Below are 51004 nucleotides of genomic sequence, written 5' to 3' on the forward strand. Positions count from 1 at the left end.
GACTTATGTTTGGTAAATGAATTCACTCTTACCAGGTGTCACAATTACCCTGCTCACACCACAGGTTTTCTGAAGAATGCTACCTCTGCTCTGCCAGGCACTACGCCCTCTGCTGGCACACTTCAGCTACTTCACTGAACCCTGGGGTCTCTGTCAATATCTGGGCACATCCAGCCCATCACAACCCTAATATGCTAGACCCCTTAAGGAGCCATACTTTGTGTCTCTGGATAGGATGGAGAATGTCTCTCTTCTCTTTGCATTATATTCTTTTCTTGGAGAACTGTTGTTGAAAGCTGCACTTCTGGGGTTCCAATGTTGTGCCTCGTTCTTAGACATTTAGATCTGTCAATTTTTGGAATTTAGTTGGGATGAGGAGGAATTTGAGTGCAGGTCACTGTGGGGGGTTGTAATCATCTTTTCTCCAGAGACCAGTGCTCTTTTGCTGACTGGGCTCTTGTTCTTTGACCTCTTTTCTTAAAATGCATTATTTCCCAGAAGCATTAATTCCATGTTCCCCTAAACCCCACCTAAATATACATCTGTCTGTTTGCCAGTCACACCCCCACACAATCTGAACACCGGCTGTGGAAATCTAGGCTTAATGAGATTCTCCACTTACCAACTTTTATACATTTTTTTAAAGATTGATTGATTGATTTAGAGTGAGAGAGCGAGCGAGAGCTAGCGAGCATGGGGGGAGGGACAAAGGGAGAGGGAGAGAGAGTCTCGAGCAGATCCACACTCAGCACAGAGCCCAATATGGGGGGGTCAATCTCACAACCCTGAGAGCACTACCTGAGTGGAAACCAAGAGTTGGACATTCAATTAACTGCACTACCCAGGTGCCCTAAGATTTTAAGTAATCTCTACACCCAACGTAGGCCTCAAACTTATAACTCCAAGATCAAGAGTCACATGTTCTACTCACTGAGCCAGCCAGGTGTCCAAACTTTTGCACATCTTATGGGTCCCACTTCAAATATTTTCTTACCCAATCATGACCTTCTTTAAGACCAAGAACCCAGCAAGTCTTATTATTAGACTAGTTTTTTGCCCTAGTTTTGCACTATGCCTGGTGGTTTACAATAAGTGTTCTGTGTTAACTTTCTCCATGTTGTATACGACTCCTTCCCTTTAGATATCTGTTACTTCAATCTTACCCCTACTGTTACCACATTTGTCTTCCAAACATAGTGCTTTGATAATGCCACCAATTTCTAATAGCTCCCATTTTTTTATAGGAAAAAAATTCAAACTGCTTAGCCTGGCATTTAAGACTTTCCACCATCTACCCTACCTACATTCCCATTCTGGCTTCCCATTAATTTCTTACAGGATATAAATAAAAATAATATAGGTAAAGCCCTTAACATCCCCTTGTATATGTTAGACACTTGGTAAACAGTATCTTGATAGTATTTGTTTTCATTTTATCCTCATTGTTACCGTTACAAAAATTCCATGGTCACCTGGGCTACAAGGATAAATGACATTTCCTGCCCTTACCAAACTCCGCTAAGAGCAGAAGAGACTAATATAGTAATAACTGATTACTATGAAATATGATGACTAAGTTGGGAGGTCAGTTCTCAGTGTTAAAGGGCCACAGTGCAAGGAAGGCTCAGTGAATTTGCCTTGAAGCATTAGTAGAAAGGTTTAGAATTTTTTTTTTGGAGGGGTTTACACATTTCATGTAGACTTATTCTAGAAAATATTGTTAAGAAATACTTAAAAAAAAACCCTGCATTTCCTAACTATTGATGAAAGATAACTATTGGTATTTGTAAATTGAACTTTTATCTAGCAACCTTTCTGGACACGGAGTTTGTAAGTTCTTTTTGGTTTTCTATGTATATAGTTACATTGTTTATAAACAGTGAAAGTTTTGTTTCTTTCTTCACAGTCCTTACATGTTCTACTTTTTCTTATTATTAAATTTTCAAGGTACAGTGCACAGTTGTACAATTAAGAACAATGCTGAACAGGAGCTGTGAATGTGGGTATATTCGACCCGTTTCTGATTGAACTGGGAATTTCTTGGGATTCTAATGTTTCAAGTTAAGTATGATATCTGCATTTTTTGTTAGACAACTTTTATCAGGTTAAGAAAATTTCCTTCTAAGTCATTGAGAATTTTATAATAAAGGAGTTTATCAAATTACATGGAAATGATCACATGATGTATCTTCTCGAATCCATTATTGCAAAGGATTCCCACAGACTTCTTCTTCTTTTTTTTAAAGATTTTATTTATTTATTTATTTATTTTATTTATTTATATAAGCAGGCAGAGAGGCAGGCAAAGAGAGGGGGGAAGCAGGCTTCCTGGTGAACAGAGAGCCCCATGTGGGGCTCGATCCCAGGACCTTGGGATCATGACCTGAGCCGAAGGCAGAGGCTTTAACCCACTGAACCATCCAGGTGCCCCTTGTTATGTATTTCTTAACACATTAATTTAAATCTCTTTCCTTTCTCCTACTGCAAGGTCCCATTGCCACTGACACCAATATAACCACTCACTTGCTTTATCCCACATTACATGCAACAGTCTTAGAATAATAATACAAACAAAATAGTATCACCATCAGTGGGATTACTGAAAAAAAAATTTTGATTTTGGTTTTGCAATTCCTTTGTCCTAAGATATATATAATGTTTATATTAGTCACTTAAAGTCTAAGTGAACTGAAATTAACAGCTGTGGAATGTTTTCAGACTCTCACTGCATCCATCCTTAAATAAGAAAAAAATTTTGATCACATGTTACAATTGAGCTATTAGATATAAGCAACTTTGGGCACACACTTACTGAGACTTTCCTATTCCACTGTTTATCAAACTCCTATCTGATGTATTTCATAATTGAAATAACTGGCATAAACGATCCAGAATGACCTATATTAATACTGATACTTTAAAAATTATGATCAAATTTTCCATTGCTACACCCAAGACTCTTCCCCAAATCATCAAACTGAAGCCCATATACTGTAAGGGTCTTTCTAATACCATCTTTCTGAGGCTCCCCTTGGTTCCCAAAGGTGTGTGTTTCCCTTTACTGCAATAAATGATAAAACTTCCCAATTCCTGGTATATTCTTCGTTTTAATTGCTCTATCATAAATTAAAAGACATATCAACCAATGACAACGGATTTTATTTTGGTCCTGATTTTAGAAAAATATTTATCAAGACAGAAAACATTTCAAACTGGATATATGGTATCAGAGAATGACTGTGATTTTTTTTTTTTAAAGGTGGTATAATGGTCTCCTTAGATTTTTCTTTTCTTCCCCAAAGACTATTTATTTTCTAGAGATACATATTTAAATACCTACAAGTGACATAATAGGATGTCTGATATTTGCATCCCTGGAGGAAGAACAGGTTAGAGCTATGCATAGACAATGAAGACTGTCAAATGCCAGTCACTGTTAAAGGTTGTTAATGAGTAATTCTTCTTCTTTTTTTTTAAGATTTTATTTATTTGACAGACAGAAATCACAAGTAGGCAGAGAGGCAGGCAAAGAGAGAGGAGGAAGCAGGCTCCCCGTGGAGCAGAAAGCCTGATGCGGGGCTGGATCCCAGGATCATGACCTGAGCCGAAGGCAGAGGCTGACCCACTGAGCCACCCAGGCGCCCCATGAGTAATTCTATTCCTCTACATGATCAAAATTTTCCAAAAGTCTCTTTAAAATAATTCATTGTTTTAAGAGAGAGCAATATCGTAAGATCAAAGAAAAAGCCACAGTACGGCACTCAAAGAGCGACACTTCAACCGTTGGGAAGGCTTGGGCTCTTTCTTTTTATCTCCCACACCTGCATCAAGGCTGCTAAATGGGCTCTCCTCAGTGTCTCAGGCAGATCAGTGTCTGAATTAAGTGACACTGTATTTAGGACCCGCATGTGCAATGACTAAGGATTCTCCGACACCCCACCAGCTACTTCATTCCCTCCCCACGCAACTCACTCCATCCCAGTCTCCGCACACATCCAAAATGGTGGGTCAGGGCAGCGAAACAGGTCAGCTCTACCTCCCAGAGCGTGCGTTGGCGCCGGCCTGCGCAGGCGCATTTCCGCTTCCCTCCCGACCTTGCTGGATCGCGCCTGCGCGGTGGGGAGCTGCTCGCAGCTCCCGCTCGGCCTTGGGCTGCCTGGCTGCAGTCTCCGTTTGAGCGCGGCCGAAGCGGCTGGCTCGCTTAAGATGAGGTTTCTGCTAGTTCTCCTGGTGGCGGCGGCGGCGGTGATCCGGAGCGATGCCTCGGCCAACCTGGGCGGCGTGCCTAGCAAAAGATTAAAGATGCAGTACGCCACGGGGCCGCTGCTGAAGTTCCAGATTTGGTGAGTATGTGTGCCGGGCCCCGCAGCGCCGTCGCGCCTCTGCGAGCCCCCTGTCGCTACGCGAGGCCCCGGCTTCGCGGCCTAGCGGGCTGAACCTCCCTCGGCCCGGAAGAACGGCGCCGGGAGCCTTTCGTAGCTTGCCTCTCCCGGGGTCCTTGCCGGGACTGCCAGGCCGCCCTTCTCTCCTCCGGGCATAACCGTTCTCTTGGCTCAGTTCTTTTTTGCCTCCTAGAATGGTGGGAGTGGGGGAGGAGGGCACGGGAAGGTTAAGTACTGAATGGCGAAGACGTGGGGCCCCTTGTCTGGACGGAGGGCCGGTCGGCGGCGTCACGCCATGGCCACCCGGCTGCCTGCGGAGGTGGGCATGAGTTGGCGCAGCGTCGGCGGACGAGCGCGTGCGTTTGCCGCCCAGGGCCCCTTTCCTCTCCCCTTTTCCAGGGTTATGCCTGGCGCCCTCGCTGCCCCCCGCCCCCCCGCCCCGGGCGAAGGTTAATTTGGGTCGTTGGAGGAGACCCGCGAGTGACAGACGCCTGTTCTCCAGGACTTCCCGGGGTGAATGTTGAGTGAGGAGTGGGGATTCTGACAGCTGGAGGGCGCCGAGAGGTCCAGGGAGACTGATTTCTCACTTTGCAGTTTCCAGACTGTCTTTAAAAAAGAGCACGTTGCTCTTCCGACAGTGTGGTTCACTCCCAGACAACTCTTACCTGTTCCCCCCAACTCCCCTGACACTCGCCTCCCAGGAGTTGCCGATACCCGCATGTCTTTATACCCTTCAAATCTCTTGTGCATTTAGAGAAACAGAAAAAAAGAAAAAAAAAAAAAAAACCTAAACCAGGGGAAAAAAGAAATCCCAGCAGTTTTCGACTTTGTACTGTAAGTTATTTTGTCGTTAACCTGGTTAAGTGTTAGAACCCGAGCAGTGATACATGTAATACGGTAGGTAGGGTTGGAGGAAGATTTGAAAGGCAAACTAGAATTGTAAAATTGTAGAAATTAGAATCCTGTATTGCAAAAGATGACGTTTTTTCAAGATCATAGCCTTTTTAAAACTTTTATTAATTTAAGTGTGCTAAAGGTTAGATTTCCTGTGTACCCAACTATTTTTTTGCTTATCCTTTAAAGAGTAAGCAAATATTTAAAATTTAAAAAATCAATTTAAGTTACCGTTACAGTCAGAAAGTGAGATGGTGAGATGAGACTTTATTTTTGGAGTGAAAACTATAAAAACTTTGCACTTTCCTCCTGATTTAAAACAAAACAAAACAAAAAAACAGAACAACTCCCTGTATTGTTTACTGTGTGGCCACCATATATCATTTTCATATAATATTGTAAATGGGAGTTATGACTTGACCATTGCAACTTTTCCCTTAATTTTTTTTTTTAATTAGAAAGTGGCTTTCATTTTTTTCAACCTATAATTACTGTTAAAGATTGTGATACTTTGGATTAAGTAATTTAAAAAGACTGCATTTCCAAGGTATGTAGTTTTTCTGTTTCCTACTTTTGCACCTCCTGTTTTGTGCTTTCCCAAAGTACTCTTCTTTTAAGTTGCTTCTGTTGGAATACTCCTCAGAATAATTTAACAAGTGTACCTTCCACTGAGGATGTTCATAACAACTATAGGGAAGAGCATTTAGTTCTTCGGTTAAACTTTTTAAAAAGTCTTAAGTACTTCAGTTGAGTTTCTGATACATAGTTTCTCTGTCATTTTTTCTTTCCTTCTTTTTTTTTTTTTTTCCTTTAAGTACAAACTGGTCCCAAAACTCTAATAATTAGAGTTTTCTTATGCAGTAACTCGGAGCATATTACATACAAAAGTTCTTCAGTTTTGTTTTGTTTTGTTTTTTAATCATAAATGAGAAAGAATTTTACTAGTATGCCCTCCGTATACAGGTATATTAAGCTTGTTTTTGGTACTTTTTTCCCCAGAGATTGATCTGTATATAGTAAATTGAATATTGTGTTTCTGGTTTTGGTAGACTCTCTTGGACGTTCATTTGCGAGTTTGGGAAAGAAGGGGAAGCTAAAACAATTGAGGATAAATATGTGAAAATTCTTTTAATTCTGTGAATCTGAGTGCTATAAAATGAAGTTTTTCATTAATTATCACTGTGAACAAAGGAGAGAGCTATTTTTACCTTCTTTTCAATCGCTTTTGTCTTTTATTTTATGAGTGCTCTTTAACTGTAGCTCAGTATATCACTTATTAATTGTGTCATTTTTATAATTGCTAATAGAATAAGACAGCGGCACAACACACAAATGGAATTAAAGGGAGAGAGTGTGCAAAACAGCTTCCAACAAACGTTCCTATTCTATATTCATGTATTTTTTTCAATAAATATTCATTCAGTACCTGCTTGTGCCAGGGATTAAAGATAATCCTGGTGAATAATATAGATATGGTCCTCCATGAAGCTTCCAGAAGTGCACAGTATTGCGTTACACATCTAAGTCTTTGGTTTATGTCAATCGATGGAGCAATATAATTAGATGAGTTTGATAACATTGATTTCATATTTGGGAGAAAAACTTATCCTGCTTACTTGGATGTTTAAACATTGAACATTAACAAAAAGGAAGTTCTCTAATCAGAGCTTAAAATGAAGGCCCCCTGTAACATTTTTCCTTTCTTGTGATTTTTATGTATAAATGCATTTTATGTGTAAATGTATACTGACAGATATTGGTTGACAGATGTTTGTATGCATGTTTTATTTTCCCCATATATGAGATTTAACATGTAGTCATACCTACAGCATTCAATCAGTTGTAGTTTATTTATTCTTTTTTATTTTTTAAAGATTTAATTTATTTGACAGAGATCACAAGTAGGCAGCAGGTGGAGAAAGAAGGGGAAGCAGGCTCCCTGCTGAGCAGAGAGCCTGATGGGGGGCTTGATCCCAGGACCCTGAGATCATGGCAAAAAAATAAATAAATAAAAAATAAAAATAGGGGTTCCTGGGTGGCTCAGTGGGTTAAAGCCTCTGCCTTCGGCTTAGGTCATGATCCCAGGATCCTGGGATCAAGTCCCGCATTGGGCTCTCTGCTCAGCTAGGGAATCTGCTTCCTCCTCTCTCTCTCTCTCTGTCTCTCTCTCTCTGCCTGCCTCTCTGCCTACTCGTGATATCTCTCTCTCTCTCTGTCAATTAAATAAATAAATCTTAAAAAAAATAAAGAGCTTACTGGGTACAGCTCTTTGCAGTTAATCCTTATTTGGATTTTTAGTGATTGATTCACTAAGAATAATAAATTAAAGATTGCAAAATAAGCAAATACAGAATTTTCCAATTTTTGTTAATTTAAGAATCCACTGCTATAATTTTAGGGCAACCAACTTCTAAAAGTATTTTTAAAAGGTAAATGAAACAACTATTCTAAGAACAGAGTTTTATTTAAATTATACACACTCACACTTTGCTTTCGTGATATGGAGGCAAGAAAATAAAGACCTAAGGCTGATTTGGATGTTGATATTTGCTGAGATTAGTAAAAGGATGAGTTGAAGAAATCTGAGAAATTGGAGCCCTAAAGATCATGTTAGTTACCATAGACTTATATTTGCATATTCAAATATTTGACCTACTCCGTGCAGGTACTTTGGTTCTTGGAATTCAGTTTTCTCATAGACATCATAGATAAGAGTAGAAAGCACTCATTAATCCATGGACAGCATATAAAATTAGAGTTGTGTTCAGTGCTGTAAAGGAAAGGTTATATATTGTATGAGACAGACCTAGTCAGGGGGTTAGGGAGAGTTTCCATGAAGAAATCAACTTTGAACTGAGATTTAAAGGATAAAATTTATTGCTAGAGAGCTTTCAAGCTAGGAATAACATGGTCAGTGGCCTTGTAGTAAAGAGAACGTAATTGCTTAGGAGGCCAAGGCTACTGACCTCAAAGTCCAAAGAGAAGGTGGCACAGATCCTGGAAGGTCTGGTAGACCATAAGGAAAAATCAGTTAGCTTCACTGTGGAAAAGACATTAGAGGGGACAAAGAATATAGATAATGGAGAAACCATTTAGGGGGATCATTGGGAGGTGCCCAGGTGAGAGATGATGGAACTTGGAATACAGTGGTGGTAGTAGAACTAGAATGTAAAGGGACAGGTTTAACAGATCTTTAGGAGATAAATTTTGGGGTTTTGGTGATGGGTTACATATCTGGGGGAAGGGAGAGGAGGTATGAAGTGAGAAGTGTCAGAGACGGCTCCTGAGTTCTGGAGTTGTGCTGTGCCATTCACTAGAAGGATAAACAAAGGAGACAAATTTTATGACTTTTTTTTTTTCTTTTTGGTGGGAAGGAATGGGAGGAATCCTGAGTTTTTAAAACGATAACAGGGGAATATCCTACAAAGAAATTTTTGTCTCCTCAAAATAGCCATAGTAACTAAAACTAAAAACTTATTTTTAATTTGTATTTATTTATTTATTTATTTTAAAGATTTCGTGTATCTATTTGTCAGGGAAAGGAAGAGAGAGGGGCACAGGCAGGGGAGTGATAGGCAGAGGGAGAAGCAGGCTCTAGATGAGGATTCTATCCCAGGACCCCGGGATCATGACCTGAGCCAAAGGCAGACATTTAACCCGCTAAGCCACCCAGGGGTCCCTAAAACTTAAATACCAGTAACTAAATAATTTTTAAATAACTAAAAAACTTAAATACCAGTTACTGCATTTCACCAAACCTAAGATATGATGGATTTTAAGGTACACCATTATTTTATATGTCCCTCAGAGGGAGAAAAATACTGCCGTTTAAATTGTGACACAGATGATTTTAAGATAAATACTGATTTTTCACAATGATAGGAGAAATGTACTTCTTAGAATCATTGAAATAAAGGAGTAGTAAGTTGATTCAGATAGAAGAGTACTAATGGAGTGTTACTGGAGAACAAATAAAATGCTGGCTGCTACACCTACCACTATGTTAGATTTTTTAAGTTTTCTGTAATTACTTAGAACTTAGTCACCATTTTGTTTTGTTTTTTACTATTTAAACAAAAAAACTGCAGTATCTAACTGAATAATGTACACTTAATAGTGGTTTGTACTTAATAATGTACAAAGTACTTTAGTCCAAAGCTTTTAGAGGTAGGTAAAATATGAATGGTTTTAAAGGTTTTATCTCCTCTTACAGAAAAATTGAAACATTCTTTCCTTACCATTTGCCATTAAGGTGAGTGGTGGAAATCAAATTGAATGTATCATTTGGAAATACCAAGATAACCTCATAAATTTTGAATAGTATAGTTACTGGAAAACTATATTTACTGCTCTAACAGTTCAGAGTTCCAAGTTCTTATTTGATCTGACTCTTACCTTCTGAATGACTTCTGGGAAATTATTGAATCTCTTTAGTAGTTCTCAACTTGTTCGTCTGTAACATGACAATGTTGGTCGCATTCCAATTACTAAAATTCTGTTACTGTTTTATACTGTTAGGAAGCTTCAAGGCAAAAAATGAAAGCATGCATATGTGTTTCATTTCTGTCACCTTTTCTGCTCTCCGTAAAGGGAAATCAAGTCATGTTTTCACATATCTTACCTTGATTGGGATGCAGCCCAAGATTGGTGAGTAAGAAATCTTGCCATGGGTTTTATCAAGAACTTGGTTCTTGAAAAACTTGAGGTTTTATCAAGAACTACTGATGAAATGAAATCCTCATTTTTTTATGACCTTTTTTACATGCTACTTGTTTTCCCCTTTTGTCCAGGGAAGATAAGTATTTATTTTTTACTATTTAGGAAGATAAATATTAGTTTTTTACTAATTGTTTGAAAGCCCATTGTCTGATGGGAGAAACAGAGACATGTTAAACAATATTACAGTAAAGTATCCTGTTCAGAGTGTTCTGAAAGAGGTCATAATGGAGGGCTTTAAAACCCTAGGGGAAAGAAAGGTTATTCAGGGAGAGTTGAAAGGCTTTGACAGGAGGAAATGAAGTCTTGAAAGGGTATGGGGAAAGCACCAGGAGATGTAGAGAAAGAGCTTTATAAAAGTTAAGGGAAGATCATATGTAAATGAAGCTGACTCAGCACAGAGAAGGGGGAGGGGACAGGAAATCAATCTGGAGGCAGATAATCTATTAAAAACTAGTGCAGCATAAATGCAATCATTTATCAAGTTTTGTTGTAATGTGATATTTTTATTGTCTTTAATGTTGTGATGGGAACTTTGGTAAATTTTACTCTGAGACTTCCATCTTTTAAAAAAAATGAAATTAGTTTTCTGGCTATAAAAATAATATAGGTTTCTTGTAAAAATAATAAAAAAGTGTAGGTGACAATTTTATTTTACCCTTCTAGGTTCTTTTGACTGGTCTATTAAAATGCCGTAAGACAGATGAATAGCAGGAAAACATTTAATTACACACTTAGGAAAGCCCTATAAAAAACATGAAAGGCAAGAACAAGTTGGGCAATTGAGATTTATATAGTATCCTAAGTGAAGGAATAGGATGGGGGCCTGGGGCTCCAAAGGGGAGGAGGGTAATTCACAGGACAATAAGAAGAGCAGATTTTTTTTTTTAATAAAAGATTTTAAGTATGTATGTATGTATGTATTTATTTATTTGACAGAGATCACAAGTAGGCAGAGAGGCAGGCAGAGAGAGAGAGAGAGAGGGAAGCAGGTTCCCCACTGAGTAGAGAACCCCTCCCAGGACCTCGGGTTCATGACCCCAGCTGAAGGCAGAGGCTTAACCCACTTAGCCACCCAGGCGCCCCAGAAGAGCAGATGTTTGATTAATTAGATGTTTGTCCTGCCACACAAGTCTTGCAGATAAAAAGTTACCCCTGTTAATAGCTTTCTGTTTGGGCCTATCCAGATTCTTTAACGTAGTTTAAGGGAGCAGTGAGGTTTTTTTCTTTGGAGTCCATTTGGTCTAAATTGCCTTCAGCTCAAAATAAGCCACATGCCAAAGTGCATATTTTGGGGTCGCATATTTTGCTCTCCCCTTAATATACACAAGAAAGTGAAAAAATCCTTGTAGCTCTCTATTAACATTTAGAAGAACAGTCTTCAGGACAACTCTACAGACATACTGTATTATGTAATTTATGTAATTCTAACCTTATAGAATATTTTTGAATATAGACTGTTATTTTGACTTATACAGAAGCATACATAGTTGTATGCTTTTTTTTAAATTTCCTTCCCCTCTATCACTTATTGTTCAGTAATTAGAGATATGCATTAGCAAGCATAGTATTACATAAGATGAGTGTTCCTTAATTTATCTAACTAGTGCTTTTTGGTTAACTTTTAGGTTGATCCTGATTTTATACAGAATTACTTAGTGAATATCCTCATATATTGTATACTTGTCCAATAATTTCTGTAAACTAAATCCACAGAATTACAGTATTATGATTAGGTCAAAAGGTATTACATTTAAAATTTTTTTTTTTTTTTTTAAAGATTTTATTTATTTATTTGAGAGAGACAGTGAGAGAGAGCATGAGCGAGGAGAAGGTCAGAGAGCGAAGCAGACTCCCCATGGAGCTGGGAGCCTGATGTGGGACTCGATCCCGGGACTCCAGGATCACGCCCTGAGCCGAAGGCAGTCGTCCAACCAACTGAGCCACCCAGGCGTCCCTACATTTAAAATTTTGATATTGTTATATTAGTTAAACTCCTACTGGAAGATCTTAGAGAAGTAGGTTGAGTTTTTAAAATTTCTAGTTTATCGCACTATAATAAGAATACAACATTGAATATGTAATGAGAATACGACATTGGCTATTTTTACTTACTGGACTTTCTTTGTGATATAACATGGTCACTTGTTGCAAATGGTCTTTGTGCTGTTGGGTTTTTATTGATAATAAAACCTGATGGATGCTTGAAATCTGCTAATGATAGTGTTCAGATCTTCTGAAATTTTATTATTCATCTTCTATCAATTTTCTAATCCATCAATTTTTTTAGGGCCTCAAAATATAAACATATAAATATAAATTTAAAAAATATATATATATGATTCATTGCCTCAAAATATTTTTTGATTCTGCTTTTTGGTTTTGAAATTTCTGGTAGTGTTTCCTTACCTCTTACTACTGCTTCTTATAGAATATTTTTGAATATAGACTCTTAATTTGACTTCTATTTGCTGTTCCTCCATTTTTGTTTTATGACGTAGTTTCCATAGACCCTCAGGTTTTGTCTTCTTTTTTCTGTTTCTCCTCCCTGTTTCTCAAAACAAGAGAAACAGCTTCAGATATTACCAGTATTATCAATACTGTTAAACCCACTTAGCCATCCAGGCACCCCAGAAGAGCAGATGTTTGAGATATTATCAGATATTCAGATAAACAGCTTCAGATATTATCAATATCCTATTGATGAACTGTATCCTCTTCAGTAGACTATTACCAGTTTACTCTCTTCTTCATTAGAATTTTGCCAGCACCAAAATGGCATGGACCTTTTTTTTTTTTGCTTTTCTCTTGTTCTAGGTTCTTTCACTTTTGACTATCTTCAGTCAGTATTTATTGAAAAAGTGAATACAGCCTGTTGCCGTCCACTGTGGCTTGCCCTGAAATAACCTAAATGTCCTCTCTCTCCCCTCCCCCATATTCCTAACTGGACTAGTGATAGCTATCACTTAATACTGTTCATTTCTGGTAGGTTTTTACCTGGTTGGCTTCTATTCCAGTTTGGAAACTGTTAGGCATAGAATGTAATACATGTAAAACTTCAGTTTTGAACATAACCCTTACCAGTAACACTCTTGGCTTGGTCTGCATGCCTCTACTGCTGGGGCTAAGCTTCCAGAATTCATTGTGCTACTGCCAGTCATCTTTCTGCTGCTCTGATACCTGACACACCCTTACTTATTAGTATAACTGCATTATCCTGTTGGCTTTCTTTCCAAGATTCCTGGGTTTTTTTTTACTGAGTTTATTCTAATGTCATGTGAAATTAGTCTGCAACCAACTGGTTAATAAATATACAGGTTAAATAGAAAAGCGGTATAAAGCAGCCCAGAGAGTTCTTCAGTTTGACCATTGACTCAACATAGAACACAATATATTTTTTTATCAGACTCTTTTTTTAAAGATTTTTATTTATTTATTTGATAGACAGAGATCACAAGTAGGCAGAGAGAGGGGGAAGCAGGCTCCCTGCTGAGCAGAGAGCCCCATGTGGGGCTCGATCCCAGGACCCTGAGATCATGACCTGAGCCAAAGGCAGAGGCTTAAACCACTGAGCCACCCAGGCACCCCTTTATCAGACTCTTTAACAGCTTATAGAAATACATTGAGGGTGAGTTCTGTGGCATGTGAATCCTACCTTCAATTAAAAAATGTATTGAAAAGAATAAAAGCTAGGCATCATATATGGAGTATTACAAGATGAAACAAAGAATTCTACAAAATGTGGTTGTCACTATTTATTGAATGCTTTAATCAAGTCATCTTTATTGAGTGACTGAATACCTTATAAATCTATTAATAAGTGTTTTCCAGAGTAAACAGATAAAATTCCTTCCCCAGGAAGGAGCTAAGCAATTTATAAATTCTTGATGGAATAGTCTTTAGCAAAAGAATTCCTGAAATGTTATATGTCAGAAATACAGAACTAGAAGCTACTGACCTCCAGAATAGACAGAAGAATGGAGAGAATAAAAACAGATCACTCATAAAATTTTAGGTTTGAGGGTGCCTGGGTGGCTCAGTGGGTTAAAGTCTCTGCCTTTGGCTCAGGTCGTGATCCCAGGGTCCTGGGATCGAGCCCCACATCAGGCTCTCTGCTCAGTGGGGCGCATGCTTCCCTTCCTCTCTCTCTCTGTCTGCCTCTCTGCCTACTTGTGATCTCTATCTGTCAAATAAATAAAATCTTAAAAAAAACAATTTTTTTTAGGTTTGTCACATCTTTGGAATACATTTAGTAAAGAAGCCAGGAATCTTCGAAGCTCCTTTAGGCATGAAATGTGCCTGGATGTGTTTTCACTGTGGTGGCCACTGTAATGTTTCAAGATTTGAGGTTGCTAAAAGGAAATCACTTGATTTCATATAACTACTGTTCCTTAATCTGACAAGCTGATACCTTTTTGGTGCTGCTTTTGCAGCTTCTTAAAAAACCGAGCAAATTCTGGGCCACATTTTAATCTTCAAAGTGTGTAGGCACTCCTGTTTGCAACTTTTAAAAACATTAATCAGTTTAGTCTATTTTTCACTCCCTAAATCCCTTGTGTGATTTGTAGAACCTTTGGAGATTTCATTCCTTAAAGCACTTAGAGCAGGTGATGCAGCAGACAAATGTTTATTATTACAGTATTTCATCTACTAAACAGAATAAGGAAAAGTAAAGGTTAAATCTAAAAGCACAGCTTTCGGTGATCAGTGAGCTGTTGAACTGAGCAATGCTATAGACATTTAGAAAGCACAGTATTTACAAAATATCTTCCTGATTTTCTAGGTACAGTGTGGGAGAAATATTAGTTGAAATTCTTAGAATGCAAGTAGTAGAAACCTTTTTGACTGGTTTGAACAATACGTTTGGAAATGCATTTTAAAATTACTGAGAGAATAATCTTAGAACCCAAAGGCAGGGATTCATCAAGGCCTTAAGACGAGCTAAAATAGAAAACTAGAAAGTAGAGAAGATGTCATTCACTCTTCCCTGGTTCACATCTGTACTTTTTTCTCAGTAAGTCGTACTTTGTCCTTTGTTTTCTCTGAAGATTCACTTATCTTCTCAGTCCTTTGAAAGATTAAACGTGTTAAATGTTCACCTTTGTGGAGATAGTCACTTTAAAATCCCATTTCTTCATTTTTAGGGAGGGATCTCAAGCCTTCCTTTGACAGGTTTGCATTTTTCTGGACTGTCAGTGATGGCAAGGGGTTGGTTTCATTATGTAAACAGGATCCAGTTCTGTGTGTGGGTAAGAGGACAGTTAGAAAGGAGGTTATTGTAAATAAAAAGGGAAGGTGAATTCAAGAGATGCAAAAAATAGAAATCTTAAATATTTATTTCACAAATATCTGAGCTTTTGCCCTTTTTTCTTTTTTGAAATTATTATAAACATATAATGTATTATTTGTTTCAGGGGTACAGGTCTATCATTCATCAGACTTACACAACTCATAGCGCTTACCACAGCACATACCCTCCCCAGTGTCCATCACCCAGCACTCCATCCTCCCACCCCACCTCCCCTCCAGCAACCCTCAGTTTGTTTCCTAAGATTTGAGTCTCTTAACGGTTTGTCTCCCTCTCTGGTTTCATCTTGTTTCATTTTTTTCCTCCCTTCCCCTATGATCCTCTGCCTTATTTCTTAAATTCTGCATATCAGCGAGGTCCTGTGATAACTGTTTTTCTCTGATTGACTTATTTCACTTAGCATGAGGAACTCTGGTTCCATCCACGTAGTTGCAAACGGCAAGATTTCTTTTTTTTTTTTTGATAGCTGTAATGTTCCAGTGTGTGTGTGTGCACACATACACGACATCTTTTTTATCCATTCATCTGTTGGTGGACATCTGGGCTCTTTCCATATTTGGGCTGTTGTGGACATTGCTGCTTAAATATTGGTGTGCAGGTATCCCTTTGGATCACTACATTTGTATCTTTGGGGTAAATAACCAGTAGTGTAATTGCTGGGTCATAGGGCAATTTTCAGCTCTATTTTCAACTTTTTGAGGAATCTCCATACTGTTTTCTAGAATGGCTGCATCAGCTTGCATTCCCAACAGTGTGGGAGGGAGCACTTTTTCATGTGTTTTGTTGGCCATTTCGATGTCTTCTTTGCAGAAATGTCTGTTCATGTCTTCTGCCCATTTCTTGATTGGGTTATTCTTGGATGTTGGGTTTAATAAGTTCTTTATAGATCTTGGATATTAGCCCTTTATCTGATACGTCGTTTGTGAATATCTTCTTCCATTCTGTTGGTTTTGTTGATTATTAACTTTGCTGTGCAAAAGCTTTTGATCCTGATGAAGTCCCAACAGTTCATTTTTGCCTTTGTTTCCCTTGCCTTTGAGATGTGTCCAGCAAGAAGTTGCTGCAGCTGAGGTGGAAGAGGTTGCTGCCTGTGTTCTTCTCAAGGATTTTGATGGGTTCCTATCTCACATTTAGGTCTGTCATCCATTTTGAGTCTATTTTTGTGTATGGTGTAAGGAAATGGTCCAGTTTCATTCTTCTGCATGTGGTTGTCCAATTTTTCTGACAGCATTTGTTGAAGAGACTTGTCTTTTTTTTTTCCATTGGATATGCTTTACTGCTTTGTCAAAGATTAGTTGACCATAGAGTTGAGAGTCCATTTCTGGGTTCTCTATTCTGTTCCATTGATCTATGTGTCTGTTTTTGTGCCAGTACCATACTGTCTTGATGATTACAGCTTTGTATTAGAGCTTGAAGTCTGGAATTGTGATACCACCAGCTTTGGTTTTCATTTTCAACATTCCTTTGGGAATTTGGGATCTTTTCTGGTTCCATACGAATTCTAGGATAATTTGTTCCAGTTCTGTGAAAAAAGTTGATAGTATTTTGATAGGGATTACATTGAATGTGTAGATTGCTCTAGGTAGCTAATTCCATACACATTTTAACAATACTTCTTCAGCACATCCATGAGCATGGAATGTTTTTCCATTTCTTTGTGTCTTCCTCAATTTCTTTCATGCCCTGTTTTCCTTTAATAAGAAGATGTGAGAGATTGGGGTTTGTGATAGGTTCAAGTTTGATATAAGTATTTGACTACAGTTAGGGGCAAACATAATGTAGAAAAGGGAAAAGAGGGGTGGTTGGCTTAGTGAATCAGGACACTGAATACATGATGTACTCAAAAAAGCACAGAATCTATTTGAAATAGGATAGACAGGGCATTTTCTTTATTTCTTAAATGTCCTTACACATAGATCATCTAATTTGTATACAGGTCTTTTCTTTTAGAAAAGTACTGTGAAAAATATTTTAAAGTGAGCAATTGCAAAAGTAGACTCCATATAGTAAGACATTACTGTATTACTAGGGATTTGCAAAGTGATTAGGACTTAATTTTAAGATTTCAGAGTTTAAATCTTCTTCTTAAGGACCTTTGGTCCCATGGCAGGAGGAAGAGGCAGGTGCTGCAGCATATTTTTAGCATGTTTCCATATTTATGTGTTGGGGGTATAGTGGAATTCAGAGTTTTCCTCACAGACCCAAAAAGAATGAAGTAAGTTGAAAAGAGCTGGGTGTGTAATAAAAGAGAAAATGACTGGGTCCTCACCATGTGTGCCTTGAATTTCACATTTTGTCCACCTCAGTAAACACCAGGTATGTTTTATTTTAGAAAACATCTGTCAGCAGTAGAGATTGCTATTTTAAAACAGGAAAATTGATTTTGGGAAAACAATTATATAGGAAAAAGTTCCTTAGGTTTTCTTCACAATTCTGAAGGCAATGATAGGGAGGAAAATTTCTTATATGTAAGTAGACTTGTCTAAAAATATGTTGTATCAGTTTTGTAAACTGTTTCATCTTTCAGAAGTAAATAGGTAAAGTTTTGTGGGGGGGTTTTTGTTTGTTTTTTGTTGAAGTATAATTTGCATGTTAGTTTCGATCTCCTGTTGGATTTGTAGGTGTTCGGAATGGTTTGATAACTATCTAACTGAACTCCTGCAACCTGATGTCATCTCAGTCTGCTACTCCTCCGCCATCTTGACTCAAATCCTAGCATGTTAGTTTCAGGTATACACATAAACAGTCAATATTTTATGTAGTGCAAAATGATTGCCACCGTAAGTCCAGATAATAGCAATCACCATATAGTCACAGTTTTTTTTCTTGTGATGAGAACTTTAAAGATCCATTCTCCTACCTACTTTTAAATATGCCATATACTATTATTAACTTTAGTCACTATGTTGTACGTTCCATCCTCATGACTTACATATTTTATAACTGGAAATTTGAAAAAAAAAATACAGTTTCAAAGTCCTTTTTGGATTTCAAGATTATGGGCTAATTCCATTTGGGAGTTCGATCCAAAGGTCTGAGACCATACCGAAGACTTGGGACTGGGAGGACGGAGGATAGAGCTAGGATTCTGCGCACAGCAGCCAGAAAAGTAGGTGACTAGAAGGCATCTGACCAGAAGTGTTGCCTGCACATAGGTACACCTCTCTAGTTGGGCTTCTTTGGGCTTCCCTTGGCAACAGATTGGCACTCGCAGAGCAAATATGAGGGACTTCTGGAGCCCCACAGGTTTTAGTTCTTCCAGAGGGAGAATCTCTAGATGTTCATCATGGAAAAATCTCAGAGATCTCTGCCATCAAGAGGTCAACTATTTGGGTACTTGCTGGTGGCATTTTGACCAAAGGGAACTTAGTTCCTGGACAGAGGGGAGAATAACTCTTATATCATCAACTCTCTTATTTGGGTCTAGTGGAAAGGGCTAGGATCTCAAATCACAAAGTCCATGTCTCTGAGCCTTGACTGAAGACAGCATCTTGGGGCGCCTGGGTGGCTCAGTGGGTTGAGCCGCTGCCTTCGGCTCGGGTCGTGATCTCAGGGTCCTGGGATCGAGTCCCGCATCAGGCTCTCTGCTCGGCGGGGAGCCTGCTTCCCTCTCTCTCTCTGCCTGCCTCTCTGTCTACTTCTGATCTCTCTCTGTCAAATAAATAAATAAAATCTTTAAAAAAAAAAAAAAAGACAGCATCTGTGTCACCCATCACTACATACCCAGTGTCTAACATAGTGCTTGACATGTAGTAGGCATTCAGTAAGTATTTGAGTGAGTGAATTAATAAATAGCACCTATGGATGTAAAACCATGGAAAGTCACTTCATCTCTTTGGGCTTCATATTTTCCCCTTCATCTATTAAAAAAAAGTTTCAACTCAATTAATTTTGTCTCCAGCTCTCACAATGTTTCATTAAAAGTTAGAGACTATCCCTAGGGCACATAGTACATTATATGTGAGTAAAAATAATTAAAAATTAAAAAAAAATAAAAGAGAATGTCATTTTAGATAATTAATTCCGTGTAAACACTGATGCAGACTTGAGGATATTGAAATCAGTTGCCATTTCTTGGTTTCATGGTAGTTAGGCATATAGGTATTTTTTGTAATATCCTCAAAACAAAAGCAACGTTAAATTTTTTCTTTTTTTAAGATTTTATTTATTTATTTGACAGAGATCACAAGTAGGCAGAGAGGCAGGCAGAGAGAGAGAGAGAGGAGGAAGCAGGCTCCCTGCTGAGCAGAGAGCCTGATGCGGGACTCTGTCCCAGGACCCTGGGATCATGACCTGAGCCGAAGGCAGAGGCTTTAACCCACTGAGCCACCCAGGTGCCCCCAAAATTTTCTTATAGAGAAAGCAGCTGTAACAAAATAGTACGATTTGGTCACTCAACAACAGTAATAATAAAATACTAAATAAGGTGAATGTTTACTAAACATAAAGTATGTAGAGTGTAAGTTATTTTAAGTATTTAGCTGTAGAGATTTGTTGCCCTTTGCAAAAATTTCATACTTTTTAGGGACTTAATCTCTTGTGAAATTTTTATTCTAAATGTGGAGGAAGTATTAATGTAAAGAAAACTGGTGACTTACTTTCTCTCTCTTTTTTTCCCCCGAAAAGTGAGTTTTTTCTTTTTTTTTTAATTTTCTTTTATTTATTTATTTATTTTTAGATTTTATTTATTTATTTGACAGATAGAGATCACAAGTACGAAGAGAGGCAGGCAAAGAGAGAGAGAGAGAGAGAGGAGGAAGCAGGCTCCCTGCAGAGCAGAGATCCTGATGTTGGGCTCGATCCCAGGACCATGACTTGAGCTGAAGGCAGAGGCTTTAACCCATTGAGCCACCCAGGAGCCTCAAGTGAGTTTTTTCTTAAACTGAGATCTACGGGGACACCTGGGTGGCTCAGTTGTTTAAGCGACTGCCTTTGGCTCAGGTCATAATTCTGGAGTCCCCAGATCGGATTGAGTCCCACATCCAGCTCCCTGCTTGGCAGGGAGTCTGCTTGTCCCACTGACCTTTCTCCACTTGTGCTCTCTCCTTCTCTCTCTCTCTCATTTTTCTCTCACTCTCAAATAAATAAATAAAATCTTTTAAAAAATTGAGATGTACTAATATTTGGACTGTTACACCCTTCCAGATATAAACCTGATCCTGGTAGTTGGTATGTTTCTCCTTGATGACAGTGTGATTGACAAAGTTGGCATCTTAGGTTTTACATTACTGTTACTTAATTACTGATTCTGCTTCCTCTGTACTTTCCTTGCTTTATGTGTTCCTTGACTTAGACTATAATGCAGGTAAGTGCTTAACACTCTTACCTGAATTTGTAAGCTCTTCTCCTGATTTGGTGGTACCACCTCTTTTTTTTCTCTCAGCATTATTGAACTATGATTGACAAAAGAAATTATGTGTAGTTAAGGTGATGATTTCATATACATGTATATTGTGAAATGATTACCACAGTAAGGTTAGTTAAGACGTTTATATGTGCCCACTCATAAAGTCATATAATTAGCTTTTTTAATTGGGTGAGAACATTTAATATTTATTCTCTAAGCAACTTCCAAGTATACAAAACAGTTTGTTAGCTACAGTCACCTTGCTGTAAAGTAGATCCCTAGAATTTGTTTTATAACTGAAGGTTTGTATCCTTCCACCAGTATCTCCCCATTTTGCCTCTTCCACAGCACCTGACAACCACCAGTCTACTTTCCATGTCTCTGAGCTTGGCTTTCTTATGATTCTGTGTAAAATTGTGTTTCTCTGTCTTACTTCACTTAGCATAATGCCTTCAAGTTTCATCCATATTGTTGCAAATGGTAGGATTTTTTTTTTTTTTTTCTGAATAATATCCCTATGTGTATTTATACCACATTTTCTTTACCCATTCATCTGTCGATGGACGTTTGTTTAAGTTGTTTCCATGTCTTGGCTATTTTAAGTAATGCTAAAATGAACATGGCGGTACAGATACCCCTTGAAGAGAGTGATTTCATTTTCTTCCTGGTATATCTAGAAGTGGAATTTCTAGATCATATGGTAGTTCTATGTTTAATTTTTTGAGGAACTTCTAAAATGTTTTCCTAGTGGTTGCTCCATTTACATTCCCACCAACAGTGCACAAGGATTACTATCCTTGTCAACACATACTTTTTCTTTTGTCTTTTTGATGACAAGCATCCTAACAGGTATGGGGGTGTACTCTGTGATTTTGGTTTGCATTTCCCTGTTGATTAGTGATGTGGAGCACCTTCTCATGTATCTGTTGGCTATTTTTATGTCATCTTTGGAAAAGTATCTGTTCTGGTCCTTTTGCCCATGTTTAGTCAGATTATTGACTTTTGGCTATTTGAGTTCTATGAATTCCCTATGTTTTGGATATTAACCCTTTTATCAGATATCTGATGTGCAAATATTTTCTTCCATTCTGTAGGTTTCCTGTTCATTTTGTTGATGGCTTCCTTTGCTGTGCAGAAGCTTTTTAGTTTGATGTAGTCCCACTTGTTTATTTTGCTTTTGATAACTTTTATGGTCTAATCCACAAAATCATTGCCAAGACTAATGTCAAGGAGCTTATTACCCACTGTGTTTTCTTCTAGAAGGCTTATGGTTTCAGGTGTTAGGTTCAAGTCTTTAATCCATTTTGAGTTCATTTTTATGTATGGTGGGAGATAGTTGGTCCATTTTCATTCTTTTCATGTTGTTGACAGTTTTCCCAACACCATTTGTTAAAGAGACTGGCCTTTCTTCAGTTTTGGCTCCTTTGTTTTAAATTAATTGGCCATATTTGTGTGGGTTTATTTATGCCCTCTTGATTCTGCCCCACATTGATCTATGTGTCTGTTTTTGGGCTACTATACAATTTTGATCATTATAGCTTTGTAATGTAGTTTGACATAGGCAGCATGGTGCCTCCAGCTTTGTTCTTCTTTCTCAAGATTGTTTGGACTATTCCGGGTTTTTTATGGTTCCATACAAATTGTAGGCTTGTTTGTTCTACTTCTGTGAAAAACGCCATTGGAGTTTTGATAGAGATTGTGCTGAATCTGTAAATTGTGTTTGGCAGTGTGGACATTTTAACAGTATCAGTTCTGATCTGTGAACACAAGATATCTTTCATTTATTTGTGTCTTCAATTTTTTTTTAAAGTTTTCAGTGTATCCTCCCCCTACAGGTGCACTCTGGTGGCCTTTTCCCCTTTTGTTGGGGAAACATATCCACAGCATAGTTTTTTAGAAATTTTAATGGAGATATTTGATGCTGTTGACTTAATTTCTTTAGTACTGTTATGGATTGCTGTCATACTGCTGAAAATTATCTTTCCAATGTTTTCCTTTGCAAAGTAGAAGCAAATTTTAAGTCAGAACTTAAAAAGAGTTTTTTAAGTTCCTTTTATTGTGATTGAGCAGGCATGTTTGCCCACTTAGGGGCAGAGTAGGAACAAGAACCAGTTTCATGTCTCATGCCTTCATCTTTTTTAAGCTTCCTGTGCCCCAGTTTTGAAAGTCCCTATTTCAGATGTGTAAGAGTTGTTTTCGTTTCAGTGTTTATACTCATTGATACCCCCGCAAAAAGCAGGTTGATTTGAAAGCTCAAAATATGCTGCCATATATGAATAGTTATTTGCTGCTGCCCAACAATGACCCAAATCTATAAAGTTTAATGTTCTAATAGATGGATATACATGGTAGGAAGGTAAATATGTGAAATTTATGAATAAACCTCTGTGTTGCCATCACCCAGCATCAGTTGTTATTACTTTGTCACTGTTCTTGGGAAACAGTTTTTTATACTTGGCAATTTTCAGGCTTTGTCTAAATGCAAAGTAAGTGTAGGCATATTCTAAATTGATTAACAGAAGCACTTTTATTTTTCTGCAGTGTTTCCTGAGGTTATAGGCGGGTGTTTGAGGAGTACATGCGGGTTATAAGCCAGCGGTACCCAGACATCCGCATTGAAGGAGAAAATTACCTCCCTCAACCCATATATAGGTAAGTAAATTTCAGTAACTTAAAAGGAATTTTTCAAGTGAATTTTTTTCACTTTTGAGTAAACCTTTGTGAATTGGTTCAGTTAACTTCTCGGTTATTATAATTTCTTAGTTGGTTACAATAAACAGAACACTGTTTTATAAGTGTCAAGTTTATTTGATCCAAATATGGAAGAATTTTTTGTTAAGAAGGATTATTTCAGAGATGGTAACCTTCTAAGGATATGTTTTCTTACATAATTTTTATTGCAGAAATAGACCAAGAACTCCTGAATTTTTGTATAGAGTCAGTGGTATAAAATTCTATACTGTTAAAATAAATATTTTTAAAGCCTAATCCTATATAATTTTGCTAGTTATAATAAACATTTTTGTTTTAAGTCTCCACATTAAACTTTAGTTACTATCTTTTTCACTACTTATAATTTAGTAACCTTTTGATTTGGTGTCTAGAAAATGCCTATGCACATATACTTGAGTTTTGAGTTACATTTATTTGTGTCTTCAGTTTTTTTCAACAGTGTCCTAAAGTTTTGTTGTGTCTTAAACAGTGTCTTAAAGTTGAATTAGGTGAAAAATTATGGCTTCTGATGAATTTCTTTTTTCTTTCAATAGACACATAGCATCTTTCCTGTCAGTCTTCAAACTAGTATTAATAGGCTTAATAATTGTTGGCAAGGATCCTTTTGCTTTCTTTGGCATGCAAGCTCCTAGCATCTGGCAGTGGGGCCAAGAAAATAAGGTATGTAACCTAATAGTTTTGATAGTTGCAAGTTTTTTAGGTTGTCAGTGAAAATATTTCAATGACTTGTTTGTTTGGTTTTCTGAGTACTTGTTGCTGATTCACCTGTTCACTTGTATTATTTCAGCTTCAATCACTTTTTAATCTTTGGGCATGGTGCTTAGCCTTTCTTGACCTTAGTTTTTTGTTTGTGATTTTTTTTTCTTGGCCTTAGATTTTATAATTATATATTAGGAATGATTAGGTCTTATTTTTTTCTTTTAACTATTTGAAGGATAAGGAGGTATAACTTCAGTAGAAACTGGACACAAAATAATGTAATACCTGATATTGATTATATAGATTAGGTCAAATCATATCCAACAGAATATAATACACATATAATGTAGGCCTTTTAATTAATGGCTTTATTCACATTAAAAATGACATTTTCATGGATTTGTTTTTATTAAAATTTTCTGTTTTTATTATTTGTCCTTTGACTCTTCTGTTAATCTCTATATATGTATATATGTATATATATAAATTGTGCTTTTTCTTTTTTCTTTTGTAGGGTCTTGCTGTGGCATGCATTCTTTTTAGATTTCTTTAATTTGTTTTACTTAAAATCATCTTTTCTAGAGGGTCTTTCTGCTTTGAGGAATGGTACTAATTGTATTTCTCCCTTGGATAGGTTGCTTAGGTTTCCTTCTAAGGAGTATACTGTTTTGGAGTCCTCTATCTGGTCCTGTTCTTTAGTTCTAGACTCAAACCACCTTTAGTGGACTCCTGCATATCTCTGCTTCTTTTTCTTAGGGAACCACTTAATTCCAGTAACAGGCAAGACTTCTTAACATAAGCATAAAACCCTCAGGTGTTACCTCTTACTGAACTGGGTCTCTAGCCATTATTAGTAAGATTGATATGCACAAGATTAAGAATTGGAAGTTAAGTACTCATGATGTTTTGTGTTATATTTATTCATTCTGTTGATTCCAGCTTTAGTACATTTTACTTGTGAAGACATGTAACATTATTAATCTACTGTGGAAGAGGAATGTACTTGAAAGCTAGAGCTTTGATGACACTTCTTATATATTGTTCCTATGAAAATATACTTAATGTTCCCAAATGCAAGGGTAATGTCTATGAAATCAAGCCCATTTAGCTTAAGTGAGACTGGGGGGAGAGCTTTTTCTCACTTGCTCTGGGCATTTTTATTTACTTTTTTTGAAATAACTTGCTGTGAATTGACATCCTCATTACTTCCTGTTTTTTAGTCCAGTGATTTTGTTAAAACCTTTCTGTTCACCAAGGAACTTCTGGTCTCTTTGAGAGAGTATAGATTTGCCTTCAAAAGGGGAGCAAGTATAATTTAATATGCTAGTGCTTTCTAATCTACTTTTTTCTTATTTGACTTATTTGTTTAGAACTTGGACAGGTTGTATTGAATACATGGAGTTGCTGATTATTGCATCACTTAGTCTCTTGTGAATTCATGCCTTATATTAGAAAAATAGTGAAATGAACTCTTCTTATGCTGGTATTCTTTCGTTTAGCTTATTAAGGCTATTATGAAATTTCTAGAAATTCTGTCTCTGCATTATGAATATATATTCTTCAGTGTATATAAAGTTATGAATTAATGTTGCATTTTCCTTGTTCCGTTATGTTCTTTGAACATATAGAATGGCAATAAGAGTCTGTATAGAAACTTTTTTTTAAAAGATTTTATTTATTTATTTATTTATTTATTTATTAGAGAGAGAAAGCAGGGTGAGGAGTGGGGGAGGTGGGGGGAGAAGAGGGAGGAGAATCTCGGACAGGTTCTCTGCTGAGCACAGAGCCAGACCTGAGGCTTGATACCGTGACCCTGAGATCATGACCTGAGGTGAAACTAAGAGTCAGATGCTTAACTGGCTGAGCCACCCAGGCGCCCCTGTCCCCTGTATAGAAACTTTTTAAAGTAGATTTAAAAACAGCTATTACCGGAGGCATCTGGGTGGCTTAGTCAGTTAAGTGTTTCCCTTTGACTCAGGTCATGATCCCAGGGTCCTGGGATGGAGTTCTGCATCAGGCTTCCTGCTCAGCGGGAAGCCTGCTTCTTCCTCTCCCTCTTGCCTGCTGCTCTGACTACTTCTGATCTCACCCTTTATCTCTCTCTCAAAAATAAATGAGTAAAATATTTTAAAAAATAAAAATAAAAACAGCTATTACCAAATAAAAATGAGGCTCTATATTTTAAAAATTACTGTGTCTTCAGTTGTAATGTTTTGCCTTTAAAATAACTTTGTGTGCTGTACTTAATTATATTTTCTTTTAGGTCTATGCATGTATGATGGTTTTCTTCTTGAGCAACATGATTGAGAACCAGTGTATGTCAACAGGTGCATTTGAGATAACTTTGAATGGTGGGTTCTGAATAGTTTGCATTCTGTAACATATTTAAATGATTTATAATGACCATTTGGCTTTTCTGTTTTTCGTAATATGCAAAACTGTCACTTTATATGGTCCTCACCTCCTGTAGCTTGAGAATTATATCCATATGATGACCCCTGAATGTATAATTCTAGAGAGCTCTAGATCTCTCCTAGGTGCTATATCCAGGAATCTTATGCTAATCCCAGACTGTTGATTACCTCTGCTTCCTGTAAGACTTGGGTACTTCAGTTTGCTTCTGCCCTGGCATTGCTCATTTATTTATAATGGCACCATTATCATTCTACCCAGTTGCCCATGTCAGAAAGCTAGGATAACCTCAGTTTCTCCCTTACTCTCCATATCTAGTGGTTCACCAAGTCTGATTCTTAACTCTACCTTCTACATTTCTCAGAGTTCTACTCCTGTTTATATTTATCACGATTACCCTAGTTCAAGTCACAATTATTTTGTTACCCTCTAATACATTCTCTAAACCAGAGGTTGTCCAATATGGCCCGAGTTACCAGTATTTTAAAAAAACTTTTACTGGTTACAAAAAAATCAAAAGACTATTTTATGGCACATGGAAATTTTTATAAAATTCAGATTTTATTGTTTATACCTCAAATTTTGAGTTTCATCAATGAAAAATTGGGGAAAATTTATTTCTCTGGTTATGTAAGTCCCTATGTGATAGCGTTGATTTTCTGTTGAGTCGTAAATCCTAAAATATTTTTTACCTGGTTTCTTACAGAAAAATCTGCTGATATCAGCTCCAAACAGTACAGTGATTTTTTTTTCAATGCAAACCATTTCCATCTCGTTGCTTCACTGCCTCAAGTTCTTTAAGTAGCTTTACTTTGTCCTCAAGATAAAGACCAGAACATTTAATACACCCAAAAGGCCCTGCTTGATGTAATCTTGATGTTGGCAGACCATGGCCATGTGGATCCTATGTTCAGCTGCCTTTTTTTAAAATAAAATTTTATTGGAACACAGCTGTGCCCACTCACTTATGTATTGCCTGTTGTTTCTTTTAGACTACAATTAGGGTTGAGTAGCTGTGATGGACTGTATGTCTTCCCTAGCTGAAAATGCTTACTGTCTGGGACTTTATAGTTTGTTGACCCTGATCTACTCCCTGCTCACCTCTCCAGCTTCCATTCTACCCCTCTTCTGTATTTCAGCTCTCACTTTTAATGACAGTATTTCTTAATTTTAGTGATATTTCTCAACTTCAATAATAATAGGGCTCTTTTCTAGCCTCTTATATCCCTCAGCATCTTCTAGTTTTAATTCTTAGTGCATAGTTGTGATTTCTAGCTATATGTGTAGTGCTTTTTGTGTCTCCCCTATTAGAAACACCATAGCAGCAAGAAGGGTAACTTTCTGGTTCACTACTGTATCCCCAACTGTATATAGACTATAATTTGTGGAATGAATGTTTATTATAGAATCATCTTTAATTTTAAGGGGTGGTACTATTTATTTTTATTTTTATTATAGATGTGCCTGTGTGGTCTAAGCTGGAATCTGGTCACCTCCCATCCATGCAACAGCTTGTTCAAATTCTTGACAATGAAATGAAGCTTAATGTGCATATGGATTCAATCCCACATCATAGATCATAGCCCCACCTATCAGCACTGAAAACTCTTTTGTAAGTAGTTTAAAAATACAGTAACCAGTTATAGGTATCATTCTCATCACAGATCAGTAAGATACTAGGTATTCCATATATTACCATTTGAGTTCCCAACTTAAGATGTAATATATGGGTGTTTTCTTTATTAAAATTTATGAAGTGATAAGAGCATTTGGACCTGCCAAAACAAGGTAAGGTTATGCTACTAATTTTATCTTCAAGGCTTAATAACCTGGGCCCATCACATCATTTTTTTGACTGTAACTCTTAATAGTCAGAGTCGGTATATTATTCTAGAATATTTGTATACATATCTTCTCTTTACTTGCAAATAACTAGTTTCTCAGAGTATGCAGAATCTCTTAACATGCTCGAGATAGAAAATTATAAGCAAGCGTGTGTGAACACAGAGAGATGGATGTTAGTTAACTTTTGCATACCGGAGATGTTCTCAGTTCTTATCAATGAGTTGATTTTATAAGAGTGAATTTTTAAATAAAATAATCTTTTTTTCTCTTTCAGACATTAAGGGATTTTTTGCAAGAGCAGCGTGACTGACATTATGAAGGCCTGTACTGAAGACAGCAAGCTGTTAGTACAGACCAGATGCTTTTTGGCAGGCTCGTTGTACCTCTTGAAAAACCTCAATGCAAGACAGTTTTTCAGTGCTGGCACATTTTGGAATTCTGCACATTCGTGGAGTGCAATAATACTGTATAGCTTTTTTTCTTCCCCAAATCTACTCAGTTAACAGTTTTTAAAAAATGTAGACATTACCACTTGTACCGTTTTTTCCTTAGTCATATTTGGAAAAGTAGAAAATGGAGTTACAATTTGACTTTCTTTTCAAAGATGTCTGTTAAATCTGTTGTGATTTTATATGAATTTTCCTTTTTTATAGTTTAAAATTGATCTTTTTGGGAATACGCTGAAGTTCCCAAATAGTTTATAAGAGTGTATCAGGCATCTTTAATTTGGTCATTTCCAATTTATAGTTTTCAAAATACTGCAGATTGTGAACAGTGCATTATATGAGATTATGGGGGGAAATCCTATATCCAGAGTACTCTACCAATTTGTGTGTATGTGCGTGTGTGCGTGTGTGATTACCAGAGAATTACTAAAAGACCAACTGCTTTTTAAATACTGTTAATGTAGTTCAAGTGTCTTGCCTTGACCAATCTAATGAGTTGATTAACTGGGCCTTTATACTTAACTCAATAAAAAACTAAGCAGATGTAAGTTAAAAAGTTTGAATTTATTGCCCAGCGTACCTGTTAACATTATACTTAAAAGTTGTCTTCCTCAATTTTTGTTTTTGACTTCCAGATAATTTCATAAGGAACATACTTCAGTTTTATACACAAATAATAAGTCAGTTACCATTTTTAGGGTAGTTGAAACTCAGTTCCCTTGAAAGATCAGTTAAATCTCTTTACAACATTAATTTTAGGTGAGTAGAGAGTACTTGTCTAATAATTTAACTTGTTTAACATCATATATCAGAATTTTATTATATTTAAGGAACAAAGTTAGAAAGTTTTTTATTCAGTAAATTTAATATCTTTTCAGAGTTCTAAAAAGATAGTTTTTTTTAAAGCAGAAAACTTAAACTGCTGGACTATAAAGGTAATTTAGCAAAAATAGGATCATAATATAGAAAAATAGTCATATATCAGCAATCTTAACATATTTTAGCTTCAATATGGGAATAGAAAAGGTAGATCTAGATTTGTTGTTAGAAATAAAGGGATTTGAGGAAAAATTATGAAACAGTTCAACATTTGGTCTACCAAACACTTAGCACAATGGTATACTTCATTTGTAACTGAATATTTGTTGAATTAATGTCTGGTATTCATGATTTTATAGCCTCAAGGTGGAACATACTATAATCTCTAGTTAACAAGAAGGTAGTCTGATAATTCACTGCAGAAAATTGATTTTACGACTTCTCTTTTTAATTAGGACTGCAGAACTGTTAACCTAAGTTGATATAGTGGCAAGAGTCAATAGAGGTTAAGCTGGAAGTTACTTAGAGGTTATTATTCAGGTTTACTATTTTATAAGGCTGGTCAGGCTTAAAGCCTCATTACTTTCATTTGTAGAAGCCCAAAACAAATTATCTGTCTTCTGCACATTGAACACAGTGCTCAGCATGCGTAGGGCCCTTCTTCAGCAGATGGCCATTCCACTAGTGACAAATTGACATTTTGGCGTTTAGACCTTCCATGCTTGAGCCTCGGATGTTCCCATATATCTGACAGGTCAGCTCCAAAAAACTTAAGATTAAATTCTAACATGTTTCATGTTTGTCTTGGCTGAATAACTTGTCTTTTGGAGAATAGCTTTAAGTGGCTTAGACACTGATAAAACTCAGTGTGTTATGTTTTTGACATTCATCTCAATATTGTTTTATCTTTGACCCTATTTAAATCTAGGATTCAGTAGAGTCTAGTGAAAAAGTTAGTGGGAAGCATGAATATAAACAAGGAAAAGGGGAAAGTTAAAAAGAAACTATTTAGAATTAGTTTTATTATATTTCTAACATTCAGAATTTATTAGTTGCTTACAAATTGGTGTGGCTATGTAGTTTATAAATATTTATGTACTATATTAAGTAGAAGACCATTGAACATTACAGTACGTTGGCTACTATTATTGGAGTTCTTACCACAGTCGCTGTTGTGGAAGAAATTACTTGTTAGATTAATAAAAAAAAATGTTGGCAAAACATGGCTTTATACCTCAGTGTCAAGTTGTGCAAGACAGATAAACGTTTTCAGAATATAAGTACATTTTTTATGGCATTAACATTAATGACAGCAGTTGGTCAGCCTTTACCGTTGTCAAAAATATAACAGGATTCCAATAATAATTCTATCTTGTTTCGAATGTTATTAGTTTGGGATCTCGATTGGTTGGCATTTTATCATTGTCATAATTTTAATTCAGTATTTAAAACCAGCCTGCAGAATTTTAAAGCATGGTTTGATGATATTCAACACTGAGGCTTTAAAAAATATCTCTTGAGAGAAACGTGAGGGATTGTAAAGTTTAGGGGCTTACTACCATAGCATTGTGACAATAAATCTTACTAAGCTGATGTAAAAGGAACCCCTCTTTTGTGGAATTAAATCTATGCTAGAGCATTTCACATGATAACTGTATTTAGGAAATTTTGTTTTGTAAAAATTGTTGGTATCAAATAGTATGTTCACTTTCTAATGACTTCTTAACCCAAGTAGTGCTAACCCTTCACCCCTCCCTTTCAGTCTGGCACCCAAGTGTTACTGCTCTTGGACCTTAAAGTACTTCTCAAGGATTATGGTCGGTCCACTTGTGTTTGGGTGTTGCCGAACTAACAACAGCTCTGTAGTGTAATTCTGTGCGGGGTTGGAGCAGAGAGCAGCAGTTTACGTCGTTGTCCATCGTTACCCCCAACCTCCAGAATTCCTGAGAAAGTAATACTCACATTCCCAAATCTGGAAGGAAAACAGTATGAGGACTATCCCTCTTGACTAATGGAGACAACTTAATCTCAGAAGAGAAAACGAAGTTCATACATTTTTTAATAATACAGGTGAGCCTTTCCCCTAACTGTCCTTGGCTCTTTTTAGCTAGGCTTCAGAAAAGCAAATAGATACTCAGCTCCGAATTGTATCTTGAAGAAAAGTACAAACTGGTCTCAGAGTGGGAGGATTGTTAAGTCACCTACGCTATCAAAGCTTATGGAATGTCTTCTGTTGCCTGTTGCCTATGTTCAGCTTGAGCAAAATAAAAAGAAACACGATACCTATGTAAACATATAGCAGCATTAGTTTTAAAACTTTTGTGTGCCTAAGAATCAATTGGGACAAAATCTGGGATTCTGTCCCTGGAGATTTTGATTCGAATCGGTTGGTCTGAGATGGGACCAGGAAATTTGCATTTCAGACAAGCTTCTGGGTAACACTGGCAGCTGTCAGTCTGTGGTCCTAACTGAGGAGCCCTGTACATAGAGCACAAGGCAAAAGAATTAATGACTCATCTGGGAAGAGAACGTAATTCATGTAGCAGAAGAAATTTTTTCTATTTGCTTCCCGTTAATAGAATGACTTAATAAGAGGGGTGCATGGGTGGCTCAGTTGGTCAAGCATCTGCCTTTGGCTCAGGTCGTATCTCAGGGTCCTGGGATCAAGTCCCACATGGGCTCTCTGCTCAGCAGGGAGCCTGCTTCTCCCTCTCCCTCTGCCTTTCTGCCTGCTTGTGCCTGCTCTCTCATTCTCAAATAAATAAAATATTTTTTTAAAAAAAGGTTGATTTAATAAGAATTCTGCAAAATGGGAACTCAAAGAGGAGAGACACAATGAGAAGATTATGTTTCTAGAAAACATTGAGGACTTCATTGTCCCAAGTGATCTGTTTTATCAGTGCAGCCTGTTAGTTAAACTGTTGAGTTTGCATTTTGAAACCTTTTAGATGGATGTTTTAAAAGGAAATGTTAAATCTTTGGATATAAAATTGATTTTAATTGCTAGATTTTCCTGGACGCTACATGATGGTTAGATTTCAAAGTTACAACCAATCTTGATTTTTTTTTTTTTAAAGATTTTATTTATTTATTTGAGAGAGAGAATGAGCAGGGAAAGGGGCAGAAGGAGAGCGAGAATCAGACTCCCCGCTGGGCGGGGAACTTGTTCTAGGACTCCGACCCTGGGACCCTGACCCAAGCTGAGGGCAGATGCCCAACCCACTGACCCACCCAGGTGGCCCACCAATCTTGATTTTTACATAAAACAAATTACTCATTTTTATTTTTAAAATATTTTATTTATTTATTTAACAGAGAGAAAGAGAGCACAAGCAAGGGGAGTGGCAGGCAGAGGGAAATGGAGAAGCAGGCTCCCCACTGAGCAGAGAGCCCCTTGTGGGCCTCCTTGTGGGGCTGTATCCCTGGGACCTAGGATTATGACCTGAGCCAAAGGCGGACACTTAACTGACTGAGCCACCCACGCGTCCCGAAACAAATCTGTTTAAGTACTTATAGTTCTGAGCAGAAAAATGTATATACTTCTAGTTTCATTGTAGTAACCATAACAGAACCCATAAAATCAGGGGATACCCAATCTGAGCTTAATTCAACCCTCCCACCAAAGCAACGGACTTATTAGTTCATGGAACTGAAAAATCCATTGTAGAGTTGTCCTCGGGATTCAAATGTGATTGTCTGAACTCTCCATCTAAGTTGGTCTCACTTCTCCATGAGCCTTCACCCAAGTGGGAGAAGACTGGGGGGGCTGGCTGGGATGAATGGGAGAGGAATGAGCATGGATAAAGTCTCAGAAAACTACTTGGGTGCAACTTCAGCCACATTCTTATCTTTGAATCCTATTTCTCACTTGATAGCCACTTTAAAAATACCGGGCTCTGTTAACCCTTCATTTCCTCTAATTACTCCCTCCACCCAACCTCCTGTTATTCAGGATTATAATTCTTTAAGATAAGTTTATGGTTTTGTGGTTACAAACTGCTCAGATTAAGTGTTTAGCTATTTAGGAATTAATCTGGAATGGATAGAGCCAGCATTGGGTTGCTTGGCCTGGTTAATACAGGTATTAGAACCTGGGCAGCCAGTTCTCAAATTCCCTCAGGCGGCCACTGGCTGTGCTCATTGACTTTGTGTACTAGCAACACTTAACAAAGAAAAAAACAATTACTATTCCTTTGTTTATTGTTACTGTTGAGTTGCTAGGAGCACATCTGTTTGCAGGTAAGTGTGCTGATGACATTTTCTAGAGATGGAATCTAAATGGAATCTGGAGTCACTTTTTTTAAGATATTAAAATATATGCTTAAACAATAGGTTACGGGTAAATGTGATTGTCCCAGTAAAATTCTATAATATATAGAAATCTGGTGTTGTAAAAGATTTTGAGATGTACTTCAGTACTTGAAGGAAAAGGCAGGAGAGGCTAGGTATCTTCCTGTGATTCTATAGTTTGTGCAGTTAAAACAAAAAGAAAAACAACTAATCCTTGGTGCAGCTTGGGGTGGAAGGAATGACAGCAAAGAGGGCTTCGTTAGAAATTACTTTGGGTGGGAAGAGACAGTAACAAAGCAGATTTAAAATTTTAATCTCAGCTTCACTTCACAACTGTTTATTTTATGATGGACTGGAATTTTCCAAATCAATCAAACTAAAAAAGGCAAGGGAGTACAGGAAACACCAGGAGAGAAGGCAAGTTGACATGGCAAATTCTTACCTAACACAAGCAAATGCAAGTTACAGATTAACTCAGCCTGTTTCCCCACCTGGAAAGACCCTTTCCTAAAATCGGATTTACGAACTGTGGTTTTCCTGACCATTTATGCTCTTTACTGCTTGTGTGATAATTGCAAAAGCCTATGGAGAGATTTCCATTTACTTGTCCTAGGCAGGGAAGTTACCTTATCCATAAATAAGCTGAGTTTAAAAACACCGTGCCTGCCTCTGAGCTCGAGTTTGGATCATATGTTATCTTTAGGCTCTTGGATTTTTAATTCAGTGAAGATTCTTCATGTCACCAAATTAGGGTTTCTCGGTGTTTCTCTTGAAGCACAGGTCTGCCTGGGACCGTGGCTCGATGTGACCCAAGTGCAAAAAAACTTTGTTGATATCTTTTAGTTTAAAATCCATGCAAAAAAACACCTCATTTCACTCCAAATCGTTCATACTAGTTTTAACATAAAAATTTTGTTTTATTCTTAATAATGTTCTAAAGCTTCAAGCAAAATTCATACTCTTAAAAACTGTGTTTCTCCTCAGGCTATGTGTAACTTCGGTTCCATTGCATCTGTTTCTCTTGGGGTTTGGGGGAGTGTGCTTGTGTGTACACATCCTAGGAAACAACGTGATCTATGTTATAGACTCACTTTCTTTAAGTTTATATGAACTTTCTGTATAATCTGCAGTAAAGCACTATGCTCAAGAATTACTATAGTAACTGAAGGAGTATGTTCTAGGAAATTTGTTTCCAGAAGATCCATGTAGAAAGATCATATGAGAAGCACAACTGTGAGTTATAAAATGTTACGTAGAGTCACAATACTGAAAAGCTATTTAAATACTGTACAGCGTAAAGTAATGACAAACATGCTGAGAACTTAAGCCTCTGAAAGTCTTAAGGAGTGCAAAAATGGTGGTCCAATAAATGCTTCTACAAGTGAATGGGTAGATGAAGGAATGGGTTTTGTTACGCCATTGGTTCTCAACTGGGAGTTTTACTTTGTAGGAGACATTGGTGATGAGATACTTTTGATTGTCGTGACTGGGAGGCAGGGGTTCATTGTTCCTGTCAGCCGTGTGTAGAGCCAGAGATGCAGCAAAATAACCTATAATGTCGGAGACAGCTTCTCACCGCAGGGAGTAATCTGGTCTAAAATGCCAGTAGGGCTAGTGTTGAGAACTCTGGGTTAAGGTTAGGAGAGTTGGAGGAGAGTGCTGGGAAAGGGGAAAAAAAAAACAAAAACAAAAAACAACTAAGACTACTCAGGGGGCACATGCTCAGAGAAATGCTTGTGCAGAGTGGCCTCTTGGGGTCCTGGAATGGAGCCTGACAACCACAGCCTCTAGTTACAACTTAGGCAGGCAGATTAACAGCTGAATCTGCCCGATGGGGTGAGAGAGGGCAGCCCTTCTTTTCTACTCAAGCCTGAAAGGGATTTGCTATCAGGCCTAGTGTGCCTTCAAAGCATCTCCTTTGCCTCTTTGAGAAGTTTTTCTGTGTTAATATTTTCAATTACCTTAACAGAGCAAGTCTTTCATTCCAATAATGAAATAAAGGCTAAATTGAAGGTGACTAACATTTTCGTGGGAATGACTCAGATGTGACATGCCAACAAAGAGAAACTGCTCTGATTAAATCCTTTTTCTTTTTGAATAGAGGAAGATGTTGGGGAACTTTGAGGACTTAAAGTTGATAGTGGGCCAGCTCAGAGGGCAGAAGGGGGTACAGAAAGAAGAGGTTTCACAGTGCTTTCTAGGGAAGTTCCTATTCCTTGGAATGTGTGGGAAAGTAAAGCTGTGATCAGAAGCAGCTTTGAAATGTTTATAACTTAAGGGGAAAAAAAAGACTTTTGTGTAGAGTCCCTCGCTACCCCTCTCCCCCCAAAGCTTTTGTATTAATGAGTTGGATGGTAAGAAGTGGTAACATTCTGAACCACTGGAGTCCAGAAATGCTTTCCAACAAACAAAATAACCTGTATTTTAATCCTCTGGGCTTCTACCTTAGGCTGACTGAACAGGGAAAACTAGCTTTAGAATCTGCACTGAGAGCCAAGCAAATCCACGCTTGTAAGTCAACCCTATTCTTGGAATTTTCCATCTTCAGAATAACATTTTCATTTAGTTTCTTAAAAGCTTTTTTTGGAGGGTTTCCTATGTGTTTGGTAACGAGGAAGATAAAAGTTGTGAAGATGTGTAACACAGTTTCTCCATTCAGGGAGCTTATAGCAGAAGAGACAACCACTCCAAAATAACAAACAGCAAAACATGTTAAATCCTGGTAAAACAAGCCTCACAAAAGGGCTGTGGGAACAGAGGGATGAGGCATTGGATTTAAATCCTTGAAGACAGAATTTTCAATAAATTGGTGTGAAGGGGGAAGGCACAGAAGGATCAGCATCAGCACAGAGGCACACGGTCTTTGTGGTAATGCCTGTAGGGGAAGGGGGCTGGAGCATAGGATATTGGAGGGTGGGGGCAAAGGAGGAGGGATGGGTAATATGGTAGGAAATAGGCTAGAAAGGGAAGCTTGGGAAAGATGATTGAGGGCATTAAGAGCTGAGGAACTGGGGGGCATTCTGTGGATGATAGCCGCGGAAAGTTTTTGTGCAGATGAGCAATACGATCAGATCTGGATTTTAAATGATCTGCCTATAGTGAGGATATGTGGGTGGGAATGGAGGGGCAGCAGCTGAGGGAAAAGAAATATCCAGAGGCTCTTAACAAAAACATTCTGGCATTCTCTTTTTATTTCTTTAGACATCTTTGACCTTGGAAATATATAAAGTAATTTATTCAATTAAAAAATCACTGTCAGCTTTTGTGTTCTTTTAGTCCCTTTGTATTCTAGGGTTTTCTTTTATCTTAGGGTTCAGTGTCATGCCGAAACTAGACTCCCTTAGAATTTTCCTTAAATCTAAAGTTTCATGTTTATGATCTAGCTTTTAACCCTTGGATATCATTTACATTCCTCTTGTTATCTGTTTTCTGCTGCTTGGCTAAGGAGTGTCCCTTCTTGCCCTGAGAGCATGAAATTCACTGTAATTAAAGTGCCTGTGGTTTAGTGTGATTGTTCTTTCTTGTTTTTCTGAGAAGTCATCCTTGCCCTTTGTGGCCCATCCCAGAATATAATCTTGGCTTTAATCTCCAGGGACAATACATGTCCCCTGAGTACTGATTTCAGGAAGGGCACTGACCCTAGACATTCACTGGAGGGATTAATTTTTCTTAATTAATTCCAAGGAAAATTGTATGATAGAAAGTAAATTGATTATCCTTTTGGACTAAATGAGAACTCCATGTCAGTACAAGTATGAATAGGACTGGAAGTGCTATCGTGCTGAAATCTGAAATCTTGCTAGGGCTATGCAGGGGTACCTGATATATATAGGATCCTCACTCCCACCCCAATCAAGATGTTATAACATACTTGTTTTTTTTCTTGGAAAATAGTGGGTGGTGACTGAAGATTTCTCAAGTGTCCCTCATGGTGGGGTTGTGACTCTCCATCTTTTCTTCTTCTCCGTAATTTCTGAAAATCATTTAGTTAAGAGATACAAAATGTGTTGCAAAGAGACTCATGCTTCTGGCCATGATGGATTAACTGGAACTGAACTAGCCTTCCTGAATAAAGTAGAGGTAGATGAAATATGTGAAACAGCTGTTTTCAGAAATGGGACAACAGGCAGTGCAGGACCTTGATCCCTAAGAGGAAAATAGCAAGGAACCACATTCAGTGGTCCAGGCTTTCTCTTGGAGGCTGTATTGGCCCAGGGTGCTCTAACAAAATACCACAGAATGGTTGGCTTAAACAATAGGAATTTATGTTCTCACAGTTCTGAAAATTAGAAGGCCAAAGTCAAGGTGAGATCAGGGTTAGTTCCTGGTGAGGCCTCCCTTCTGGCTTGTGGGTGACTGTTCACTCACTGTGTCCTCACATGATTTTTCTTCTGCACCCACATGGAGAGAGAGAGAAAGGTGTCTCTGGTGTCTTGTCTTATAAGGACACCAGTCCTACAGGATTAGGTCCTCATTCTTATGCGCTTACTTACCTTACTAAAGGCCCTATCTCTGAATATAGCCACACTGAGGGCTTCGACATATTGGAGGGAACACAATTCAGTCCATAACAGGGGCACTTTCCAGACCAAGGCACAGAGATCCCAAGCCGAACATAGTAATTTTACCAAGATGAGGATGCAGATTGGAGTTCAAAATGGTGGCTAGAATTTTGGGGCAGAAACCATAGAATTGGGAGCTCTGTGAAAAAAGACACACAAAAGTCTCTGTAGGAGTTTACTTGAGTATTGCTGAAATCCCAGGAGGCTGCAGAAAGAACGGGGAGTTGTAGGCTGAACAATTCCCAGAGCTCAAAAGGACTGGGAAACATTTGTGTTGTGAGCTGCCAGAATGGAGTTATACATATAGGGCATTCAGTTGAGACTCTGGAAGGGTCACACCTTGGCAGTAGGGCTAAACTAGCCCAGAGTAAAGACTACCTTCACTCACACCTGTGAGCTTAATAACAAGCCTTGAGCTTAAATAACAAGCTTTGGAAAGCTCAACATGATTTAAAATTAAACCAAATGCCTCACAGAACACTCTTAACACCCTGTAAAAGAAACAACAAAATTTAATACTCCCCAACAAAGAATTTGCAATGTTGATTTAATAAGAAATGACTGCACATAGAAAGCAGGAAAATGTGAGTCATAGCCATCTGAAAAACCAATAAATAGAAACCACCCAGAAATCACTAAAATGATAGAATAAGCAGATTTTAATATACTTTTTTAAACAATTTTATTCATTCCTTGTGAGAGAGAGAGAGAACAAGCAAGGGGGGCGTGAGACAGAGGGAGAAGCAGGCTCCCTGCTGAGTAAGGAGCCAGATGTGGGACTCAATCCCAGGATTCTGGGATCATGATCTGGGCTGAAGGCAGACACATAACTGAATGAGCCACCCAGGCATCCCTAATACAATTTTTTATACATATGTTCAAATATTTAAAAACATGAATACAATGATGAGAGAAATTGAATGTATAAAAAAAGAACCAAATGGAATTTCTAGCAGTGAAAGAATGCATTATCTTTTATGAATAATTCACCAGAGGAGCTTAAGAGAAGATTAAACACTGATGAAAAGATCGGTGAACTTGAAGATATGGCAAAAGAAACTAAACTGAAGGAAGAGACCAAAGATTGAAAAAATTAACAGAGCATCAGTGACCTGTGGGACCTACTATGAGATACAATTTTTGAGTAACTAGAATCTCAGAGGGGCAGGGAGAAGAAAATATTAGAAAAATAATGGAAATATTATTCCATTATTCCATAATGGAAATACTTGAAAAATAATGAAAAATGTTCCAAAAATTTAAAAGTTTTATTGAAATATTCACATAGCATACAATTCATTCTTTAAAACTATATAGTCTGAGGTTTAATATATTTACAGGCTTATGGAACTATCACTACAACCTAATTTTATTTATTTATTTTTAAAAATATTTTATTTATTTATTTGACAGAGAGAGAGAGACAATGAGAGAGTGAATACAAGCAGGGGAACTGGAAGAGGAGAAGCAGGCTTCCTGCTGAGCAGAGAGCCCGATGCAGGGCTCGATCCCAGGACACTGCATGACCTGAGCTGAAGGCAGAGGCTTTAACCCGCTGAGCCACCTAGGCGCCCCTACAACCTAATTTTAAATCATTTTTGTCCTTCCTAAAACAAACCCCTGCAATCACAGTCAGTTTTAGAGTATTTTCATCACCTCAAAGAGAAAGCCTATATGCCCTGTTACCTATCCTCTCCCTATTCTGGCATCCTCCAGCTGGAGGCAGCCCTAATTTATGTCCTGTCTCTATAGATATGCTAATTCTGGATAATTCATATAAGTGAAGTCATCATGTAATATATGGTCTTGCCTGACTAGTTTCTTTCACTTAGTGTAATATTTTCAAGTTTCATCCATGTTGTAGTGTGTGGTCAGTACTTTTTATTGCTGAATACTATTTTCTTATATGGATACACCACATTCTATTGCATCAGTTGATGAACATTTGGGTTGTTTGTTTTGCCTGGTAAGAATAATGCTGCTATGAACATTTGTGTGAAAGTTTTTGTGTGGAAATATGTTTTCAGTTCCCTTGGGTATATACCTAGGAGTGGAGTTACCAGGTCATTTGGTAACTTTATGTTTAGTATTTTGAGGAATGAACAGACTTTTTCCAAAGTGGCTGTACCATTTCACATTCCCACTAGCATTGTATAAGTAGTATATTTCTCTACATCCTTGGCCAGCACTTGTTATCTTATCTCACTGATTATAGCCATCCTTGTGGTTATGATGTAGTATTTCACTGAGGGTTTTATTTGCATTTTTTTCTTGATACCAGATGATGTTACTCTGTTATTGGCCTTTTGTATATCTTCCTTGGAGAAATCTCTGTTCAGATCTTTTGCCCATTTTTAAGTGGGTTATTTGTTTTATTTCTGAGTTGTAAGAGTTCTTTATATATTCTGCAAACTAGATTTTTGTTAGATATGTGATTTGCAAATTTTTTCTCCCATTCTGCAGGATGTCATTTTCCTTTATGTCTTTTGAAGCACAAAAAGTTCTAATATTGATGAATTGATGTCTTTTCCTTTTGGTGTCATGTCTGAGAAACCATTGCCTAATTCAAGGTCATCAAGATTTATGCTTATGTATGGTTTTATAGTTTTATAAAACTATATTTTTTTTATAATATAAAACTATTATAGTTAATGCTTCTAATGGTTTTATAGTTTTAGTTTCTTTTTTTAAAAAAATATTTTGTTTATTTATTTGAGAGAGAGAGATCACAAGTAGGCAGAGAGGCAGCAGAGAGAGGGGGTAGCGGGCTCCCTGCCAAGCAGAGAGCCCAATATGGGGCTCGATCCCAGGACCCAGAGATCGTGACCTGAGCTGAAGGCAGAGGCTTTAACCCACTGAGCCACCCAGGCGCCCCTATAGTTTTAGTTCTTAAAGTTAGGTCTGGGATCATTTTGCATTAATCTTTGTATTGGGGGGGGCTTTGGGGGAGGAGTACATGAATATCCAGTTATCCCAGACCATTTGTTGAAAAGACAATTTTTCCTTGTTGAATTGTGCTCTCACCTTGTCAAAAATCAATTGACTATAAATACAAGAGTTTATAATGGATTCTCAATTCTGTTCCATTGATCTATATGTCTAGTCATATGCCAGGATGACACTGTCTTGATCACTGTAGTTTTGTAGTAAGGTTTTCTGGCTTTTTTCTTAAGATTTTTTTGGCTTTTTTCTTAAGATTTTTCTTAAGAGAGAGAGAGAAATAGACTCCCTGCTGAGCACAAGCCTAATGCAGGGCTTAATCTCACAAACCTGAGATGGTAACATGAGCTAAAATCAGGAGTTGGATTCTTCACCGACTGAGCCACCCAAGTGCCCCTGTAGCGAGTTTTAAAATAGGGGTGTTTTGAGTCCTTCAACTTTCTTCTGCCTTTTCAAAATTGTTTGGCGTATTCTGGGTCCCTTGCATTTCCACATGAATTCTAGGATTACCTTGTCAATTTCTACCAAAAAAAAAAATCAGGATTTGGGTAGAAATTATGTCAATCTGTAGATTGGTTTGGAGTATATTGCCATCCTAACAATATTAAGTCTTCTGATCCACGAACATGTGTGTTACTCTATTTACTTAGGTTTTAATTTCTTTAAACATTGTTTTGTAAATTTCAGTGTATAAGTCTTGGCTTCTTTTGTTACAATAATGACTAGGTACTTTACCTTTTGATGGTATCATAAATGGAACTGTTTTCTTAATTTCATTTCAGAATGTTCATTGCTGGTGTGTAGAAATACAATTTATTTTTGTATATTAATCCTGCGTTCTGTAACTTGACTGAAGTTGTTTATTCATTCTAATACTTGTTTGTGTGTGTGGATTACTTTGGGTTTTCTGTATATAAGATCATTCCATCTGCAAATAGAGATAGTTTTACTTTTTTGTTTTTTGATCTGGATACTTTTTACTTCTTTTTCTTGCCGTGTCAGAAACTCCAGTACAATGTTAATTAGAAGTAACTAGAGCAGACATCCTTCTCATTTCTAATCTTTGTGGAAAGCATCCAGTCTTTCACCGTTAAGCCTGATTCTAGCTGTTAAGTTTCCAAAGATGTCCTCTGTCAGGGTGAGGAAGTTCCCTGCTTTTTCTGCATTAATTGAAATGATCATATTTTCTCCCTTTTATACTGTATTTATGGCCTGTTACATTAATTTTCAGATGTTAAACCAATCTTATATTTCTGGGATAAATTTGACTTGGTCATGTGTATAATCTTTTTTATATGTTGCTGGATTTGGTTTGCTAGCATTTGTGAGAATTTTTACATCTCTATTCACAAGCAATATAGATCTTTACTTTCCTGTGCAATTTTTGTCTGATTTGCTATCAGGATGATACTGACCTCAAAAAATGGGTTTGGGGGATTCCTGGGTGGCTCAGTGGGTTAAAGCCTCTGCCTTCAGCTCAGGTCATGATTCCAGAGTCCTGGGATCGAGTCCCGCATCAGGCTCTCTGCTCAGCGGGGAGCCTGCTTCCTCCTCTCTCATTCTCTCTCTCTGCCTGGCTCTCTGCCTACTTGTGGTCTCTGTCCATCAAATAAATAAAATCTTTTTAAAAAATTTTAAAAAATGGGTTTGGAAGTGTCTATTCCTACTCTCTTTTCTAGAACTTGTGAAGAATTCATATTAATTCTTCTCTGACTATTTGGTAAAATTTACCAGAGACACTGTCTTTTCTTTGGGCCTGATAAGCCTTTCTTTGTGGAAATCTAAAAATTACTAATTTGATCTCTTATAGACCAAATCACATTTCCCATTTCATTTTATGTCAGTTTCAGTATTTTGTGTAACCTGGCAATTTCTCCATTTCATTTAAATTATGTTATGTTAGCATCCAGCCACTCCTAGTTTTCCCTCATAATCCTTTTTATTTCTGTAAGTTTGGTAAATGTCCCCTCTTTTATTCCTATTTGAAGTAATTTGAGTCTTCTCTCTTCCTTTGGCTGGTCTAGCTAAAGGATTGTCAATTCTGTTGTTCTTTTCAAAGAGCCAAATTTTGGTTTCATTGATATTTTTTTTTCTATTGCTTTCTACCTTCTCGAAACCAATAATAATGAGAAAAATCTTTAAAGCAGCCAGTGGAACACCAGACACATTGCTCGTAGAGGCAGATGAAGCCCTGCAATACAGATGATGGACTAGCCTTACACTTGAAACAGTTGCATTGGTTCTTTAGAGAAGTTGATTAAACAAAAAAAGCACATTTCCTTTGAGTGTGAGGATGTCAGCTTGATCTTTGCATGAGGCAGGCAGTGTGCTTTATGAGAAAACCCTTTGCTGTCCCTGAATTCCTGACAACCACTGTGTCCCAGAGTTCTTCAGAGTAGAGATGGTGATTTGTCTTTCTAGCACAAAGGGAGAGAACACTAGGAGTAGGTCCTGCTGCCCCTCCCTGCAATGCTGGTCCCAGTGTCAGCAGGAGTTTGTTCTCATTATGATGCTTTTAGGGAAATGGTTTTTCTCCCTGATGTTAGTCCTAATCCAGTCGTTATCAACCTTGGCTGCCCTGGAGAATCAGCCAGGAAGCTTTAAAAAAAAGTACTGAGGCCCATCTACATACCAGACCAATTTAAATTTAGAATCCAGGCCATCTGAATTTTTGCCTGTGTATATGTATATGTGCATTAACTATAAAAAATATGCATATATATAAATACAATATATATATATTTGTATGTTGTGTGTGGTGTTTTTTGTTTGTTTAGTTATGTGGAACTTTTAAAATATATCCCAAAGTGGAAAGAATAGTGATCGTCATATTGGTGGTGTGTTGAGGAAGAGCTAGTTCATATATTTTTTAAATACATTAAGGGTGGGTGTCACATTAAGGTTGGTGGCATTTAGATTTCACTGACTTCATCTTAGAAAGTAATGTTTTATTTCAAATCGTCAAGATTCACAGTACATTAGAAATTACATTCCTCACAACCTCTTAAACTTATTATGGATCCTTATAGACATCAATAAAGAATATGCAAGGGAGAACATGAATTAAAATTTTTTTAAGGGCATGAGAAGGGAAAAGTCTGACCATCACTCATCTGGATAGATTGTTTTTTTCTTTTTGGAGGCCCTATGGCCGTTCACTAGGATATAATTTTAAACCTTGTCTTTGTAGTTCAGTGAAGCAGAAACAGATCCATACTTTACATACAATTTCATCTGTTTTAGGATTGATAAACAATAAATGCGGCAGAAACTTAAATGTGCCCTTACAGAATTGTGTGCGTATGTTTGATCTAGCACTTTTTCTTATCTTTTTTTTTTTGTTTAAGGTTTTATTTATTCATTTGACAGAGTGAGCAAAGGCAGAGTGAGAGGGAGAAGCAGGTTCTCTGCAGAGAAGGAAGCCGGATGTGGGACTTGATCCCAGGGCTCTGAGATCAAGACTCGAGCTGAAGGCAGCGGCCAAAGGAACTGAGCCACTCAGGCCATCCTGATCTAGTACTTTATCTAATCTGTGGGTAACAGAGAAGCCAATGTGTTTGTATGATACAAAGTTACTATCACTGTTTTTAATATTTATTAATATAATTTTAATAGTAATAATGAAATCATTCTCTTCTGAAATCAGCTTTCCATTCCTATTACTACTTTTAAATTATTCTGTGATCTATTTCTAATTCTCTTGGTCCTCAGAAGAGAGGTGAGGTCATTTCCTGGTTTAGGAAGGACTGTGTGAAGAGGTTGCTTGTATCCTTGCAGGGGCTTTGCTGGATCTCCGTAGCAGTCACAGTGGCTCCCATCACTGAGCACCGCTTGCTGCAGGCTGAGCACTGTACCTGTATTCTCTCTAATGGCCATGATAGCTGTGGGGAATTGATTTTATCTTTTTCAGTTTACAGCTGAGAGTACTGAGGCTCACAGAGATTAAGTAACTAGCCCAAGGACACAAAGCTAGTTGGTGGAGAGGCAGGACTTGCCCCTGGATGGTCTAACCGATGATTTCCACTTCAGCACATGGCTCTCGGAGCTCTGGCTCTGGGCAAAGAGCATCCATGTGAGGAACAGAAGGAAGAACATTGGATCAGATCAGAAGACCAAGGCTCTCTTTCTAGTTCACTGCCTGATCAGTTGTGAGACCTAAGTAAGACACTTAGCATCTTTCAGTCTGTGTTGTTGTTGGAAACTTGCAGGATTATGTGATATTTAAACTGTAATCAATATAGGAGTGTGAAAGAGGATTAGTTTACCCTGTCTCCAGCTCTTGCTTTGTTGTATAATTAGTCAGATACCATCATATCTATCTTTTCACCACAGAAGAGTTCATAATACATCATTTGATTTTACGGAATTAGGAATGAGATTTTTTCCCCCCATCTCCGTTGAATGCTACAATGAATGGATTGTCAAGAGCTTGGAAGTGTATGGAAGTGTGTAGTATCCCTGCCTAATTCTGGCGTTGGGGAAAGGAGTCAGGTAATGTGGACACAGGGAAATGTAGCACATCTTCTTAAATAGAAGAATATCATGTGTGAGCATTCTAGATACATGAATTGAATGAACCCGAGTAAAGAATTTCTAAATTGTTCATGTTAAGCTCTGAATCTGGTCTCTGTCTCTGGTGAATTACATAAGGATAGAGTTAAAAAACAAGAATGTTGGGAGTGCCTGGGGCGCCTGGGTGGCTCAGTGGGTTAAAGCCTCTGCTTTTGGCTCAGGTCATGATGCCAGGGTTCTGGGATCGAGCCCCGATCGGCTCTCTGCTCAGCAGGGAGCCTGCTTTCCTTCCTCTCTCTCTGTCTGCCTCTCTGCCTACTTGTGATCTCTGTCTGTCAAGTAAATTTTAAATAAATAAATAAATAAATAAAAACAAGAATGTCATGTATTAAAGGAACATCACTTATTCTTTGGATGAGAAGAAATTTCTAAGTTCTGGCTTACATGATCTGATTCCCGACTCTAATTTTAAGAATCCAGTTAAAGCTTCTGCTGACTCAAAGGATTGTTGCTTCTCCTAAAAAATTCTTCAAGTGTCCTCTATGTTTGCTTGCCTGCTTCTGGCTAGCCTTTTGAAAGAGAAAAGATGAGCATTTGGGATATTCAAAATTCTTTATATATAAAGAATTAGTGGAGGCCCATGAATTTACCACCTTGCTTGAGAGATAGTCAAAGCCCCTGCATCCCTCTCCCCATCACTCGTCCCTCCAGTGGGAAGCACCAGCCTGAAACCTCATGTCTATCACTGCCATACCTCTCTTCGTAAGAGGTGTATCTACTTCAATGATACGTGGGATTGCTTGACATGTTTCAAGACTTTATATAAATAGAATAATACTGAAGGTATTCCTCTTCCCTTTTATGATTTTGTCCTTCAAAATGAGAATGTTTTTGAGGGTTGTTTATATTAATTCAGATAGTTCTAGTTTATTCATTTTCACTGTTGTATGGAATCCCACTGTATGGAGACATCGTGCCTAGTTTGGGCTGCTGTAACAAAACACCACAGGCTTGATAACTTATAAACATGAATTTATTTCTTACAGTTCTGGAAGCTGAAAGTCTGAGATCACGATGCCAGTATAGTTGGGTTCTGGTGAAAGCCCTTCTCTGGGTTGCAGACTGATTTCTCCTTTTATTCTTCTGTGGAGGAAAGAGCGTGAGCTAACTCTGTGGGTTCTTCTGAATAAGGTCTAGCTCCATTCTAAAGGGCTTTGTCTTTACGACCTAATAATCTCCCAAAGACCCCCACCTCCAGAGACCACTGCATTAGGGATTAGATTTCAACATGGGAGTTTTGGAGGAACACCAGCATTCAGGCCATAACACTCCACAATTTACCCGTTCTTCTGTTGATGGATAGTTTGTTTTGCTGTTACAAACTGTGGCAGTGCGCAAGCTTGTTTTTGTCTCCTTATGTCGGGTATACACGTCCTCAGCCTTACTAGATAGATTGCTGGCCAAAGTGATAGCTCCCAGTTTATATTTTCTCCAGAGGTACTTGAGTGTTCCCATGACTTTTTATCCTTGCTCCCAGCTGTCGTTACTGGATAGGACAGAGAAAAAGTGCAGGCTGATGAGCAGTCAGATGCCCTTAAAGAACAGGTGTCTATAGAATAAAATCCAAACTCCTTACCATGGTACACATGCCTCTGCCTTACCTGGCTTCCTCTTACCTGGCCAGCCTCTCCAGCCTCACCTCACTCCAGGTGTCCTTCAATGGTGGGGACATGCAGTCAAACTCCTTTCCACCTCTGAACTCGCTGTTCTGTGTGCCTGGAACACTCTCCTTCCAGCTCCATATGTGACTGGTTTCAACCTTTGTATAACAACCCCTTGGAGAAGCCTTCTCTGATCACATAATACAAGTGTAGTCCTATTTATCTTCCTACTTACCCCATAGCTCTCATTCACATTACTGGTTTGTTTGTGGATTTTGGGTTTTTTTTTTTTCATTGTATTTATCAGAATTTGAAATTAGTTTGGTTTTGCTCACTGGAATATAAACTCTGCGAAGGCCACATACAATGCCTGACATGTGCCAAATTTTTATTGATTGAATGAATGTATATATGGATGCCTTCTCCACTTGGTGACTTGTTACCCTACCCCTTCCTGTCACTTCTCCCACATTCACTGTCCCAGCATTTTGCTGACCACTGGTGTGTAGATTAGGGTGAATGTAGAGCACTCTGATGGTATCCATACAGATACCCTGTCTAGTGCTATCTGTTTCCTTCTGACATGTCCCAAGATCTCATGCATTGACTGTATCCTCAGTTGAACCTTTCTCTTTGGACTGAAGTTAGGTCATCCCCTATACCTGCAGTGCCCAGAACCAGCGACTCCTACCATCTTTCTGGAGGTCATTGTGGCTTCCATAAGTGCTTAGTAAAGGATGAGGTTTGCCTGATTCACCTCTGGCCCTTTCTTGCTGACTGATAGGTGTGGAAGACTCCTCAAGGCACTGAGGATAGATTCAATTACTAATGTCCAGGCGGTGGTAACTTTGTGGGCATCATTTCAATCACTTGTGATTCCTGCATCCAACTGACATACTAAAGGGATTACTTGTTGCTTATGGAGAAAATACTGTGATTATTCTGAGATCAGTCAGTTGATTCACTCACCTTCCTGGGCTGGGACAGGTGGTCTCTGTGGGTGCTCCCTGTACTACTCCCAATCACTGCACTTACCTCATTGTTCTGTTTATGCTCTCTTTTTCCCTGAGAAGAGGAAACTGTGAATTTAAGCATTGTATCACCAATGCTTGGCACAAAGAGGTCATTTAATAAATGTTTATTAAGCAGATGAACAAATAAATGGATGGGGTGAATTCAGGACCTGGAATGAAAACCGGTTTATTAATAAATTTGATTTATACAGAGAGAGTTGCCAACTGTGTGTCTAACTGAAATTTGTAAGCAGTCATAGCTCAGCTCTAGAGAAAACCGGGTTCTCCACACACTGTTGAGGTAAGAACTAGCTTTTGAATGGGACAGTGTTAGTCTGTCCTAAACCCACGATGCCAAGCACGGCTGGAGCAGCGATGAGACGCCCAGAACTCTGCTCCAGGCCGTTTATGTCCCTGGTAAAGATTTCACTTTGTTTCTTCATTCAGCATGTGTCAGGTGTTGGTATGTTTTCATATGAACAAGGGAGCAAGAGGCTGATTGTTTTCCCACTGTATTATCACTTTGCTTAATAGTTTCACAGAGGATGTGCCTGGGTATTCAGAAAATGACTCATTTGAGCATCACCACTCAAGAATCTGGAGGATGTTGCATTGTTTTCATTTCCCAGTGCCAGTCCTGTAGAGCGGTGTGTAAAAAGCGGGTGCGAACAGCAGTGTTGCTTTGCACCGAGACTCTTCTGTGCCTCGCCTACTGCTGGGCCACCCGCGGTGTGACGGAGAGAGTTCAGCGGTTCTCTTTCTGGCTGTGGACACACATACAGTCTCTTTATCACCCTCTTTTGATTTGCCAGTTTGGCTCCAATCAGCGCATCCTAATTCTTAGATTTCACTCTGAATCATAGGGGAAGAAAATGGTTAAGACACCCCCATCGCTTCGCAACCTGAAGGTCAAGTTAGCATCCGATTAAGATATCCCTCCAAGGAAGCACGGAATTTGAGGAGTTACCTTTTCCTTAGAAGAGGACTAGAGGATGTGTTTTTGGAAGTTTAACTCATTTCATACTGCCTCAGTTATATTTACATGCTTTTAAATTATTTTATTTTCCTACGTTGAATATATTCCTAAAAGATTCCTTACATTGTTTCTGGAATAAGGTAGAACAGAAAATATACATACATAATATTTGTTGTAGGACAGTGAAACAATAGAATGATAATAAATTATTTAGTTTGAAGTAAAGTACATTTTTAAATCACCTTTTGTGTATTATCTAACATAGTTGGAGAAAAGCACAGTTCATTTCTGTGTTTTACAAATTATTATTATTATTATTTTAATATTTATTTGAGAGAAAGAGAACAAAGAGGGAGCGAGAGGGAGAAGTAGGCTCCTTGCTGAGCAGGGAGCCCAGTGCCAAGCCCAGTCCCAGGACCCTGAGATCATGACCTGAGCCCAAGGCAGATGCTCAACTGACTGAGCCCTACAGGCACCCCTAAAAATTATTATTAAAATATAAAATTTGCTTCTGAATGTTCACTGAAGGCAGGGGGAGCCTCAGGGCTCAGTCGGTTAAGCATCTGCCTCTGGCTCAGGTCATGATCCTGGGGTCCAGGGATAGAGTCCAGCATCAGTCTCCCGGCTTAGTGGGGAGTCCACTTCTCCTTCTCCCTCTGCCACTCCCCTTTTTTGTGCTCTCTCTTTCTCTCTCTCTGTCAAGTAAATAAAAAAAAAACTTTGAAAAACATATCCATACATAAATCCAGATAAGGGACTAGAAATTAGCAATAGAGCACCATATTAAAGATGGCTATTTCCCTGTGGTAGGATTATGAGTACTTTTAACATCTTTATACTTCTGTAATCTCCCAGATTCTCTACGAGTTCATATTACTTTTGTTAGCAGAAAAGACCACCAATGAAACGGACTTTAAAATATTTAGTTCATATATCGTAAAAAGTTTGCACAGGCTGATACACTGGATGTGGTTTTACATTCTGATCCCAGCAGGGCTTTGCTGAACACACTGCTGCCAATTTTACCTGGAGCAAAGAATTATACTTTCTTTGCTTATCAGTTACATTGAAGTGCATATATGTCTTCTTAAAATGTGATCACTTTATCTGTCAAAAATGTATACATAAAATCTAAAATATGCATAAACAAAAATAAAAGTCATAATCCTGAGATCAGAAATAAAAAGAGACAAATCTTTATGCTTTAAGTACATCAGTGATTTCTTTAATGTTTACATCTGGAAAAACATACACATGTAAAGTGTTTTCTTCTCCCTCAGTTTATTAAAATAATACTAAAGTATTAGTATATGACAACTTTATGGCCATAAGAGTAATTTTTTTGAAGAGCTTGTTATTATATTAAAAAAAAAAAACCAACAACCCATGAATTAACAGACTGAATTATTCAAAAATGAGATTGCCTAAAACAGCCATATGAAAAAGCAG

At 37.9% G+C, this 51004-nt stretch overlaps 1 protein-coding gene across 1 annotated transcript; it reads left to right on the forward strand.

The window, feature by feature from the left end:
• The first annotated feature begins 4118 nt into the window (after positions 1-4118).
• SELENOT (selenoprotein T) lies at positions 4119-29338 on the forward strand. Its single transcript, XM_044251601.1, has 6 exons — positions 4119-4343; positions 23189-23299; positions 23914-24040; positions 26343-26430; positions 27950-28103; positions 28611-29338. The coding sequence occupies exons 1-5, from the start codon at positions 4207-4209 to the stop codon at positions 28072-28074; spliced, it is 588 nt and encodes a 195-aa protein (XP_044107536.1). The 5' UTR covers positions 4119-4206; the 3' UTR covers positions 28075-28103; positions 28611-29338.
• The last annotated feature ends 21666 nt before the right edge of the window (positions 29339-51004 follow it).

This window comes from Neovison vison, chromosome 6 (genome assembly GCF_020171115.1).
Source record: "Neovison vison isolate M4711 chromosome 6, ASM_NN_V1, whole genome shotgun sequence".
In the NCBI taxonomy this organism is placed as follows: Eukaryota; Metazoa; Chordata; class Mammalia; order Carnivora; family Mustelidae; genus Neogale; species Neogale vison.